The sequence below is a fragment of the Bubalus bubalis genome, chromosome 14, assembly GCF_019923935.1.
Source record: "Bubalus bubalis isolate 160015118507 breed Murrah chromosome 14, NDDB_SH_1, whole genome shotgun sequence".
NCBI classification, from domain to species: domain Eukaryota; kingdom Metazoa; phylum Chordata; class Mammalia; order Artiodactyla; family Bovidae; genus Bubalus; species Bubalus bubalis.
The window spans coordinates 30864217-30936305 of NC_059170.1; the positions used below are offsets into that span (position 1 = coordinate 30864217).

Here is a 72089-nt window from a genome sequence, read left to right on the forward strand (position 1 = left end):
AAGCACTGTATGATTCCAACTATATGGTACTCTGGAAAGGAGAAAGCTATGGAGACAATAAAAAGGTCAGTGGTTGCAGGGATTGAGGAAGGGAGGGAAGAATAGGCACAGCACAGAAGAATTTAGAGCAGTGAAGCTATTTTGTGTGATACTATAATGATGGGTACATGTCATTATTCATTTATCCAAATCCACAGAATATATAAAACCAAGAGTGAACCCTCATGTAAACTATGGACTTTCAGTAATTATGATATGCCGATGTAGGTTCATCAGTTGTAGCAAATGTACCCTTTGGTGGGGGATGTTAATAGTGGGGGAGGCTATACGTGTGTTGGGGCAGAGGTGAATGGGAAGTCTCTGCACCTCTCCCTAAATTTGGCTGTGAACTCAAAACTGCCGTAAAAGATAGTCTTAATTTCAAAAAGACAGCACATACACTGATAATCACAAAGCTCGTATCCATTCTTACTAACAGAATCCCAATATTGCATGATGTGGCATGAGTCCCAGCCTCCCTTCAGTCCAAAATGACAGAGCCACGCAGGTTCTGAGCAATGAGATGGAAGCAGAAGTAAGCTGAGGAGGGTTTCCAGTAAAGCTTTTTTAAGGGATCACAGTCAGCAGGCAATACTCTTTGCCCTTTTACCTTCCTGCCAGAAACACAGGGGTCATACTTGGAGCAGCTGTCTATGAGCTTGAGGCCTGATGCAGGCTGGAACCTCAGAAGGGGGAACAGAGAGCTGGGAGGATCCTGGGTCCTCGGTATCAACTCTGGACAGCCTGGCCCAGAATTCTTACTTAGTAAGAATACAAAAGATGTTTGCTTAAGTCATTATTTCTCAGGTCTCTTTTACATGCAACCAATTGACGTTCCTAACTTAATATGTATTCAGTAAACAAATTCAACGAGTATACAGTGAAAAGTCTGTGTCTTTGTTTCTTTAACCACCAGACTCTCCGTCTCTTCCCTAGAGGAAAATCACTGTTACTTAAACCTTTTCAGTTATTGTTTAAGCACATACAAGTATGTGCAGGCATCACTGTGTGCGTCTGTTTTTTCAGTGCTCTTTTGATGATCATTTAAATCTAGAATCCTAAACCTTAAGCAGAGAAGGCAATGGCACCCCGCTCCAGTACTCTTGCCTGGAGAATCCCATGGACCGAGGAGCCTGGTAGGCTACAGTCCATGGGGTCGCTAAGAGTTGGACATGACTAAACAACTTCACTTTCACATTTCACTTTCATGCATTGGAGAAGGAAATGGCAACCCACTCCAGTATTCTTGCCTGGAGAATCCCAGGGACAGAGGAGCCTGTTGGGCTGCCGTCTATGGGGTCGCACAGAGTCGGACACGACTGATGTGACTTAGCAGCAGCAGCAGCAAACCTTAAGACTTACAGGTGTGAAACATATGAAGATCATTTTGTTGAGATTCTCAGGGAGGCTCAGAGAAAGGACCACACTTGTTGACAATCACTGTGTCCAAATAAGCATTTGGATGAGAGTGTGTAGAATGTGTGATGGTGTGGGGGCTGAAGAGAAGCTTTGGCCTACTGACTGACACCAAGCCCCTCATTTCCAAGGTCTCCAATTGAGTTAGTGACAGAGCCAGGATTAGCACCCAAGTCTCTAGTCAATTTATTGCTCAAATGTCACTGAAACGTAATCATTAAGAACAGAGACTGTGAGCCAGAGGAAGTGCTCCTAGCTGCTTTCCTGGGACCAAAGCTGAAGAGAGGCCAGGTGTTTGGGGCCTGCTGGAAGCAGGTAGTGCCTAGGAAAAGCTTTATGCCAGAGGGATGCCAGGACAAGCCTGAGCCCTCTATAATTTATAGCTTTCTTTATAGATGAATGAAACTAAGATCTGAATCTGATGAATTAGGAAATCCCCACTTGTCCATGAGAATTAAAGAATCGTTAGTATCAGATGCAATTGGTGAAGATGAAAACTGCCAATTAAACCCATTTGCCAAGAACCAATAATTCAAACTAAAACAATTCACTCATAAGTCACATAGTGTTGAATCCATGTTCATTTCCCTATCCAGTATACAATAAGATCAAACCAGAATGGAAAGTGCACCCTTTGCACTCATTCAGAACTGCCTTGTTTGAAAAGGTGTGGATGACCCTGATGACTAAGCATAGTGGTTGCGTGGGAAAGAAAGACTGAGAGCTGGTCATGTGTGATCAAGCCTATTCCAGGCCTTTTCCCTGCTGAGAATGCCCTTTCCTCCAATTTTTGTTTGTTCATACCTACCTTTTAAGGTGTGGCTCAAATGTGTCTTTTCCATGAATCTTTCCTTGAGCCCCTTTCCACTGTGATTACTCCCATCTCGATGAGTTTGCAGAATGTTGCTGTACCATGTCATCCCATTTCTCTTCTCATCTCCTCTGTTAGACTATCAACACTTTAGAAGCAGGGGCTCTAAAGAATCTACCTGCGTTGCAGGAGACCTGGATTCAATCCCTGGGTTGGGAAGATCCCCTGGAGAAGGAAATGGCTACTCACTCCAGTATTCTTGCCTGGAGAATTCCATGGACAGAGAAGCCTGGTGGGTTACAGTCCATGGGGTCGCAAAGAGTCAGACACAACTGAGCGACTAACACTTTCACATTTCTTACATTTTATTAATACTTTTTTTAAGAAAAATAAAAACCTTCTTGTTACATAATTTTACTTGCCTGTTAATAATTTATTATTGCCAATTCATTCTAGACAGCAGACAATACAGCAAAGCAAAATCAGGGAATGCAAATCATTTGCATTTTATTGTACATTCGAGGCTTTTAAAATTCCTATATTTAATAACAAAAAAGAAGCAGACTCACAGATGTAGAGAATAAACTAGTGGATACCAGTGGGGAGAGGGAAAAGGGGGGCAATATAGAGATAGGAGATTAAGAGATACAAACTATTAGGTATGAAATCAGCTACAAGAATATATCATACAACACAGGGGATAGAGCCAATATTTTATAATAAGTATAAATGGAGTACAACCTGTAAAAATTGTGAGTTACTTTATTACTATATCACTATATTGTATACCTGTAACATATAAGATTATACATTGGTTATATGTCAATTTTAAAAAATTCCTACAGTTAAAATTTATACCTTTATAGGTGTATCAAAATTGGGTCCTTCTATACATAAAGTTTTAAGATTTTCTTTCATGTTATTGTATATCAGTAACGTTAGTGATGATATGGTAATTTTTAAGTAATGGAAATACGTTTTTCTGATTATAAAAATGTGATATGATTTATAAAAATTTAGAGAATAGAAAATTGCATACGGTGTCAAGATTATCTTTTAATCACACCACACAGATAGACCCCTATTAACATTCTTGTATATAGCCCTCGATACGCTGGAATACTAGATTTTCTTCTGAGAGCAAGTGTATGTATATGTATCACACTCATGTATACTTATTTAAATATATTCATTCATGTAAGTGTTTTAACTTAATATGAACATCTTTCAGTGTCAAATTTTTTAACTGATGAATGAATTTATTTTTGGCTGCGCTGGGTCTTCGTTACTGCGCTTGGGGCTTTCTCTGGTGGCAGCGAGCAGGGGCTGCTCTCAAGTTGCAGTACACGGGCTTCTCATTGCAGTGGCTTCTCTTGTTTTGCAACACAGGCTCTAGAGCAAGGGGACCTCAGTAGTTGTGGCCGTCGAGCTCAGTCGTTGTGGCTCATGGGCTCTAGAGCACAGGCTCAGTAGTCGTGGTGAACAGTCTTAGCTGGCCCTTGGCTTGTGGAATCTTCCCAGACCAGGGATGGAACCTGCATGCCCTGCGCAGGCAGACAGAATCACTCTACCATCACTGTACCAATGTGTGGCTCTGCCACAATCTTATATACTTCCGATTATTGAACACTGACTCTTTTTTTTCCAAAATATTTCCTCTTATTAACAAATTTTATGGATCATTGTGTTAAATACATTTGTATATGTGTACTTTTAAACGTTTTGGTACAAATTGCCCTCTGAGACGCGTTCATCTTTGAATTTCCCAAAGTGTCTAAAGAGAGCCTTGCACATGGTGGACATAATAAATTGGGGTGGATAAATGCATGGAGTATAGAAAAATCTTTGCCTCTCTCTCTAATCTTTCTTCTTCTCTTTTGAGACCTCAGTGGAAGATCTGTTGATTCGTTGGGCACCATGGGAAGGGCCCAGGTTAGAGGCAGGACCGGTGCAAAGTAACTGCCTCAATTCTCTTAGCACTTCAGAGGCTGGGGAAATGGGCCCTGAGAGGGAGCATCTGGTTCTGAGCCAGCCTGTGGCTGAGCAGCTGAGCAAGTGTCAGAGAGGGCCCTGAGGCTATTGACTCCTAGCCCAGCCCTCCTTCCCCCTTCATACTCCCCTGGACAGCCCTTTACCTCTTCCCAAACCTGTAGATTCTTCATAAATCATATTTATATCAAGTAACTTATGTCAGGTGGCAAAAATAAAGTGAAACACGGTACATACAAGTTACTTACTATAAATCATCCAGCACGTGAGTGACCCTGAAAATCTTTTTTCCCATTTATTATTAGCACTTGACCTGAAATGCAGAAGAAAGAGGACAAAATTTGGAGGCCAGAATTTTAAATTTGAGTCTGGTCTCCATTCTCTCCCCTGTAACATGGCAATTGTACTAAAATCTGCTTCCTTAGGAACCATGTAAGGATCGGGGAGATGGTGAATATAAAAGCAGATGTTGTGATAATTGGACTGTATTTAACAATGTTGGGGCTTTACTGATAGCTCAGTTGGTAAAGAATCTGCTTGCAATGCAGGAGACCCTGGTTTGATTTCTGGGTCAGGAAGATTCGCTAGAGAAGGGATCGGCTACCCACTCCAGTGTTGTTGGGCTTCCCTTGTGGCTCACCTGGTAAAGAATCTGCCTCCAATTTGGGAGACCTGGGTTTGATCCATGTGTTGGGAAGATCCCCTGGAGAAGGGAAAGACTACCCACTCCAGATTTCTGGCCTGGAGAATTCCATGAATTGTATAGTCCATGGGGTCCCAAAGAGTTGGACACTACTGAGTGACTTTCACTTCACTTTACTCCTTAACAATGTTAATATTTTCTGCTATTGATAAGATTGAAAAATATTTCCCTACTCTTGCAAGCTCAACCAAGAGGCCTTTCTAAGGTAGGTTTCTTAACAGAAAGTTGTCAGCAGAAAGAGGGTGATGAACTGGAAGCATGCATTCTAATTTCGGGTGTCATGGCCTCAGTGCTCTCCTTGGAGGACAGAAGTTCAGTTCAGTCCCTCAGTCGTGTCCAACTCTGCAGCTCCATGGAGTGCAGCACGCTAGGCTTTCCTGTCCATCACCAACTCCTGGAGTTTACCCAAACTCAAGTTCATTGAGTCAGTGATGCCATCCAACCATCTCATCCTCTGTCATCCCCTTTTCCTCCCGCCTTTCCCAGTATCAGGGTCTTTTCCAACGAGTCAGTTCTTTGCGTTAGGTGACCAAAGTATTGGAGTTTCAGCTTTAGCAGCAGTCCTTCCAATGAGTATTCAGGACTGATTTCCGTTAGCATTTACTGGTTGGATCTCCTTGCAGTCTAAGGGACTCTCAAGAGTCTTCTCCAATACCACAGTTCAAAAGCATCAATTCTTAGGTGCTCAGCTTTCTTCGGAGTCCAACTGTCACATCCATACATGACCACTGGAAAAACCATAGCTTTGACTAGATGGACCTTTATTGGCAAAGTAATGTTTCTGCTTTTTAATGTACTGTCTAGGTTAGTGATAACTTTTCTTCCAAGGAGCAAGCATCTTTTAATTTCATGGCTGCAGTCACCATCTGCAGTGATTTTGGAGCCCAGGAAAATAAAGTCTGTCACTGTTTCCACTGTTTCCCCATCTATTTGCCATGAAGTGATGGGACCGGATGCCATGATCTTAGTTTTCTGAAGGTTGAGCTTTAAGCCAGCTTTTTGACTTTCTTCTTTAACTTTCCTCAAGAGGTTCTTTAGTTCTTTGCTTTCTGACATAGGGGTGGTGTCATCTGCATATCTGAGGTTATTGATATTTCGCCTGGCAATCTTGATTCCAGCTTGTGCTTCATCCAGCCCGGCATTTCACATGATGTACTCTGCATATAAAGAAGTTGGACAAATGACCTTTAACACTCTCCAAGCTCTGAGCCCAGGCCAGCTATTCCATGACCTTAGGCAAATCATTTCTCTAAAGGCCTCAGTTCTCCCATCTGTGAAAGAAACGGTTGGGCTGGATGACCTCTCTGGGTCGCTTCCTTTCTGAGGACTGACTCAACCCCAGAGACGTGCCCTCTGTCCATTTTGCTTCCTGGCGCCCTTCCGGTGCCTGTGCTCTTGGGCAAACCGCCAGCCTTCCGGGTGGTGTCCCCCAAGCCCGCAGGTGGTTGGCTGTGGCCTCCTCTCTTTCCTGGTTGGTTTTCTGGCCCCAACCGGAAAGAGGTGACTGAGTGACAGCTGGACAGATTGAACCACCCGTCCTGTTAAGAGACGACACACGTGTGCTGAGCGGAGCTGCCCGCTGCGGTCCCTTCCTCATGCCCAGGATCCACGTCCTCACCCTGTTCTGGGGCGTGGCTAGCCTCCCCCACCCTCCCCCACTGTTCTCACACTGGGTGCTCCCCATAACCTCACGTGCAGTCTTTTCCCAGAACCACCTGATTGCTGTCCTCTCTTTGATCTTTTCCCGCCTTCTCCTCAATAAGTAAGTCTTTTTTTAAATCTCTGTAATTGGAGCCCGTCACTCGTTCTGCACCTCTTTTCAGCTCTTATCAGTCTCTGTGTTTAAGAAAAGTTCAGTTTCTCCCTAAACTGCTTCCTGTCTTCCTCCCTGAGGGAAGCTCCCTGAAGGCTGGGTGTCTGCAGTTCTGACTACCTTTGACCCCCCTCAACAGGCATTGTAAGAAATCAGTGCCGACAGGAGCTATGAAGGACTTTTACACTTCTAGTCTCCCTCCAGCATTTTGCTCTATTCATTTGGGTGAGAGTGGGAAATGTGGACATAAACACATTACAGTCGAGGCTTTCATATTAGTTCTGCAGGGACGCTTCCTTCTGTTCAGCCCTGAGTTACTAACACTATCATCACCAGAATCAGTAACACTCTCCTGAATGCAAGGTCCAGAGTCACTCAGATGTCACTGAACTGGAGGATTCGTCAGGGACAGGGCAGCATAGACAGGCCTCTGCTGTCCGGCAGACCTGGGTTCACATCCTGCTTTGCTACTTGGTTAGCTGTGTACCCTTGTCAAGTTCCTTAGCTTCTCTAAGCCTCTGGCTTCTTATTTATTAAATGGGATTGCATTGAAAATATCTTCCTCGGAGGACTGTTGTGACATTTAAAAGTCAGCTGATGTGAAACTCTTAGCACAGAGCCTGGTGTCAGGAAAAGATGGCCAACCATCCAGACCCACACGCTCCCCTCCTGAGTCAGATCATGTATCATTAGGTGCCTGAGGAGTGACACAGGGCAAGTTCCAGAGGCTCGGGTGGAGAGAAGTCACTGCACCTTGTCAGTTACATGTGCCATCACAGGATTCCTCAGGATGCTCTGGAGGGTGAGTGGTGTTGGCATCACCAGACCTATTTTTCAGAGGAGAAAACTTAGGCTCAGAGAGATTAAGTGATTTGCCTAAGGTCTGTGTGATTATAAAAATGTGTGCTTATGATAAGTAAGAGTGTGTCTGAGGCTTAAACCTCAGTTTGCCTCTTTTAGCACCAGCCCTCTTTCCTGGAACAGCACACTGCATTGAGCACGAGGAGGGAAGACCTTTGGCCTGGTAGTGAGAGACCCTGATGCAGAGGAAATAGAGAAGGGGTTCCAGGCAGAGGCATTTTACAAACGGGTGTAGAGGCAGGGAAAACATATGGGATTCCAGGAAAAATGATTAGGTGTGTTTGCTGAATAGGAGAGTTAATGTAAAAGTAGCAGAAAAGAAAAAACAGAATTAAGTTGGACATACACTGGAGGGTCTTGAATGCCAGACTAAAGAACTTGAGCTGAGAGAGGCCCTGGGGAGCCACTGAAGGTTTCAGAAGAGGGGATGACCTGATCTCATCAAGGAGATGAGAGGTCTCCAAATTGTGACTCCCCAGGAATGGTTGGAGAAACTGATGCTTAATCTGAAGAAGAAAAGACTGGTTGGAAGGGAAGGGTTTGTTTGTTTTTTTTTTTTTGGCATATTTGGGGGAGCATGTGATCTTTGTTGGGTGAAGAGGGGATAGGTGGGTTTGTGTGGGGTCAGTGATGGATGGAAGAGAAGCAGTGAAGATCAATGGGCAGAAGCTCAAGGGAGATAGACTTTTTAGGAGGAACTTTCAGAGAGACAGACTTAGAGAAAGAACTTATGGTTGCAGGGGTAAGGATGAGGGGAAGGAAGGGATAGTTTGGGAGTTTGGGATGGACATGTACACATTGCTGTATTTCAAATAGATAACCAACAAGGACCCACGGTATAGCACAGGGAACTCTGCTCAATGTTATGTGGCAGCCTCGATGGGAGGGGAGAATGGATACATGTATATGTATGACTGAGTCCCTTTGCTGTTCACCTGAAACTCACAACATCGTCAATCAGCTATACCACAATACAAAATAAAACGTTTAGAAAAAAAAAGGAGGAGCTTTCTAGTCCTCTCAATGCACTTTAAACTCCAGTTACTGAGAGCCCACCACATGTGCTGGGCACAGTGATGCACTGAGCGTGGAGCAGTGAAGCTTACAGTAAAGCCCCTGCCCTCACAGACTTCCTGTGAAACAGGAAGGGGGAGATGTGCCTTAAACAGAATCATCCCCGACATGGATGTTACAGGCAGAGTTGCCTGTTTCATGTAGGGACTGCTTTGAGACTGTGCATTCCCTGTCACCGGAGTTTTCAAGAGATACGTGTCAGGAAACAGGATTCTTACTATGGGAGAATGGCTGGGGGTTAGATGATTCTTATAAGGTTCTGTACCTTTACATGCGTTGTGAAATTTTCAGCAACTCTAAATCTCTCAATTAGAGGGAGAAAAAAGGCAAATGATCAATTAGTGTCTCTCTGTCTTTTTTTTAAGTCCATATTTGCACGTTCCATTCTAACTGGAGTCTGAGGTGCAAAGTGGGTGGCCAAGCAGGAAATTCATCCTGCGTGTAGCTGGGTGACTCCACCTGTGAATTGAAAATCATTTAGCTGAGATTGTAACAGCATGCAAATTACGGCCCGCCTGCAGGCTGGGGCTGCAGCTGCAGCCATGGTGCAATCCTCCAGCTGCTAACAGGGAGTCGACTCAGGGTGAGGACACAAGGCCCTGCTGCTGGGCAGTTAGAAGCTGCAGGGACCAGTGAGCAAGTGGCAGGCATGGGAGGAGGCAACCCGGCACCACCCTATCTATAGGGGAGTGTCATATCCATGACTTCAGGGTTTGAAGCCTCATGACAGTGCTGAGAGGTGTCTGGGTAGGCTGACGGGAAAACTGAGGCTCAGAGAAGGAAAATGACTCTGCAAACCACACAGTGGGCAAGCCCCAGAGCCCGGCTTTCAGTTGGGGTTTCTGAATCCAGCATGGGCATCTTTCTGCCACACCACCTTGGGGTCAAGAGTGATCAGATACAGATCCTTCTAAGGGGATGCCAAGGGGTCGTTGGGCAGGCACCACTGTCCACACTGTGGGTCCCATTGCAAAATCTATGACACTTGGGAGTGCTTTAAGGGCATTGAGAACACCGATAACATTAGCACTAAGGGGCTACGCTGAACGGTGCCAGAGGCTGTGCTGAGCACTTATGTTCATGCTCTCCTTTGACCCTCCCTGAGCTTCTAGCTTAGCTTTACCGATGTGAAAACCGGGACTCTGAGAGGAGGGCTATGTCAGAGCCAGAGTCTGGACCCAGATCTGTGTGATCTCAGAGTACAAGGGCAGAGCTGCCTACCTGTCATCTGACAGGTTTCCCTGCCAGGTCACTGAAAGAGATGCCAAGGGTCCAGTTCTTGGCTCTCAGGCCAACAACAACAGCAGTAATAAGCAACTCCCCCCTCCATTTCTTTATCCCTCTCTTGAGGGCATGCACAGCCCTTTACATCCACTCATTCCCTTGGATTCACACAGCTCTTGGGTTTCTGGCAGGACAGATTCAGCGTAGTGAGACCCTTGCCCAGAGTCTCAGCCAATCCCACGGCAGGAGCCAGGACCCACGCCACACACCCAGCTGCTGATCAGGGTCCAGCTCATTTTGCTGTTACCTCTCTATGCTCTGCTCTCTTGTGGATCATCTGCCAGAGCCAACAGTGGCCACATTCCATGGGGCCATGGATGCAGAGTGGCCAGGCCTGGGAATGGCTGACCTACCACCTCACTTAGGCAGCCAACCTCCAGGTTAAGCAGAAAGACTCTGGAGCCACTCATATAGGGGTGGGAATTTCTCCCTCCTATAAGACAGCAGGAGTAATGGTACCTATGCCATAGGACTGATCTGAAGACAAGAAAAGGTGGCACACGTAAAGTGTTTAGCCAATGCCTACCCAGGTTGGGTTCTACACTGATGGGAATTATTATTTCCAACTTTACATCCATTGATTGATCCACTTATTCAAAAATAGGTGTGCTCCTGCCATGTGACAAGCCCATGTTCGGTTCTGAGAAGACGTGAGTAATACATAGCCTGGGCCTTTCGAGAGTGAGTGATGGGGATAGACGTAACCAGATTGCCCCAGTGCAGGGAGACGCATATGGTAAGAGATGTCCTAAAAGGTACCAAGTGCTGTGGGAGCCCAGATGACAGAGAGATGACGTGGATTTCCTTTTTCCCACCTGCCTTATTCAGTCTCATCTTTCTCAGGGTCCAGCGTTCCCATCTTCTCCCTAAAGACCTAATTGTGTCATGGTGCGTCCTTCCCACTCCAAGTCTGGTGGAAGCCTTGAGAAGTTTCCTCTCTGTCACAAACCCTTGGAGCATTATGATTATTTTTTAAAACTCCCTTGTCTATCACAAGAAAGCTTGGAACTTGTATATAGCCACCATAGGATCTTTAAATATATATATATATATATATATATATATATACACACATATACCCTTAAAACAACAAACAAGCAAACAAAAAATGTAGAATGAGAGTCTCCCCCCTCTTAATTTTTTAAAACTGGTGTAAAAGCTGGGCTCAGAGAAGGTCCGTGACTTGCCCTCCAGTTTTACAGACAACGTGTGGCAGAACCAGAATGAAGTCGTGTCACAGTATAGCTTCACTGGCTGTCCTCACTGCCTCACTGAAAAGAATGATCCTCCCTCCCCCCACTCCCGGGAGACCCAGGTTCAATCTCAGGGTTGGAAAGATCCCCTGGAGAAGGGAATGGCAGCCCACTCCAGTATTCTTGCCTGGAGAATTCCATGGACAGAGGAGCCTAGCAGGCTACAGTTCAAGGGATGGCAAAGAGTTAGACACAACTGAATGACTAACACTGACCCCCTACCCCACATCTGGAATTAAACTGACATCTGATTCCAGATGACAACTGGATTTAATCCACATGATACACATCCATGCACTTTCCACTCACATCACTTCATTTGATTACTCCCCCACATCTTGAGTTGAGAAGAGTGGATGGGCCTCCCCTCAAGTCACAGACAAGGCTTCCAAGACTGCAAGGTCCAGTGATGGCCAGGACCCAGCCAGCATTGGAACCGAGTGCTTCTAACCACAAATCACACGCCATTTCTGGCCCACAGCAACCTGTACAGTGAACTGTGATGAGTATCTCATGCCCCTCGTGCAAGTGGAGACCACTGGCATGTGAGGATGGTGAGAAAGCATTAGGCAATTTTCTGCTCTAGGTTCTGCAGAGACTTTTCTTTGACCCCAGGGGACTTCTCAGCATCAGCTCTGGACAAGCTACTTCAAGAAAAGCATTACATCATTTCCTGAAACCTGTGATCCAGGAAGTAGTTCATCTTGAAAAAAATAATAAAATCAAACTCTGCATTTTTTTTCTTATCTCCCCTCTTCTTCCCAAACTGGTCTTGCACAAGCAAGTATGACCTTCCATTGGGTGATAAGTATGTCGTAAGTGAAACGTTTACAGGCACTACAGGAATGACCTGGTGCCTCGCCTACCTCATTAGAATTCTAATTGGGGTGTGTAGGAGAGGCTTCTATAAATGGTAAGGCGATCCCAGCAAGGCAGTCAGTCTCCCCACACCATCCGTGCCATTTCCAGACGAGCCAGAGAGGAGGCAGAGGAAAGCGAAACATGTCTGGTGAGTGCATGGCATCTTCTCTGCCAGTCCCCGCTGGACTCCCATGCTTCTCTTGGGCCTACTGAGAGGCCAGAGTGCCCAGCTCATGACAGCCGCCTTCGGGGCTCTGAAAGCTAGAGCCTGGTTTTTTTTTTAAGGTTCTCTTCAGAGGCAACTCTTTCTCCATGCCTGCCTAGTCCCTCTAGTGTGGTCTCAGGGTTAGAGCATGTTTGGGACGAAGTCCTGAGTATAGGGCAGGTTCTTCAGTGCAGCCAGAGGCATATCCCCTTAGCTAGACGGACAAGCTTTGCCCTTTCAAGCCAGTTGGCACCTGCTTCCCATGTTTCTCAATGTCATTTTACCAGCTGTAGGCAAAGAAAAGCACGTCTCAGAGCTACAAGGGAGGGAGGGATGACAGTGTGTAAGTCGATTTAACAGAAACCATCAGCGGTGCTGGAATGCTCCTAAGTAAACTACACATCCAGAAGCACTGGCAGGCTCTTTGAAAGTGACTTGATGAGTGAAACCACCAGGAGCAGAAGGAGCAGGTATGCTGAGGACAGTTCCTAAAAGCAGCACCAGGGAAGGGAGTGAAAAAGCACTGCTGGGGAGCACGGGTTCTCTGACTCTGTGGTCACTTTGAGGACTGGGCTTTGCTTAGACAGCACCCCTGCTCAGCAGTAGGCTAATTATTGCCTGTCGTGGGTGCTCAGCCTAGTCGGTTGGCAGAGACGCCAAACCCAAACAAGGCATGAGTCAAACCAGTAAAATATTGTGAATGGAGGTTAAGGCTGCAGGAAGGTCTGCCCAAGAAATCACTGAGCATGATGCAAAAGGGGAATGCTGCTTACTTCAGAGGTCACAAAGACCAGGATAGTGTGGCTGCAAAAATGGACTCTTCCCTTATCCCGGACGTCTTCCCATGAATATGCAACAGTGCTGGGTTGCTAAGAAGGGGAACCTTGGATTCTGTAGACTTTAGCAAGAGGGGATATGCCATCTCCCTCCCTACTTCCCTCCTGCCAGATGATGAGTTGGCCCTTACCTGGGTCCCACAGAAATTTGATAGCTGGGCCCAGACTAGGTTTTAGTAGCATCTTTTCTGCCACCAGTTCCAAGCTCATCCATGACTGTGGGTGAAATCTGTGACATGGAAAGCAATACTGAAACTGTTTTCTCAGTTGAACTCTGTTACCAACTGCTACTGCTGAGCCTCCAGCTCCCGATTCAAGATGAAGAGCTTGAAATGGAGGGACTTCCAGGTTCCTTCCTGTACTGACTGCTCTCTTGCATGAAAGGAAAGGGGGTAGAGGGCGATGGGCTTCAGCAGGGGCTCAGCCCTGGGGCGTGTGCACCCACAGCAGCCCACCCACTGAGAGCCCTGCAGGCATCCCCAGGGGCCCAGGGTGTCCATGTCTGTGACTCCTGGGGACACTGCACTCTTAAGACTCAACTTCTGGGTCCACCAGATGCCCAAAGGTCACAGAGAAATGTGGACAATGGTCAATTCAGAGAAAATCAATTTTTAAAAAAGAGAGACAAGGAAACACCTTCATTCCCTTGAAGCTGTCACACCTGTGGTTCCTGGCCTGTCCCAGTCATGCAGCCAGGCAGGGCTCAGTAATGAATTCCTGAGTTCCTGAATGAATGAGTTTGCTTACTGGACACTCAGGGAAGGAGCCACGATGCGCAGCAGGAGCATAGAGATCGAGAGGGCAGTCTCTTCCCATGGTGGGTTCGCAGTGGACTGTCATTAGGTTGCGTTATACATCCAAGCACTTGCCAGGGGCCAAGAGGAGGAAGGGATTAACCCTGGTGGCGGTTTAGGGTAGGGGACACCCTAGGCCCCAGGTAGCACCAGGTAGCACTGGTGTGGATGATGAGCTGGACTTGGTCAGAAGTAGTTTTGTGGGGTGAGGAGTGTTCTGAGAGGAGGGAAAAGGAAAAGAAACATGGGTGGTCGGGTGTGTGTGACCCAGGGGACTAGCAGGGCTGCAGCGTGCTGGTGCGAAAGGGCTGTTTCTGGCTCCCAGGTTAAGGTTCTTGTTGGAATCTGTGGGGTGTGATTATTCTGCCTCCCAGTGGAGACGGCAGCCTGGGCTGGGTGGATGACATGGTGGAGGAAGGCCTGGCAGCCTTCTACCCACAGTGGTTGGCACCCTCTGCCTTCCACGCACCAAGGCCAGAGCCCCACATTGGACTGACATGCAGACTGTGGACACGGATGCTGGGCCCAGTGTGAAGGGGTTCCCCATCCTCAAGCCCACATAGAGGCCCTGAGGCAGAGTCCTTAAAGGTCAAATATGGATGCAGACCTCTGCCTGCAGGAGCCCAGCACTTCTGTGTCGGGGACAGGCGCCCTGTCGCACTAGGCCAGTGAGTGTCTCCACCATCAGCTTAGCTAGGCAGAGTGCTGACTTCAGGACTCACCCTCTCTGGCTTCAGGCCCCAACCTACAGAGGACCTATACCATTCTGGGCTGTGGGTCTGCACGTTTCCTGGGAGCTCAGAGGCCGGCAGCTCCTTCTCCATTTCCAGGCCCCCACGCCTGTGTCCCTGCTGCTCTGCTCACCTCAAATAACTTCCCAGCTCAGCCTCCACCCCGCTGGGCTGTGCTCCACATATGGGGCAATCATTCTGGTCCCCAGGGCCCGCATGCCAGCCTGGGTGTGAGATGAAGAGAGGAAATGCTTTCCCCATTGCATGGAAGTAGAGGGAACGAGGCCTCTCATCTTGGTAGGAGCCGAAAGGGGCTCAGAAGGATCTGCAGTCCTCCATCTCAGCCTGTTTTCCTCCTTTGTAAATAGGAGATAGTGATTGCCCCCCTGCCTCCCGCTCAGAGTGGCCACATGGCTTGGGGGAGAGAATTCGTGGAAAGTAGCTTTGATTGAGTAGTGTAAATAGACACTGTGAAGGCTTAAGGTAGTGATTCTCAACTCCAGCTCTGGTTCCATATTAGAATCACCAGTAGAATTTAAGCAACCAGTGCTGTCCCAGTGGTGGGGCTTAGGCTAATATGAACTCTCCAGGTGCTCCTTGTGCACAGCGAGGGTTTAAGAAATTCGAAACTCTCTCTGGAAGTGAAGGGGACCCAGGAGTCCTGCCTTCCTCTCTCATGCGAACCGTGTAATGTCGAGGCAAGGAGGAGGCTGTGGGTGTTCCCCTCTCCCTGGCAGCTTCCTGGACTCATGCCTGTTGCCACCACCACCACCTCAGCTAGATGCAGGGTGCAGCCTGGAGTGGCACATGGTCAGGCTGCACTGGCTTCAACGTGAACTTGGGCCGGTCTCTGCCCGAGCGTGTAATGTTTGGCAAGTGATGACATTTGACTGGACTTTCAAATCCCTCATCTGTGAAATGGGAATGACAACATCAGAGGGGTTTGTAACTGTGAAGGGACATATGCAAGTAAAACACTCAGCACCTTGTCTGCCTATCTGAGGTCCTCCATGGCAGCCCAGAAAAAGCTCAAACCCTTCTCCCTCCTGTGCCACTGGTGCCACTATGTGTGGGATCCTAAGACCTCTATACCACTGACAGGAGCCCAGGTGCCAATGATGGATGCATGTGGGGTCCCAACCAACACCCTACAAGGAAGGATATTTGGTTTCACTGTTCCCTTCTACAGAGAGGCTGAGACCTTGCTCAAGGCTGCTCGAACCACCAGTTCAGGGCTCACTCAGTTTTGTCCTGGCATCCTTGCCAGCCCCTTGCTCAGTGCCCCCCAGGGAACCCCTATTTCCCCACCACCTGAGCACCAAGAGATTGTACCACCCATGCTGCACAGGATTGAAAATGTCTGAATGCAGAGGAAAGATGAAGGGAAGCAGCACAGGCTAGAAAGAGAAAGAAGAGACTGGTGAGGGCTGGGGTGAGGGAGGACCTGGCCAGGAGCTGGAGACACCCTGATGCCCAGAGGAGGGGGGTGTGTTGCAAGTAACAGCCTCCCAGTGACCAGGATCTAAGACCCGGTTTGTGGGCCAAGCTCTGACTTTCAACTACCGGTGACCTCAGTAGACCTTCCAGGACCTCAGTTGTTTTACCTGTCACTGGGAATATTGCATCATATCGCTGCTTTTCAAGCTGCCAGTTTTCACCATTAGCAAGCTGTAAAATCAGTTTAGTGGATTGTGACCAGCAAATTATTTTAGAAATGAAGTAGAAAATATCACTGTGCATTGTGCATAGTGAGGGTTCATACTGTTTTGGGAAACTTCACATCAATTATAAACCCATGTGTGTAAGCAATGTACAAAATGTCCTTTTTAATACAGTCTCTAAGAAAAAACTTAAAGACATTTGGCTAGATGATTTTTAATATATCTGTCCTGTGAGTCACATTTCAGTCTAGAATCTGTTCTGTGCTTCTCTTTTTATCCCTGCCAAAAGTGGGCCACAGAATAAGAGGGGAGGGCATTACACTACCAGTTAGATGCAGCTAGGTTTGGCTGTAAATGACAGCGAATCCCAAATAACAGTGACTTAGAGAAATGAACAAGACAGACGTTTACTGGATGTAGGCAGTTCTGGTGGGTGGGGCAGCTGCATAATGCTAAGGGGCCTGGGCTCTTGTAGGCCCCCACTCTGTCATCCCAAAGGCATGTGTGGTCTAGACCGAGTCCACATCACACCCAGACCTGGGATAGCAGGTGGAAGAAGATGGAAATAAGCAGGCTAAGGGCCTTTGCCAACTATTTTGAAAAAAGAGGTTTCCTCAGAATTGAAAACAGGTATTCAAACAAATGCTTGCAAAGGAACATTCAGAGCAGCACTATTTAGAAGAGTCAAAAGGTATAAACAACCCAAATATCCATCAACTGATGAATGGATGAACAATACACAGTGTATCAACATAGTGGAATATTATTCAGCCATAAAGAAGGAATGAACTGCTGATACACGCTACCACATGGATGAACCTTAAAAACATAATGCTAAGTGAAAAACCAGACTCAGAGACTATATGACTCCATTGATACGAAATGACCAGAGCAGACAAATCTATGGGAACAGAAATCAGATTAGCGGTTGCCGGGGGCTAGAGTTGGGGAGGTGGGAAGTGATTGCTAGTGGGTGGGGGATTTATCTTGAGGATGAAGAAAAAGTTCTGAAACTAGAAAGTGTTGATGGTTGCACAACATTGTGAATGTACTAAATGCCACCCAATTGTATGCTTTAAGTGGTTAAAATGGTGAATTTCACCTCACTTTTTACGAAAGAGGTTTCCTAGGAATTAAGAATTAATACATTTAACTTGCACCTATAAGTCATTGGCCAGAACTCATTGACATGACCCCCAGCTGCAGGGAAGCCTGGCCATTAACATGAAGGATTTTATTACTAAGAAAGGAGGAGTGAGTGTATACTGGGATAGACATTTAGCGGTCACTACCACATCAGTGGTGCTGGTGGCACTGATATTCTCAGGATGAAGAAAGTGGGGAAACTGCCCCTGACCTGCTGGTGGAGTTAAGCAGCGAGTCAAAGAGGTGGCATGGGATTGTGAGACAGGCCCTGGATGAGAGTCCAGAGACATCCCACTGTGGGCAAATCACTTCCTAAGCCTCCATGTCCCCACAGCCAGAATAATAGTCGGGGGAGATGCTCGATCTCCAAAACATTACTCTCTTTGATGTTTCTGAGAGTTTCTGTTGATGAGTCAATTGTAGGGGGGAAGCCACTCTCCTTTCTTCCCTGCCCTTCATCCAAGCAGGCACAAAGAACAGCTCTGAAGCTCATAAACATCCATGAAGTTGTAAACTCGGGAAGAAACTTGGATGGTTGTGCACCTCCCCCATTCCCTGCCCTGTTGTTCACCCACCAAGGCATGTCCGACTCTTTGTGACCCCATGGACTGCAGCAGGTCAAGCCTCTCTGTCCCTCCCCATCTCCCAGAGTTTGCCCAGGTTCACATCCATTGAATTGGTGATGCCATCCAACCAACTCATCCTCTGTCGACCTCTTAACCTCTGCCTTCAATCTTTCCCAGCATCAAGGTCTTTTCAATGAGTCGGCTCTTTGCATCAGGTGGCCAAAGAATTGGAGCTTCAACTTCTGCATCAGTCCTTGCAATGAGTATTCAGGGTTGATTTCTCTAAAATTGATTCTCTGAAACCAGGATTGACTGGTTTCATCTCCTTGATGTCCAAGGGACTCTTGAGAGTCTTCTCCAGCACCACAGTTTGAAAGCATCATTTCTTCGGCACTCAGCCTTCTTCATAGTCCAACTCTCACGTCTGTACCTGACTACTGGAGAGATCATAGCCTTGACTATACGGACCTTTGTCAGCAAAGTGGTGTCTTTGATTTTTCATGCACTGTCTATATTTGTCATAGCTTTCCTGCCGAGAAGCAACCATCTTTTAATTTCATGGCTGCAGTCACCATCCGCAGTGATTTTAGAGCCCAAGAAAAGGAAATCTGTCACTACTTCCACCTTTTCCCCTTCTATTTGCCATGAAGTGATGGGACCAGATGCCATGATCTTATTAGCTTTTTTTTTTAATAGTGAGTCTTAAGCCAGCTTTTTCACTCTCCTCTTTCACCCTCATTAGTGGCTCTTTAGTTCCTCTTCACTTTCTGCCATTAAGGTGATATCATCAGCATATCTGAGGTTATCCTCCTGCTCTTTCCTTTCTAGAACAAACTCAGGCTGAGATTAGTGCTACATGAAGGGGTGGCAGGTGGGAAAACAAAGGCCCCTGCATAATCCACAAACAGGATCATCAGATCCCTGATTTGGACTGGCAAGCTGATCCTAGGGTTCAGAAGTGGGGTGACAACTGAAGGCAGCCAGCTGAAGAAGGGTTTCAGGAACCACCTGGGAGCTTTGCGAGCATGCTCTCAACCTGCCCATCCCACTTGGAGGTTCAGGGATGCTCCCGTTCTCTCACGTCTCATGTAGAATGCCTTTGGGACGCATTGGCCTTCCAGTGACTCATTCTCTCCTCTGTATCAGGATACAAATGCCAGAAGGGAGGACAATGTGTAGTGAGGTTCTTCACCACCTGGGTGTATTTTGGACTGAAGGAACTGCCAGGGTTCCCCTCTCAGGTGGAGAACAGAAGACCATGGCAAAAGGGAGGGTAAGACCTGTCAGTCACTAAGTACATGACCTCAGATAAGACATTCATCTCCTTTGGTTAAGGAGTTTGAGATTGACATATGCACTCTGCTATATTTAAATTGGATAACCAGCAAGGTTACTGTATAGCCTTGGGAGCTCTGCTCAGTGTTATGTGGCAGCCTGGATGGGAGGGGAGTTTGGGGGAGAACAGATACATGTAAATGTATGGTAGAGTCCCTTTGCTGTCCACCTGAAACTCACAACATTGTTAATTGGCTATACTCCAATATAAAATTTAAAAAAATTTTTTAAGATATTTATCTCTCTGAGTGTTAGTTTTCAGTTTCTTTTTTTCTTCCATTGAAGTATAGTTGATTTACAATGTTGTGTTAGTTTCAGATGTACAACAAAATGATTCAGTTATACATAAATACATATTCCTTTTCATATTCTTTTCCATTATAGGTTATCACAAGATATTGATAGAGTTCCCTGTGCTCTACCCAGGGACCTTGTTGTTTATCTCTTTCATATATATCAGTGTGTATTTGCTGATCCTAAGCTCCTAGTTTATCCCCCCAGTCCAGTTTCTAGTTTCTATGAAGATTTCATCAATAGTTGTATGTAAGTTGCTCTGTGTTCTGTTAAGAGCAGTTGACACACAGGAGACTAATGACACATGTGAGTCCTGTTTTTCCTCACCCTGCAGCTCAGAGAAGCCTTGCACATTCCACAAGCACTCCAGGGAGAAGCAAGACTCTTTCATTCAGTGCTCACAGTGGCAGAGGCAGAGATGATCTTCTCTGTCAGCCGAGGACCCAACCTAGTGTGTGCAAAATGCCCTTTATCTCCTTTCAGTGTCTCTGCAGTCAAGGCACCCTGGAACCCAGCCTTTTCTTCATCATTTTCCCTACAGACAAGCCACTGGGTTCTGGGATGAAAGAGACACACCTCTCTCTTTTTTTTTTTTTAATAATTAGAATTGTTTTATTTTTCAGGACTTAGGCAAATCTATGTGAACTGGCCGTGTGTACTTCTGTGTGTTGATTCCCCCTTTTTCTTGCAAATCTCTTTTTAAAAATTGAAGTGTAGCTGATTTACATTATATTAATTTCATATCTATAACATGGGGTTTCAATTTTTATAGATTACATTCTATTTAAAGTTGCTATAAAATATTTGCTATATTTCCTGTGCTGTACAATCTATCCTTATATTCATTTTATACTTAATAGTTTGTAACTCTTATCCCCTACTTCTATCTTGCCCTCTCTTCCCACTGGTAACCACTAGTTTGTTCTCTGTATCTATAAGTCTGTTCTGTTTTGTTGTATTCATTCATTTGTTTCATGTTTTTGGATTTCACATATAAGTGATATCATGTAGTATTTCGCTTCCCAGATAGTGCAGTGATAAAAAGTCTGCCTGCCAATGCAGGAGATGCAAGAGAAGTGGGTTTGATCCCTGGGTTGGGAAGATTCCCTGGAGTAGGAAATGGCAACATGCTCCAGTATTCTTGCCTGGAAAATTCCATGGACAGAGGAGCCTGGCGGGCTATAGTCCATGGGGGTCACAAAGAGTCGGACACCACTGAGTGACTGAGCACATGCGCACGCACGCACACACACACACACACACACACACTCACACACACACAGTATTTGTCTTCCACTGTCTGATTTATTTCATAAGACCCTCCAGGTCCATTCATGTTATTGCAAATGGCAAAATTTCATTCTTTTTATGGTTGAGTAGTATTTTATTGTGCATATATACCATATCTTCTTTATTTATCTGTTAATGGACACTTTGATTGCTTCCATAGCTTGCTATTGTAAATAATGCTGCTATGAACATTGTATCTTTTTGAATTGGCATTTTTTTATTCTTTGGATAGATATCCAGGAATGGAATTGCTGGGTCATATGATAGTCCTATTTTTAGTTTTTTAAGGACCCTCAATACCGTTTTCCATAGTGGCTGTACCAATTTACATTCCCTCCAACAGTATTCAAGGATTCCCTTTTCTCGTCAACATTTGTTATTTGTGGAGACACCTCTGCTCTTGACACAGCGCTAGCAAACAGTGCTTAAGCCTTGGCAGAAACCAGCTACAGATGGGAATCCCTGCTGCCCCCCCCCCCCAATCCTTAACCTGTGCTATCAGAGGGCTGTCTGGGGACATACTTTCTGTTCTCAACCCATGGTTGAGAATAGTGAGCTTCTCCTGGGGAGAAGACACACATCCTTTTGGATTTGGGAGTGGGGAGGAATCTCTGGGGATACTTGTGTGACCTCAGACCACTGTACCTAAGAGCTCTTCTTTTTTCTAAAGCGAGACAGTGAGTAAATCTCTACCAAATCCCATGCACAGAAGATAGTAAGTGCGGTTGGTAAGAGGCAGGGGTTTAGAAGGTGGGGACTTTGCCCTAGAGGGTCCTAACTTTCAGCAAGCCAGGTCTCTGTAGGTCATATAGAGCTTGATGCTTGCCAGAGACCACCCAAGATCTGAGCTCTCACCGTTCAACATTTATGTGCAGGAATGTTCATCTCCCTCTGTCCCACATTTCCCTCTGTGCCTTTCTCTTCAATTAGTAGATACTTGTTGGCTGCATGAATATTTTCATTTCCCTGAGTTTAAGAAAAAAGCTTTTTAATTTATTCTTTCAATAGTTTTTTGCTCAATGCATAAATAAATGAGTGGACGTGTGAATGAATGACTCTTTAGTACACTGAGCACGTGGCACGATCACCTTCTAAGCCTGCTTCAGCAGCAACCTTGGTTCATCACCCCAGATTCTGCATCCCACTTGAGTTGATGATGAGCCTGTGCCCGCCCCTGGAGCTGCTTGGAGGATCCCCAGCCCCAGGCCTGCCCTGGAGCCATGCCCTCTGTCTCCCCTTTCTCTTCCAGGCAAGACCTCTGCTCCAGCCAAAAATACACCTGCTCTTCTGGGCCTTCGGTCTCTCTGCCTATTGTCTGAAATGCACTTGACAAAATTCTCTCTTCCTTCAAGGCCTGGCATTTTCAATGAATTTTTTTTCTGATTCCTAAAACTGAAAGTGATTCTTGCCTGCATCTCCTAGACATCTTTTTGGGTTGGGAGAGGAGATTGGATTTCTCTCATCATTCATTCTGACATGTTGTCTTATGCACTGCTAAAGCTCTTTGAGGGTTAAAACTAATTTTCATACATTTTCACACCCCAACATGTGCCTTACATAGTGTCCTACAAATAACAGGTAATCTCTCTATGTTTATTAATGAATACCCTTTGGAAGGAAAGTTATGACCAACCTAGATAGCATATTCAAAAGCAGAGACATTACTTTGCCAACAAAGGTTCGTCTAGTCAAGGCTATGGTTTTTCCTGTGGTCATGTATGGATGTGAGAGTTGGACTGTGAAGAAGGCTGAGCACCAAAGAATTGATGCTTTTGCACTGTGGTGTTGGAGAAGACTCTTGAGAGTCCCTTGGACTGCAAGGAGATCCAACCAGTCCATTCTGAAGGAGATCAGCCCTGGGATTTCTTTGGAGGGAATGATGCTAAAGCTGAAACTCCAGTACTTTGGCCACCTCATGCAAAGAGTTGACTCATTGGAAAAGACTCTGATGCTGGGAGGGATTGGGGGCAGGAGAAAGGGACGACAGAGGATGAGATGGCTGGATGGCATCACTGACTTGATGGGTGTGAGTCTGAGTGAACTCCGGGAGTTGGTGATGGACAGGGAGGCCTGGCGTGCTGCGATTCATGGGGTTGCAAAGAGTCAGAAACGACTGAGCGGCTGATCTGATCTGATCTGACCCCATATACACCTTTCCTTATAGACTAAATTTGGAGCCCTAGTCATGAAGGTCATTGCATGACGTAAGTTTTATGTTTGTTTGTTCATTTAGCCCTTCATTTGTTTATCTGATTGTCCTAATCTAGTCAAGCAATGTGACTGGCATTAGAATATAAAGATAAAGAAGGCACATTCTAATGAACAGAGGCAGACATATATAAATAAGAGTTGTGACGTCACACTCCCATCATAGCTGTGACCACATCGTAAAGATAGAGACCAGTTTCATTTGCAGAAGATTGGATGTTGTAAAGTCTCAAACATAACTCAAAGGAATCAAATATCTCAAAAGTTTTAGAAAGGTTGAACTCCTCATATCCCATGGAACCTCTCATAACCCTTCTCAGCTTAGCTCCCTTACCTACACAATCATCTGAGAAGTTGGAGGTAGATTTTGAGGTGTTTGTCCTCAGGGTCTTATCCAGGGATCTCATGGCCTGAGACCACTCTTGCCAGTGAGCCTTTGAAAGGCCCTCCAGGCCAGTGGTTTCCCAATCTCTGGGCCTCGAAATGCTTCCCAGAATCACACGGTCCTTCTCAGCAACAGGGGCACAGGCCAACGCCAAGGTGTTGCACATATAAAGTATAGATGACACAGTAATCATTTGCTGGGTGTTGGCGTGATAGAAGGCACTTGGCGTCTGGGAAGACACAAAGGGAAAAGCAAGGAAGCCAAAGCAGGGCGGTAGATTCAAGAGAAGAGGCCTCCTACCAGTCCTATGTGCACCACTGTCTACAATGGAAGGAGGACAGCGTGGACAGAATGGCTTACTCAGTTTCCTCACTGGTTGGGGGAAGCTACTTCCTTGAGGGCTGAGTGACAGTCAGCCAGGTGGAAGGGGAGGCAAGGTAGTGTGTGCAAAGCGTCAGCCACCTGAAAAGGCAGGTGGGAGTAGGTTGTGAAGTGCTTGCCATCTTGCGTTTTAATATGATTTTTCCAAGAAGATTCTTCCCCAGCTAGCCCTGTCCAAAAGCTGTCTCTTCGGTAACTTACACCTTTTCCCATATGCCACCATCCCTTTTCTCCCAGTATCTCAAGTCCTCTTTTCTGTCTCATGGCTTTAGGACTCCAGAGTGTCAACTGGCAGATAGCCTCCAACCGGCAGGCACATCACACAGACAGGTTCTACGGCCAGGATCTCCTGGTACGGAGAGGCCAACTCTTCCAAGTGTCACTGACCTTATCCCAAGGTCTCAGCTCTGGAGGACGTGTGACATTTACAGCTTCCACAGGTACCTGCTCACTGCTCCCTGCCCCCCTCCCACATACACACCTTGAGGAAACCTTGGGGGTGTGCATCCAAGGGGCGGTGGTGGTGGTGGTGGCCTCAGGCTCTAACCCAGATCTACCATTGACTTAGCAGAGTCAAGTTTCACCTATCTCTGAGGGTCACAGCCTTAACCTCAAGAGGGATTTGGACCATGTGATCTCCAGTTGCTTCCAGTGCCATAACATGCTGCTGCTTTGTATAACATCTCCCAAAGAATCTCTGCAGTTATACTGGGATCTGGTTTCTCCACAGTCAGCCAACACTACTTGGTTTCCATTTTCCTATGTCTTTCCAGGGCCTTACCCCTCAGAGTCGGCCAACACAAAGGCTGTGTTTCCACTCTCCAATGGGACAAGTAGCAGCGGCTGGGGTGCACAACTTGTGTCCAGCAGGAACAATGTTCTGAACATCTCCATCCTTAGTCCTGCAAATGCGCCCATTGGAAGGTACACGCTAAACATGCAGATCTCCTCCCAGGGCAGTGACTCCACGCTGAAACTTGGGACATTCATACTGCTGTTTAACCCCTGGTTGCAAGGTAGGCATCCAAACACCCACACTCCCAGCCATCAGCTAAGGGATGTCCATGGAAAAGAGATGGAGGGAATGATTTTCATGGGCTCAGGTTTGATCAGGGGAAGTTTGTGGAATAGGGGACGAGCACAGGAGCTAGAAGTCAGAAGCCAGGGGTTTTGGCCCAGCTTTGCCTCTGAACCCACTATGTGAGCCTGGCAGTCTCTCTACCCTTCTGAGCCTCAAATTCCTCACCATTAGATGGACAGCTTGCTATTTCTGGGGCTATTGCAAGGATCTCATGAGTTTTTGAAAACTCTATAGTATGGTGTAATGACTACAGCATCATTCTGCAGCATGGAGAGAGCTTGTGCCCAAAGAAGCAAGTTTTTCATTCCCAGAGATCTCATTTTCAGATTCTTAGGTCATCCCAGCTTCTCTTTCAAGTTTATAGTTCTCATGATATGACGTGGAAGCATTTTAGCCCAAGGCTTCATTCCTCAGTGGAGTTGGGGGAAGGGTTGAAGGTGTGGCTTGCTCCAGCCACCATGTGGCTACTCAGGACTGAGACAAGGACGAGTCTCTATAGTTCTCTGTAAGATTCTATCCCCTACTATCTGTTTTTTTCGTGTCAAACAGCTGATGGTGTCTTTATGAGTAACCATGCTGAGAGAGAGGAATATGTTCAGGAAGATTCTGGCATCATCTTTGTGGGAAGCACAAATCGAATTAGCATGATTGGCTGGAACTACGGACAGGTAAAAGGGTCATAGAGGCTGGCAGTAATGTCCCTATTCTACCCAAAGAAGCTCCGTGCAGACCCTACAGATAGGTGGCAGTTCCCAAATCTGTCCATTTGCCTGCTTCTTATTTGTTCATCCATTCAGAAGACATTTATTGATGACCTACTATGTGCCAGGGGCCGAGGTACACCTATGGATACAGGAGATGGATAAGACATATTTCATGTCTTTGAAGAGGTCACACTTTCATGGGCAAAACAGACACATAACTAAATTGATGCAACACCGTGTTATTGGTACCATGATGCATGAATGAAGATAAGGCCCAGTAGAGACTTGCACAACAGTATAGTTTCTTTTATTCATTCCGCATCATAATGTGATGAAATTTCCTAGGTGTGAGCATTCCACCTTCCAAGGGTCCTATAGGACTATGACATCTGAGTCCACAGAATTCCCGAGTTTGCTCAGCTAGCCACATCCAGGGATTCCCTCCATATTTTTTTCTTTCCGGCAGACAAATGAAGTATTTCAATGAAGCACCTTGGGTGGAGTGCCTTGGATGTCCAGCAGAGGGTGGACAGGTGCACATTCTGCCATGTCTAGACCCCTTTCTGGAGTCAACCAGGGCACATCTGCCATGTATTCTATCTTCAGTATAATGCCATATATTTTATATGTTGAGTTTTATATGTTGTGTTCTGTGTTAAATTTCATAGAAAAGAGAAAGGGGTGGGGTGGGTGCACTGAGGGGTGGAAGGGAGGATATTTTTGATGGGGTGATCTGGGAGAGCCTTGCTCAGAAAGGAATTTAGGATAAGAAATTAATGGAGGCAAGGTATCTGGATAGATATCTTGGGGAAAAGCATTTGAGGAAGAAGGAACAGCATATATGAAGACTCTAAGGCAAGAAAGAGCTTGACCTTCTCCATTTTGTGAAAATGGCTTCAAATTCAAATTTTAGTGAGACACTTTATAATCAGTTCCCCAAAGTCTAAGTGATATGCTAGAGATCAATGTCAGAACTAGATGGAAACTTTGAGATGTGCTCAGCCTAATCTCTTGTTATACAGCTGGTGAAGTTGAGGCCCAGACAGGTCAAGTGACTGCTCTCGAATTCGTAACAGTGAGGGAGTCTCATTAAACTTGAGGGGCCTCAGCACAGGGCCTTGTGTACAGCAAGAGGTCTGGATGAGTTCTCAGGGTTAAAGGCCAGGTGGGTGGTTGTTCCTCAGCGTCTCAGTTCTGGGGGCCATGGAGCGGGGGACGAGATATGGGCAGTGCCCGTGGCTCTTACCAGCATAGCCTCCATGCCCTCAATTAGCCGATACTACTTGCAATTTCTTTCATAGTAACATATGGCCCCATTTTGAACAGTTTGAAGAAGGCATTCTGAACATTTGCCTCTCAGTCCTGGATAACAGTCTGAATTTTCGCCGTGACCCTGCTACGGATGTGGCCCGCAGAAACGATCCCAAATATGTTGGCCGGGTTCTCAGTGCAATGGTGAGTGATGAGAAAACCATAATAACTAAGTGTTCCCCTATATCAAACTCAGCTCTGGGTTAGGCACAACCACTCATCTTGTTGGTTGATGTCTCACAAAATAAAGGTGGTGGTTATTATATCCCCGTTTTGTACACACAGAGTATGACACGCCTCTATATTAAAGGACTTGCCTGAGACACATGCAGTTAAGTCCAGCTACAATAAATGCTCCAGGTCAGGGCCTCAGACAGCCATAGCTGAGTCCAAGCATCCCCAAAATAAAAAAAATACCAAATGTATGACAGCACAGTTATGTGTGAGCATGGGCTGATTAGACATTAGTCCATCGAGATGTCTTATTTAAGAGGAATAAGTGGCAGAGTGGCACTTATTCTCAGTGGCACTCAGTGCCACTGAGTGGCAGAGGCAGAACCAGACCCAGGCTGCTGGCTCCCAAGCCCTTCCCACTGTATGGTGAGGCCTTCCTCAGATGACAAGGACTTGATCTGTGGGGGTCCACCAGGGCTGGGAGGACACAAACCTGAGACATTACTCCATCCCTGGGGCTCCTGGGGAAGGGGCTACGCTCCTTTGTTCTGATTCATCCCCTCCTCAGCACAGAGGGCTTGAGTGCCAGCAGGGAGGGCAGAGGTTGACATGGTCGTCTTCTGGATGGGGAACCTGATGCCAGGGGGCTGAAGGGAATCACTCACAACTTAGCCTTCGAGCGAGTCCAGCCAGAATACGGCCTCCAACTGCCCGCCTGGAGCCACCTTCACTCACCCACTCCCTCCACGTGAGAAACCTACCCCACCTATCCAAACACACACGTTAGCTGGACACATACACAAGCTGAATGCTGGAGGAATGCCCTCTACTCAGTGGGTAGAAAACATCTCCATCAGAAAAATATCCAAACAAGGGATAACCTGCTCAAAAGTTAGAAAGCTAAAAGTCAGAGAGTTCTTGAACTTTAACCCTTTGAAACTAAACAATTACTCAGAAGTGTCAACTTCTGTGTGTGTGTGATTAATGGACTAGGCATTTCTAGTCTTTTTTGAGCTGGAGAATATCCAAGCTAATGAGCTAGTTACTTGGTTAATTGAATGACCTCCTGACTACATGGTAGATATTGGGGGTCATCAGACAGGACTTCTTAACTTGAACCTGGCAGGACAGATGTGGGGAGGCCCAGAGAGTCTGGAGGCACTGAGGAGACGGTGGGAACCAGGGTGGCAGGAGGAGTCCAGAGAGGGAGTGGACCCGGGCTGAACCTTTAAAACCAAGTGGTCCTAGAAGGGTGGGATTAAAGCCCAGGCCAAGGTCTAGGAAAGCTGGTGTTTAGGCCACTTAGAAAGTTGAGCCTCCTCAGCTCAGGAGAGGGTGGGGGAGGCAGCTGGCTCCAGCAGCTGCTGACTCACTCCAGCCCTCGGGACAAAACACTTGATCTCAGAGCCAGGCTCCTCAGCTGCACCTCCCTGCCCTCTCTCCAGCCCTCCTGGTTGGGCTGGACCACGAGCTAATTATGGCCTGTGTGGGGCTTTGAAACACTCAGCTTTCAGTCAGAGATGAGCCTGTGATTATCACACTGGAGGCTGGAGCACCTGTGACTCAAGAGATGGAGATGGGCCGTGCAATCTTCCATCTTGAAGGAGCCCCGTGGCCCTGATCCTGCGATTCCAGCCCGGCCATCCTGGAGGGAGTGCAGAGCTCACCCAGCACACAGAGGGGCTGTGAAGGCTGGGTCAGCTGGTCGTGGACAAGGATCCTTGCATTTCCAGACTGCTGGTTCTCACAGGCCTTGCCTTGTGACCCCCACAGAGCGAGGGAGCAGTTCTCATTGTGAGGCTGGGTAAACGCTAATCAGTTTCATAAGGGCATACTTGCTTCTTTCGTTCCCTGTGTTGGAAGGTGAGCTTGAATGAATCAGCTTGTCAGCAATCACCCAGCTGACAAGCAGCCAGGCTGGGCTCGTGACTCAAGTTTCTCCTTCTTCTTTCTCTTTTAACTTTTTCTTTTCTTTTTATTTGGCTGTATTGGGTCTTAGCTGTGGCACACAGTTGTGGATCTTTTGTTGCAGTGCACAGATTCTCTCGTTGTGGTGCCTGGACCCAGTGCAGCTCACAGGCTTAGTTGGTCTGTGGCACATGAGATCTTAGTTTCCCTGACCAAGGATCAAACCCACATCTCCTGCATTGAAAGGCAGATTATAACCACTGGGCAACCAGGGAAGTCCCTCTTTTAACTTTTTATTATATAAAAGTTCAGATGTTCACAAAAGCAGAGGAAAAAGTAAAATGAACTTCTGTGTGCCTGTCACCGGCTTCGTCATTTACCTACCCAAGGCCAGTCTTGTTTCATTTGTGTCCCCTTCTACATGGATTATGTGATAAATTCCAGATATCGCATCATTTTGTCCCTAAATATTTCAATAGGAGTCTCTAAAAGACTCAGACTAAGAGATTCAGGTCTCTTGATTTCTAGCCTAGTGCTCTTTTCATGTGACTTATTCAAGAATCAAGGGCTTCCCAGGTGACGCAGTGGTATAGAATCTGCTTGCCAATGCAGGAGAAGCAGGAGACATGGGTTTGATCCCTGGGTCAGGAAGATACCCTGGAGATGGGAATGACAACCCACTCCAGTCTTCTTGCCTGGAAAATCCCATGGACAGAGGAGCCTGGCATGGAATTGCAGAGTCAGATGTGATTGAGCACACACAAAAACATCCAAATACAAGAATCATGCATTAAGCTGAGTGAAATGAATGGATGGATGAACAGCAGAAGTCCATCTTTATTCTTTTCAAGAATAAGTTAGTTGCTAAAGTTTTAAAGTGATCTTTTTAGAAGACCAGGACACCAAAAGAGAGCTTCAAACTATGGATCTTCAAGTCAGGCGGCAGCAGCCTGCAAGTTCTGGCCAGGAATTGACTGTGAGCTGATTTTCTACCCCTGCTTCATCACTGACAAGCCATAGAGCCTTCATTTTCTCTGTGAGCTGGGAATGACATGTGAATTAGGGGCAAACATGGCCTGTTAAGGAAAGCACTTTCAAATTCATAAACTTCTTGATACCCATTATCACAATTATTATCCAAATGGCCCAGAAAGACACTGAGACTTGAGTCTCCCTGGCTTCCTTCTTTAACTCCTTACCTTGCCCCCTGAATTCTGCCTGTCACTCTCTGTGCTGATTCCTTTGGGGTTTATTCCTTCCCAGATCAATGGCAATGATGACAGTGGCGTGATTTCTGGGAACTGGAGCGGTAGCTACACTGGTGGCCGGGATCCTAGGAACTGGAATGGCAGCGTGGAAATCCTCAAGGAGTGGCAAAGATCTGGCTTCAGGCCTGTCCGATACGGCCAGTGCTGGGTCTTTGCTGGAACCCTCAACACAGGTATTCTGGATGAGGTGTGCCTTTGCTGGATGGGTGGGCAGCAGTGGGGTGCCCCCAGTTACTGTCTCCACTGCACCTTGAGTCCTTAGACTGCTCTTGACTTGCAGTGTTGCGATGTTTGGGGATTCCCTCCCGAGTGATCACCAACTTCAACTCAGCTCATGACACAGACCAAAACCTCAGTGTGGATGTCTACTACGACCCCTTGGGACAGCCCATGGACAAAGGCAGTGATAGCGTGTGGTGAGTATCTGATCCTTTCTGAGCACCAATCCGAGCAGCTTCTCCTTAGCTCTCCCCAGCTCCTGGGACCAGCTCCAAACAGGAATCAGGAGGCAAGTACCATGTCAACACATGGTTTAGAATGGAAATGCTGTCATATCTTGGCCTTTTGGCTAAGATTAAGTGTAGAATGGAAATGCCGAAGCTAGCAAGACCCAAAATAACCCTTCTCAGAGTTCTGCAAATGCTGATGGTCCATTTTATCTTGCCACCAGATGAAGGCTCTGATACCAGTGAAAAATAGGATTCCTGGGCTCTGTGAAACTGCCCTGAATTTATAGGGGCCCCTAGACCCTATGATATTTTAGAAGAGAAACATTGAAATCATTGATTTTCTAGTAAGAAGAATAATGTATGTCATTTCGGGCAACCCATGTGACTTAACGGGCTTTCTTAAAGAAAAGTGACATATTTTCTCATATATATATATACACATTTTCTTTGTACCTTGATTGATAGAATAAAATGTTAGCTTATTCTGGATTTCAACTGAAAATAAGAAACTTTATTTGTAACTGGAAATATATATTTCTAAACCATAAATATGACATGTGCATATATGTGTGTAATATATAATACATGCCAACTGAAAGTAGGTTATCTAAAACTTACAGGCAAAAAAAAATAAAAATAAAACTTACAGACGTATGTCTATAACTTTGTATAGCTGCTTATATACATAAAATAGATATTGTTACAGCTATTTAAGGTTATACCATATGACAAGTTATTACCAGATGGCAACTGAAAATAATTGTCTATATGTGTATATACACATAGATGTCTATGTATATAAAGTACTACATGCATATGTCAATAATCCATTGTTTGAATTATATTATATGAAAATAATTATGTCTATATGTGTATATACACATAGATGTCTACGTATATAAAGAACTACATGCATATGTCAATAATTCATTGTTTGAATCCTCAAAGGATATACATATAATAATCATTCACATGCATATACATGGCTAGATAACTTAATAACAGATGTCATCTTTTTTCCAAATGTTCAACTTTGAGATAGTCTGCATAAAAAATTCTTTATTGCTTATTATTCCCAGAATAAGTAGATGCAACTTTACTGAAATGTATTTAGGGTAACTAATAGAATAAAGTCAATGGAATATTAAAATTAACAGAAAGAGATATTAAAACAAATAAACAACAGCCCACACCAATAATGGCACTGAATACTGTAAGCATACCCTCCCCTCTGAAGGGAGGGAAGCGTATGTAATTCACCCAAGGTCACATGGATGCTAGGGTTTAACGGGGGAGAAAAAGTTTATTTCAGATGTTTTTCCTTAATCTACACACACATAATGTTCTCTCTAGTGATGCTGCTACTTACAGTGAGGTTTTGTTTTCCAACTTCTCATAAATGAATGTCTTTTCTTCTCCCTGTTTTTTCCTTTTGTTATTGTATCCCAAATCCCATTGCAACCTTTTCTGATCCTTGGGACAATGCCATTCCTGGCTTTGTCTTCCTTTAGAAAAAGAGATGCTTGTTCCAACAAGATGACTGATTTTGGGGAAAGGGTGGTCCCCTTAGACTTAACCCTTCTGTGATTATCCTGCACACTAGGAACTGCAGAGGGGTCAGAAAGCATAAGGCTCAGTCCTTCTGCTGAGAGCATTTCTGGTGCTGTTAGCGGACAAAAAGTGGGGAGGCCATTAGAGGCTATTTAGTGATGCAGTCAGAGAAGGCAATGGCACCCCACTCCAGTACTCTTGCCTGGAAAATCCCATGGATGGAGGAGCCTGGTGGGCTGCAGTCCATGGGGTCGCTAAGGGTCGGACACGACTGAGCGGCTTCACCTTGACTTTTCACTTTCATGCATTGGAGAAGAAAATGGCAACCCACTCTAGTGTTCTTGCCTGGAGAATCCCAGGGACAGGGGAGCCTGGTGGGCTGCTGTCTATGACTGAAGCGGCTCAGCAGCAGCAGCAGCAGTGATGCAGTGTGCCAGACAGTTAGTACTGTGGGAACTCAGGGAGGGAGCCATCAAGGAAGACCTCCTGGGAACAGAAAGTTGGGGCCTTTGAGCTGAATTTGGAATTAGACCTGAGATCTCTTGGTTACTGGTTCATGCTACACATTAGCTTCATAATTTATTCTAAATATAATCACCTTGGGGCAAGTCTGGACCCCTGGAGACATTCTCTACTGTCATTTCTGTTGGCTTCGCTCTAGAGTGTCAGGCCGTAAAACTCTGATTTTTCCTGGGGATCCCTCATCAGAACCCTCCTCAGAAAGCAGTGGGTGCTGAGGATTCCCCCTCCTCCCCCTTCCCTGCTAACTGTGGGTGGGGAACCAGCACTGGATGGTGTGTACACAGGGATTTCTGAACCACAGTTCCAGTCCCACCACCATCTAGCTCTAGAACTTGTATAAGCCACTTCATCTTTCTGGCCCCCAGTTTCCCCATCAGTGAAATGTAAATGTTGGCTTGGAACTAGATGTTCACCTAAGCCTCTTTAACTTTTTGATTCTGTGAATCTTCAGCTCACCCTACTTTTTGAGTTAGAGCTACACCTCCCAAGAGTCACTTCAAAGTGGTTCCTGCCAGGGGTTGGAGGGAATTAGCTCACAAGTCATTTTATGCCTGGAGTGAAATTACTAACCTATTTTTTCCCCTTGCCTATTATTAAAAGGACAGTTTGAGTTTGGACAGAAATTCTTCGATCTGAATCTGTATGTTGCAAATGTTAAAAGCTTTTAGAACCTTGTTCAGATTTGCCTAAAGTAATAGAATGTAAGGATCAAGTGAGGTTAAGCACCTGAGAATGCTTAATAATAAAAACAGCAGCAACAATAATTTGCTGAGCAATTGTGCTTCAGGTCCCTTTCTGAATGCCTGCGTGTACTCTTCAGAAACAATGAAGTAGGCGCTATTGTGAACACCCCATTTTACAGCTGAGGAACCTGAGACATAGTGTCTTTCATTCAAGGGCAGATAACTTGGAAACGGTGGAGCCTGGATTTGAACCCAGGTCACTTTGTAAACTATGAAGGACCAGAGAGATGCCAAAGAATGTTATCACTATTCCTGACTGATGTTTGAGAAATCTGACTGCATAACTTGAGATTTTCCAGAATAGGGGTTGGAACAGTGGCTGGACACCAACCACCTGAAGAATCTGGGTTCTTTGGTTCACACTTAAGTGGCAAATGAAAATTTTCTATGACACTAGATGCTATCTCAGGATTCAGTGGGGAGAAACGATTTGCCCAAAGTAGAACTGAAATAGTGTCCAAGCTAGAGGTGGACACAGGTGTCTGTCAGTAGGACTATTCCAGGTCAAAGAGCTTTAAGATCTCTGAGGGATCTTAGAGAGGGACCCACTTATCTCATACCTGAGAAACCAGAGGCCCAGGGAGAAGCACTGGTAAACAACTGGAGACATTTGGGTGCTCTCAATAAGTGTCTAACTTTATGTAAGTTCCTTAACCTTCTGTACCTCAGTTTCCTGTCTGTAAAATGAAGGGCTAGGTCAGGGGACCTCAGCAATTTCTTCTAGAGCTCTCTTTGAATCACATTATAGCATCCAGTGGGGTCCGTTTTCTTCTAAGCCATTCTGCTCATGCCAGTGGTTTGACTTAAAAGGCACAAGGCTCCGGAGTTTTCACTTCTTTGGAGTCGGGACACTCTGGGAAAAGCTTCTTTGCTACGGCTCCCCTCTGTACCACTGTGAAGGAGGTCTCTGAAGCCTGCAAACAAATGTTTTAGAAAAGTTTGGCCAACATTATCTTAATCTTGACATTTCTGGCTTGTTTTCCTGGTTCATTTGACTTGATCCCCCAGTTTCTCAAGTCACTGATTTGACTCTATTTGTAGCCTTTACAGAGCTCCGAGGTGGAAGCCAAATGGTGATTGCCCATTCTTGTGGTCAGGGTAGTGGAGTCGGTCAGTACTGGAGAAGAACTGTCGTAACCCACACCCTTACATGAGCCCTAACTCCTAAAGCATCTATCTCTCTGTGGCCACCAGTCTCCACTACTAGTTAGCCAGTCCCCAAAGTACCTGGAGCAGCTTGCTTAGACCCACAGCAAGTAAACCAAGGCTGCAAGAGTGGCAGGGCTCCAGAACAATTCAATTCAGAGAGCATGATGCATGAATTTCATGTCAGACCCCGCACTGGACACTGGGCAGCAAGCGGAGTGAGATACGTGAGCCTCACTTGAGGAGTTTCCCGCTGCACAGGAAGCTGGGCAATTGTGGAACAGAAGTTAAATCAGAGACAGCATAGAGGTAGGGTTGGCACTCTCTGAATGTGTTCAGTTCAGTTCAGTCGCTCAGTTGTGTCCAACTCTTTGTGACCCCATGGACTGCATCACGCCAGGCTTCCCTGTCCATCACCAACTCCTGGAGTTTGCCCAAACTCATATCCATTGAGTTGGTGATGCCATCCAACCATCTCATCCTCTGTTGTTCCCTTCTCCTCCTGCCTTCAATCTTTCCCAGCATCAGGGTCTTTTCATATGAGTCAGCTCTTCATATCAGGTGGCCTAAGTATTGGAGTTTCAGCTTCAACATCAGTCCTTCCAATGAACACTTAGAACTAATCTCCTTTAGGATGGTCTGGTTGGATCTCCTTGCAGTCCAAGGGACACTCAAGAGTCTTCTCCAATACCACAGTTCAAAAGCATCAATTCTTTGGCACTCAGCTCTCTTTAGAGTCCAACTCTCACATCCATGCACGACTACTGCAAAAAACCATAGCCTTGACTAGATGGACCTTCTTGGCAAAGTAATGTCTCTGCTTTTTAATATGCTGTCTAGGTTGGTCATAACTTTCCTTCCAAGGAGTAAGCATCTTTTAATTTCATGGCTGCAGTCACCATCTGCAGTGATTTTGGAACCCAAAAAAGCAAAGTCAGACACTGTTTCCACTGTTTCCCCCTCTATTTGCCGTGAAGTGATGGGACTGGATGACATGATCTTAGTTTTCTGAATGTTGAGCTTTAAGCCAACTTTTTCACTCTCCTCTTTCACTTTCTTCAAGAGGCTCTTTAGTTCTTCTTCACTTTCTGCCATAAGGGTGGTGTCATCTGCATATCTGAGGTTATTGATGTTTCTCCCTGCAATCTTGATTCCATCTTGTGCTTCCTTCAGCCCAGCATTTCTCATGATTACTCTGTATATAAGTTAAATAAGCAGGGTGACAATATACAGCCTTGACATACTCCTTTTCCTATTTGGAACCAGTGTGTTGTTTCATGTCTAGTTCTAACTGTTACTTCTTGACCTGTATACAGATTCCTCAGGAAGCAGGTCAGGTGGTCTGGTTTTCCCATCTCTTTCAGAATTTTCCACAGTTTGTGGTGATCCACACAGTCAAAGGCTTTGGCATAGTCAATAAAGCAGAAGTAAATGTTTTTCTGGAACTCTCTTGCTTTTTCAATGATCCAGCAGATGTTGGCAATTTGATCTCTGGTTCCTCTGCCTTTTATAAAACCACCTTGAACATCAGGAAGTTCACGGTTCACATATTACTGAGGCCTGGCTTGGAGAATTTTGAGCATTACTTTACTAGTGTGTGAGATGAGTACAACCGTGCAGTAGTTTGAAGATTCTTTGGCATTACCTTTCTTTGGGATTGGAATGAAAACTGACCTTTTCCAGTCCTGTGGCCACTGCTGAGTTTTCCAAATTTGCTGGCATATTGAGTGCAGCACTTTCACAGCATCCTCTTTCAGGATTTGAAATAGCTCAACTGGAATTTCATCACCTCCACTAGCTTTGTTCGTAGTGATGCTTCCTAAGGCCCACTTGACCTCACATTCCAGGATGTCTGGCTCTAGGTGAGTGATCACACCATCGTGATTATCTGGGTCATGAAGATCTTTTTTGTACAGTTCTTCTGTGTATTCTTGCCACCTCTTCTTAATATCTTCTGCTTCTGTTAGGTCCATACCATTTCTGTCCTTTATCGAACCCATCTTTGCATGAAATGTTCCCTTGGTATCTCTAATTTTCTTGAGTATGTTAGGACAAGGTTTTTGGAAGGAGTTAGTATCTGAACTGAATTTGGAAAGATGAATAAGCTTTTATCAGCGTAAGAGGTGGAAATTTGGGTCACTTCTAGAGAGGGTCCTCTGACCCCATGAATTCAAAGGTCAGCATAACTCAGTTGCTGTCTCTAGGGATAGTGGTTTAGAAACTTCAAAGGTTGAATTAGAATTTATTTGAATGGAGGAGCAAGGAGGGGCAGAGATCAGCTTCTTGTAAAATAAATGCTTCAGTCTGCGCTTCTATGCGCTGTTACTGGGGAAACCCTCAAGGCAGGAGCGGAGCCCAAAGTTGGGAGGTGGGAAAGAGCGTGGCACACAACCAGAAACAAACCAGCACATGCTTGATGATGCACTTGAAAGGCACATACATCCAAGTAAGTGTGAGCAAAGGTCTGGCTTTCAAACAAGGGAGGAACCAGGATGTGCTTGTTATCTACTTTGTCTTAAATTCTTGCCTTGCAAATAAATATTCAAACGTAGCTACTCACCTGTATATCTTTACCAACTCACCCTTCTCCTGAGATTCTCTGCCAGAAACAAAATGAATCTGAAATTTGGTGTCCTTACTGTTTTCTCTTCCTCTCTTGTCCTCTCATCCTTCTAAGATCATCTTCCCACACTCCTCCTGCTTTCTCCTGGGTAAAATATAACCGATTTTAAGGGCCCAAAAAAGATTTTGTGGGTCTGCCTGGAGATAATTTTTATGATGACTTTTTTCCCCTACAACTGTAGGAAATCTCACAAAACATATAAAGAAGTAAAAATCATCTATAATTCTATTGTTCACATACTTTAAATATTTGATAGTTTTCTATGCAATCTTTTATGAGTTGTTGTTTTTATAGAATTGGGATCATGCATTTTATAAGACTTGGGCACAAGACAGAGCATGTAATAGACACATCCTGCTTTTCCCCATACTTGGAAACCAACCACTTCATAGTTTTAAATCATGTGTTTTTGACTAAACAGGGTATTATGAACATTTTACCAATGTCATTAATCTTCAAAAATAAGATTTTAAATGTATTATATTCCATTGAATGTTAAGCCATTATCTCTTTTCCCACTATAATGGTATACTGTTTCCTATTCCTTATGTTACCTATCTATTCCCCCTTTTTTTCCTACTTTAACACTGTAACAGGCATTGTTACATGGAAATCTTGAGCATGTTAGTGATTAGTCCTATGAGAAAGATTCCTAGAAATGGAAAACCTAGAAAAAGAAAACCTATATCCTAGGTTAGAGAATGAACATTTTAAATGCTTATGAACCTATTGCTATTGCCTTCCAGAAATTTTGTAATGATTTTGTAATGTTTCATTACAGTAGTGAGTAAGGGATTGCTCTCTTCCCATTCCTATCATTGGTTGACTTTTTTTCATTATCTGTTCACCTCTCATGGCCTTATCCCTTCTGTCTTGTTTTAGAACTGACTTTTTAGCTCTTCCCCTTTCCCCTGGAGAATCTAGCAGGGTCATAGTGCACCTGATAAGTACTTAGGAAGCACTTCTAACTCCTGACAACTGTATAGTGTAGAACTCTGGATCTGGTCCCTGCGGAAAGACTTGCAAGTTTCATTTTACAACATGTAAGATGCAAACAGTTTTTCCTGATTATAAAACAATAAAAAATTAATTAATGAGAGTCATAGTAATATAGCTACCCAAAGAAAACGCTAATAATATTATGAGTTAGAGCCTTCCAGACATTCATGCTGTTTATACTCACACACATCAGATGTATGTGTGTTGAGTAATCATTACCCAAATGGGACCAAATTAAATGGTCTGTTTTATAACATTTAATATCTTCCTGTATCAATAAATTAAAATTTAAAGAGAATGTTTGGTAGTTAAAAGCATGGACATTGCAGCCCTTCTGCCTGGGTTAAAATCCCATTCTGCCTATTTACTGACTTTGAGACCTTGAACAAGTCACTTCACTTCTCTATGCCTCAGTTTCCAAAATTGTTGAAAGAGGATAACACTTATTCTTATCTTCCTTTATAAGAACACTGTGAAGATTAAGATATAACACAGACACTTAGTATTATTCTGTGTTGATACTTAACTGTGTTAGCCATTAGTGTTTATATAATATATGTATTTTAAAATACTCATTTATTTTGTAATTAGAGGTTCCCAGGTGGCGCTAGTGGTAAAGAACTGCCTGCCAATGCAGAAGACTTCAGAGATGTGGGTTCAATCCCTGGGTTGGAAAAATCCCCTGGAGGAGGGCATAGCAACACACTCCAGTACTCTTGCCTGGAAAATCCCATGGACAGAAGAGCCTGGCGGGCTAAACTCCATGGGATCACACAGAGTCAGACACGACTGAAACAACTTAACACACATATTTTGTAATTACAGAATTATAGAAGTAATAAGTAATTTTCATTATAGAAAATGAAAACATTGCAGAAATAAATAATGTACAACTTAGTTCATATGCACTGAAATCTGTCCATATGCATAATACTTACACCAAACCATTACTTAAACTGTGGTTATCTAAGATAATGGAATTATGGGGGACTTCCACTACTTTTTTTATGATGACTTTTTTTTCATAATTGTAAGAAATCTCAATAATATATATTTTCTAAATCAAAATAGGTTCATCATATCAGTATATATTTTTATAAGCTTATGCATACACATACACGCTCTTGTAATTTTTCTTACTTGGTGATATAATTTAGACATCTTTCTATATAAATGCTAGATTGATTTTGCTCATTCTTTTGGACAGCTGCATGATATTCTGTTGGATGGTTATGTCACAATTTATCTAACCATCTCCTTATTGGTAAACTTTTCCTCCATTATTTTTGCTATTACAAACAATGTTTTAGTAAACATTTTTCTGTGTACATCCATGTGCATGAATGTGAGGGTTTTTATAGGAGAAATTTCTAGAAGAGGAATTACTGGTTCAGTGGGTATGTAGATTTTTAAAGGTTTTTCACACTGATTACCAAATTGCCTTTCACAAATGTCATACACATTTAAACTCCCACCAGTAGCATATGACAGTGCTTGTTTTCCCACACAGCAATGGGTATCATCCTATGCCTTCATCTTTGTCAGTCTCATAGGTATGATAATATCTCTTTGTCATTTTAATGTTTTATTGGAGGATAAATGCTCTACAATGTTATCTTGTTTTCTGCCATACAACAACACAAATCAGCCTTAATTTTCTTTTCATTGTGGTGGAGTTAAAACTATTTTCATATGTTTAGTGATCGTTTTTATTGCTTATGAAAATTGCCTGCTCATTGTCCATTATTGGCATGCTTGACTTCTTCTGTGTCTTGTTGTTGTTTAGTTCCTAACTTTTTTGTAACACCAAGGACTGCAGCCAACCAGATTCCTCCGTCCATGGGATTTCCCAGGCAAGAATACTGGAGTGGGTTGCCATTTCCTTCTCCAGGGGATCTTTCTTACCCAGGAATCAAACCTGTGTCTCCTGCATTGCAGATAGGAGAATCTGGCTTTATCACTGAGCCACCTGGGAACAGGTTCTTTTGTATCTTATTGATTTGTAAATACTTTATAATATTCATTATAGTAAGTGTCTAGTATACATGTTGCATATATTTTCCCTTTTTTATTGATTTTTTCAACCTTTTTTCCTCTCTTTTCTTCAGACTGGATAATTTATACTGATCTGTCTTCAAGTTTACTCTTTCCTCTGTTATCTCTATTCTGCTAGTAAGCCATCCATTGAATTAATTTCAGGTCTTTTTTCCAGTTAACATTTTCCATTTGGTTCTTTTTCTATATTTTCTATTTTTTTGCTAAGAGGTTCCCTCTTTTCATTTGTTATGAGCATATTTTCCTTTATTCCATTGATCATAATTATCATAACTGCTTTAAAGTTTTATTCTTTATTTATTCTAACATCTGGATTATCTAAGGGTTAATTTCTGTTGATTGTCTTTTGCTTTGAGGATAAGTGACATTTTTCTGGTTCTTTGGATGTTCATTAACTGGTGTTTGTATCCTGGTCATTGGCTGTCTTGATTCTGCATTTTGTCTTAGGAGCCTACCTGGGGTAGACTCAAACTGCAAACTCTGTCTCACCTGTGGTAGGCAGCAGCTCAAGTTTCAGTTCATTCTTAAAACTTTTATCTGGACTGTTTGTGGTTTGCCTTGTATATGCCTAGCTCAGGGGTCACCCAGAAGCTTAGGCGGAGTTAATATACAAATCTAGGTTCCGCTTTCTGACTCTCCTTTCCAAGACTTCTGCCACACTCTCTAGTGATTCTAGTTAACCCAGGGTTTGTTTCTTAACTCCTCAGGTCAGAAAGATGTGGACTGTCTGTTGGAATTTTTACTGCCCTGCTCTGTACATCTACTGCAGCTTGTCCTTAGGAGCAAGGTCACCAAAGCACAACTTCCTCCATGCTAGTCTCTTCCTCAAAGTTTTGACACCCTTCCAAAATCCTCCTACTCTGTCTACTCTCTGATAGTTATCTTTTGTCAGTTTGTTGTTTTTGCACAAGAGACTATCCATTCATTATGAGTTTATTCTTCCATGCTGGAAACAGAACGATAGTCTCCTTGTTTACTTGGTATATGAAAGCTTAATATTTTTACCTAGTCATATGTATCATTCTGAAGTTGGTTCTCTGCTTAAAACTATCTTTTCGACCTCATGAATATTAAAAAAAATGTTTTTCAAGTTGAATAGAACTTGAATTTATGTCAGACTTACATTTTCTTCCAAGTTGGACCCAACACTGCCAATGCTAATGTAGTTGTTGTGGGATTGGAGAGGAGGAGAATAGAGGGCAGAATAAAGAATGAAGAAAGCTTTGGATAATTGTTTACACCTGGCGAGGGAGGGGACCAATGACTGAGAACATGCAGATTGGGACATGGGGGGCTCCACTGATGAATATTTTAGGGCTGGCGTGTGCATTCTTCTATCCAGACCTCAACTGCAGGGCTCTGTGGTTCTTAGCCAACCTGTTACTCTTGCTGCACCCCATTCATTTTCACCCCACATGAAATACAGTAGTGTACCCCAACAGGATGCACAAGAGAAAGCTGTGTGGGTTTGCTCGCTGGGTCTTGGCTCCAACCTAGATCCACTCTGCTCCTCAGAAAGGCAGGAGAACATGGTGATTTCGGAGTTAGGCATACCTCAGGCCACACTTTGACCTTGCATTGTTAGCTGCTTGGCTTCTCTGAGCCTCAGTTTCCCCTTTTATGAGATGAGCATAAAAAGAGTACCCCCTTAACCGTGCTGTGAGAATTTAAGGAGACGGTGCTCGCGGAGGTCTAGCACAACAGCTGGCCCAGAGCAAACTCACTTGAGTGCGAGGGCGCTGCACTGTCAGGTCAGAGGTATGGCGCTTCGCCATTCCTCTGCTGAGCGGCCTTGGCCACGCTCTGCAACGTGTGGTTCTGTCTGCAGGAATTTCCACGTCTGGAATGAAGCCTGGTTTGTGCGGCCTGACCTGGGCCCTTCGTACAATGGATGGCAGGTTCTGGACGCCACCCCTCAGGAGAGAAGCCAAGGTAACCAATCCTCTGTCAGCCTGCTGGTGTCCCCCTTCTCTGGGTTTGGCTCTAAGTCATGACCTCTCAATCTTTACAATGGTGGGAAGTGGCACAGCAAGATCACCTAAATCTTCTCTGCCTTTGGGGGCACAGAGAGGGATTAAAACAAAAGTATTTTCAAAGTAGATTTTCCTCTTAATTGGCTTGGTTCAGGCTGCTGTTTAAATGACTGACATCCCTGCTCCCGCACAACTGCTGCAAAGGCCCTGGCCCATGCCCGGCAATAGGGAAGGGAACTGTCCCCTGCCAACAGTGATTCTCCCACACAGCCTCTAGTAGCCCATCCCTCCCAGCACAGAAACCTTCCGTTTCCCTTTGCCTTGGGACTTAGCCCAGATTCCCTGGCTCAGCTCCAGGCCTCTCTGCTCATGGCCCCCAGCACCCCTCTCACCTTCTGGGTGTCCCCCGCCAGGCTGAGCTCTCCTTCTCGCAGGCTGGCCCTTCCCCCCCACTGATGGCCACTCTCCCATCAGATCTCGGGTGTTGGGCTTTCCAGGAACCTTTTTCCTCATCCCTCCCCTGATCTCCAGAGCATTCTTGTCCATTATCTTCATTTTCAGTTGTTTCTTTCAAAGTTAAAAAATTATAAAAGTCATATACGCATGGTTAAGAAGGGTTAAAAAAAATTCAAATTGTTCCAAAAGGATTTACAATGAAAATGAAGTCTTACCCCCCTCCCTTGCTGCGACATCTGTACCAGAAGCAATGAGATTCGGGGAACTTGGGTGTAAGGAGGGTAACTTCCAGATATTTTCTAGGCCACTATTCAAACTTCTCACTGCAACTCATTGGTGGTTATGAAATCAAGTTAATGAGTTGTGACCATTGTTTTAAGAAATGAAATAGAATAGCATGGAAAGAAGTGAGGAAAGGAAAGAAAAAGAAACTATCAGAGTGTATTGGACATTAAGAATAAGAATTTTCCTGTGGAATTTTTGTTTCAGGACCATATATGTGCCATGATGTAAAATCTTATTTCTATAGATCATGGTAAAAAAAAAAAAAAAGCTGAAAGTCACTGTCACTGTTTCAGGTTTATAAAAGTGTGTGTGTTTGTTTTATAAACACAAATGGAATAATATTCTTCTATTCTGCTGTAACTTACTTTTTCATCTGGGCACTTCACGAAGGAAACTGTATCTGTGTATCTATACCTGTATCTACATCTATGTCCTTCCATCCACCCATCCATCTATGAATCTATCTACCTATCTGTCCATCTCTCTATGTATCCACCCACCTACCTACCTAGCTGTCTGAGCTAGCTATGCTGAGTGCTCAAGAAGGGAGGTGATGGTCAGGGCTTGGGAGCCCAAAGAAGCAGGACATCTCTGTAGGCTGGGTTTGCAGAGAAGTCTTCCAAAATAGGGGGGTGATTTGGGAAGAATGATTTGCAGAGTAGAAAAGAGGCAGCCCTGAGCACAAGACAGTCAGACTTTCCTCTTTAGGAAACAGACTGAGGGCGGGGAGTTAGCACCAATTATACACCTACAGAATGCGGGAGTGGGCCATCTTCTGTGGAGCTGGAGTCTGACCAGAGTGCTATTGCACAAGATAACGGTAGCCCCAGAGGGTCCTGCTGAGTGCCCAAGAGGAGAGCAGACAGTCAGGGTTGAAGGAGTTTGCGGTAGAGGCAGGGGAGCTGGGCGGTGGGGAGGGCCCCCAGAGGAGCAGGCCATGAGGCGGGCTGTTGCAAAGGGGCCTGGCTTTGGCACACATCCAACCTCTGCACCCTGGCCCCCAGGGGTGTTCCAGTGCGGCCCTGCTTCGGTGATCGCTATCCGAGAGGGTAATGTGGACTGGGACTTCGACATGCCCTTCATCTTTGCGGAGGTCAATGCCGACCGCATCACATGGATCTACGAGTCGAATGGTGCCTTGAAGAAGAATTCCTCAGACACTCACAGCGTCGGCAAGTACATCAGTACCAAGGCGGTGGGCAGCAACTCTCGCATGGATGTCACCGAAAAGTACAAGTATCCAGAAGGTAGGAGGGGCTTGGATGGGCTGTGCCACCCAGGGCCTGACGGTGGGAAGACAGCTTTGAGGCGGGAGAAGGAAAACTTGCTCATGCTCCTCCCACTTTCTCAGCCAGCTGTGCCTGAATATTAGGATTGCTCCCTGGCATCTAATGCCCAGTTCCCCAGACTGTTTCCTGTGGGGACAAAACCATCAGGAGCAGACACAGTGCCAGCAGAAATGCGCTGAAGGACTCAGGCAGCTGTCAGTCTAGCTCGTCTCCAGCTGTGTCCCTTTGCCAATTGCACCATTAGGATGATAGCACCATGATTGAACATCACAGGGAGAAACATGGCCCCCACAGAAGACCCCCTAGGGGTCTCTGTCAGTCCACTCCCCTTGCCTCTAAGAAGCGCAAGCAGGAAACATCCTCTGAAAAAAGAAATGGACAGTCCCCAGAGACATGGGGACTGCTTTGTCTGCTTCAGTGGGCTCCCTGAAAGCCAGATGATGTGCGGACACCTCCTACACCATGAGGACAATGCCCGAGTCCCTGAAATCGTCAACATCCACTTGAGTGCTGATCCCCCTAAAATCACCTAGAAGCTGGTAGGAGGCCGAGTTTAGCACAAATTACGTGTGTTTCTCTGTTTCAGAAGTTGCTTTCAGTGTTAGCAAATTAATATCTCTGAGGAATCTCAATAGTGACAAAATTCTACATTTGAAGGTGATGTTCATTTTAGAAATAGGCCAAAGTGAATTAATGCTTGCTCCAGCAGGCCAGTCACTCCTTAATAGGATCGACATGTCACTCTAAACGCTTTGGAAGAGTTGCTTTAGAGGGTCCTCACTGCTGGTTCTGAGGTGTCAAGAAAAGTGCTCTCAAGAAGGTACCCATGTGCACCCTAAAGTAAACCCCACAGTTCGGTGGCCTGGATGGCTGCTGCTGCTGGCTGCCGTATACAAAAGAGGAGAGCTGAGCAGGGGGGTAGGCTCCAAGTCCAGGTGGATGAGCTGCTGGGTGTGGGTCCTTTGGAGGCATCAGAGTAATAAGATTGGTGCTTTCCATTAGACCCCAGTGTACCTCTGCGGCCCATTCCTCCCACTGGGGTCAGATGGCCTTTCTCTCAGTCAGAAAACATGTACTGAGACCTCCCCGAGTGCCCATTCATGCTCAATTCCAGGAGGCCAGGAAGCACCCTGCAGATGGGTGCCTGCCCCTCCAGAGCTCACAGGCTGGGGGTCAGGCTTGAGTGTGGCAAGCATTCTCAACAGTGTTCTGATGTAGAAACCATGGCAGGGGCCAAGGAACTGATAACCCCGGGCAGGAGGTGAACTCTGCCCTACCCCTTATAGCTGTGCAACCTCAAGCACGATTCTTAGCATCTCTGATCCCTCACTTCCTCACCTGTAAAATGAGAAGAGCAAGGCCTCTCTTCAATGGGATTTAAATGAGCTAGTGTATAGAAAGTATCAAGGGCAGTGCCTGGCCCATAGTGAGGACTTAATAAATAGTGATGATTTTTATCAACTTGAACATCTGCAGCCTCATCGGAATGACCTCCCAAAGTGACTTTTAAAACGCACTGCCTATACAGTTGTGTGATTCTGTGGGGCCCCTTATCTGAGTGTTACACCTTAATTCCACTTCTTGGGGGCTCTGGCTGTCCCAGCCAAACCTCCTGAGCAATGAGGAGGGGCCACAGCCAGGTGGAGGGATCCCCGCCAGACCCCTGGCAATGCCCCAGCCCTTGTGTGACAGCAGGACTGATCACCCCACCTGTTGTTGCTCAGTCTCCTTTACCTAATGATGCTTGTGTCTGATAGCCGCAGGGAGGAAAAGCCCATAAAATGGGTTGCTAAGCATTTGCGCAACAGCAACACCAAAGGAAAAAACAGTAGCAGGAAGCTTAGTCTTGAGTAAGCCTGGCAGGTGACCTATATAGGTATCTAGGCTCTGAGCCTCATTGTGCAAACGCAACTGCTTCGAGGTTCTGGGCACAGAGGCTCAGCTCCCTGCTCAGCCGTCAGACCTGGGTGTGGATTTACAACTCGGCTAGAGAATGGGAAGGCACCAAAAGGAACCCAGCCCACCAGGAGTGATCAACTCGGGTAATTTGGCTGCCTGCCTTCTTTTCAGTAGGGTGTGTGGGAGGAACTACTAGACTTCAGGTCTAGATTTCTGGGGACTGGCCCTCTTTCCACCCCTAATTCTCAGATTACCAACTGCTTGGACCAGACACTCCTCCTCTGTAGGACCTTAACTCTAACGTGATGTGCTTAGATGTCTTTGGGGTCTCTGCCAATTGTTACATGTAACTTATAGGAAAGATTTCACTAAATGATAAAGTGCTTCTAATAAGTCATCTTAAAATTTCACAGGTTTGTAGGGGACGTTAGGGGCAGAAGGGTAAACATGGTCATTCTTCTTTGAGTATCTCTGTCCATGTTACTGGAAAGTGAATATCTTCTCCTCGTTAGTGGATCTATCTTCCAGTCAAGGCAAGGAGACTTATGTGCACTGTGTGGTCTACCCTGGCTCAGAGGCTTGGAGTTGGTTATCAGCTCTTAGTGTCCCAAGAGCCATGGTTTCTTGGCCATGATCTTGGCCACTTTCTGGGGACTGTTTATAGTATCACATTCAGCAGCACCCACAACAAAGGCTGAACCCATCCTGTGGTTCAGCCTTTGTGTTTTTGAAACCTGAACTCTCTCAACAATTTAAACTAGTCATAACCTGGAACCATACCAACTGTGGGAAGTTCTTGTTAACTGACCTAGACAGAAGTTCCACTCTCTAATTCTCAAAGCATCATTAGAAATAAAGCAGAATAACATGATAAAGTGGTTTGGAATTTTTTTCAGTGAGGTAATTCTAAATCATAGTTTTCTCACTTATGAACTCATTCTAATCTTTTTAAACTCAGACTTGTTATTTTTTAAATTATCAGTTTGTTCTTTGGGCTTCCCTGGTGGCTCAGATGTTAAAGAATCTGCCTGCAATGCAGGAGACCCGGGTTCAATCTCTGGGTCAGGAAGATCCTCTGAAGAAAAGAACGGATACCCACTCCAGTATTCTTGCCTGGAGAATTCCATAGACAGAGGGGCCTGGTGGGCTACAGTCCATGGTTGCAAAGAGTCAGACATGACTGAGCGACTAACACGCACTTTGTTCTTTAAGTCTCACAAAGGAGCTTTTATTAAAAGAAAGGAGGGAAGGAGGAAGGATTGGAGGGAAGGAGGGAGGGAGAGATGGAGAGAGTGAAGGAAGGAAGGGATCTAACCTAATTAACCTAAGCAAAATATCAAGCTATGTATTTTATGCAGCTTTCCCTACAGCTCGATGGAAATTTGAGCTGATTGGAAGAGCTGGGCTGTGAGCCTCATGTTAAGGAGAATGAAATGGAGATCTGAGGGAGGTCAGACACTTGCTTGGAGGTCAGACATATGTTAAGGAGGCTGAAATGGAGACCTGGAGGAGGTCAGACACTTGCTTGGATTAGAATCATTGCGCAAGCAGCAGAACCAGTGTTAGTTCCAGGCCACCTTTCCAGGCAGGGCACTGTTCTTTGTTCACGTTGCCAACGCATCTCTGAGATACTTCTCTCTTTTCCCACCACACAGGTTCCAGCCAGGAAAGACAAGTATTTGAAAAGGCTTTGAGGAAACTTAAACCCAGCATGTCATTTAGCGCAACATCTGCAAGCAGCCTGGCAAGAGAGGAACGGGAGCCTAGCATCTCTGGGAAGTTCAAGGTCGCTGGTGTACTGACAGTGGGCAAAGAAGTCAACCTGATCCTAATGCTCAAAAACCTAACAAGTGATACAAAGACAGTAACAGTGAATATGACAGCCTGGACCATCGTCTACAACGGCACACTTGTTCACGAGGTGTGGAAGGACTCTGTCACTAAATCCCTGAATCCCGAAGAAGGTAATTCAACCTGTAGGCTGCTGGGATGCCACACACTCATGGTAGCTGGTATTCTCTTGGGGTTGGAGAGCTCCTATTGGAACTAAATCAACTGAGTAAGGAAGGAAACAGCACAGGGTGAGCAGTACAAGTGGGGGTGGTGCCAACCAAAATACTTTCATGCCCCGGAGGAGAAAGGAAGAGGACTTTGGCAGTTAAAGACAAACCACAATACCCCTTACATACCATTTTGCCCAGTGTGCAGAGTGCTCCTTATATACCCTTATGTACTATCACATTTGACCTTCTACAAGAACAGATTTCAGCATTCCTCTTACAGAGCCAGAAACTGAGGCTTGGAGAGATTGTGATTCACTTAAAAGATTAAGTGTCATAGCTAGTAGGTGGCAATGCCAGATCCTGGTCCTGGAATTCCTGATGTGAAATCCAGTGCCACCACCCATTTTCTCGGTTTTACCGCTGCGACCCCTTCCCCTTTGCAGCCCCCGCCCTACCTTACCCCCATCCCACAATGAATCACTTTCCCGGTTTGACCCTAGAAGGGTTGCAATATACCACGAGGGCTTGAATTCCCACCAGTGTTCCCCCACAGCTGCCAGTGGGTGGGTGAAGTTCCTTGATTTCCAGTGACAGTGATGGGTTTTCTTGGAGGCCTGAGCTTCTGGGAGGAAGAGTGAGTTGGTTCTCCTGGGTAGCACAGATGGGAGGGGAACAAGGTGGAGCAGAGAAAGGCTGGGGCTGTGGAAGGATTAGCAGGCAGGTGTGCCCAAGATGGCAAAATCCTTCAAGCTGTTATGGAAAGTCTAGACGTACAAAGCAGATTAATAAGGGTGGGGTGGCTATTTGCTTCACATAAGGAACTAATAAAAACTGATTACTTATACAGCCCATCTTGAAAAAATTTTGTCTGCAGAGAAACTGAGAGCTATCACACCTGTCAGAGGCAGCATCCCCTAGCAACCTGTCTTCTGGCAGAACTGAGCAGAAATCTTCCCTATAACAAAAGCACCCGGCTGGCTATTATTTACCTTCAAAGCTCAAGGGAAGAGCTATTTTTGTAGGCCAAAAATAATTTATGTGAGGGAAATGCTTTTTAAAAAAGCTGTACTTCTGCAAGAAGCAACAGAGTTAAATGGGAAGGCAGGAGAAAACAGGCAAAATGGTCTTGGAGTCCTGACGTCATCACCTACTCTCTGGATGACTCTGTTAAGTCTCCCTCCTTTCCTGAGCCTCAGGGTTCACTGTTCAAGGGAGCTGGACCAGCTGATGCCAGGGCTGTCTCCATATTTGGGGCAGGCTGGGTAAATCCCTCCAGTGCTAAAAACAGAGACAGCTCCCTCCTTACAGCCTCACCTCAAGGACTGTGTGACCTGTAGGTGCCGGGCACCCCCCAACCACCTAGCATGACTGCATGAGGGAGGGGGAGAGCACCCAGAGGCAGGCGAGCCCCCCGCCGCCCTGCTTGCCCATTGAGTCCGAGAGGGGCCTTGAAGCTTGAGAAACGGAGAAACACTGGGGAAGGCCTTTCCATCTGAGGGGACCTTGTGACTCAGAGCATGGAGGTGGTAAGGCACCTGTGTTGTCAAAAGGACCAAGAGAACTGTGGGAAGGAACATTCTTTTGAGGAAGAGAGTGACACAGGGCCATACTGAGGGGTCTGAACCTTATTCCTGGGGCAGCAAGGGACCACAGGAGATTTTTCAGGTGACACAGAAGAAGAGTGACATGATCTGGGGGGAAAGTGCTTCTAAAGCCCACCTGACTGGTGCGTGTGGGTGACTTAGAAGCAGGAGAGACCAGAAGTAGGGTGGTGGTTCCAATGCTGTTGCAACAGGATCCCAGGCTATATGGTCACCTGAGAGGACCAAGCTCTTATGTAGACAGCCCCTGGCTTCCCTTGCTAGTTATTATCATGCTATCATCATTACTGTTTTCTTTATTGGGCAATGAGTTAATACTCATATTCTTCCCTGCCCCTTAGATGGAAGTTTGCCCTCTGATATTTACCAGGACATGGAGGAAGTCTGAGCCCCCGCGAGCTCCTCCTCCTGGAATCCACCCAGCCAGCCAACATCCTGGTCCCAGGGCCCCCACTCTGCAGCTGGTGTGGAGCAGGCCGGTGTTCCCCCAGGGCCCGGAAGGGAGGATTCAGGCAAGCTGAATCCTCCAGGTGCTCCCAGCCAGCCCACTCTGACGCAGCTTGGCATCAGCTTTTAAGGTTTCAGAAGCCAACCCCACCTCTCACGCTGCTCCCTGGTTTCTTCTTCCAGAAATAGAGCACCCTGTAAAGATCACATATGCTCAGTACGAGAAGTACCTGAAGGCAGACAACATGATCCGGACCACAGCCGTGTGCCAAGTCACCGATGAGCCTGAGGTGGTGGTGGAGAGGGACATCATCCTGGACAACCCCACCCTGACCCTTGAGGTAAAGGGATGCTGAAGGGGTGCTGCTCCATGCTAGCCCAGCCCTCCCCGACCACAGGGAAAGCCCTCTCTGCCGACGGGCCAAGCACAGTGCCCAGCTCGGCTCCAGCCTCTGCCAAAAGGATCAGCCAAGAGTTCTGCTCAGAGCAGTGTCCTTGGGAAATCCCAGTGGTCCAGTGGTTAGGACTCCATGCTGTCACTGCCGAGGGTGCAGGTTCAATCCCCAGTCAGGGAACTAAGATCCTGCCAGTGGCGCAGCACAGCATGTCCTTGCTCCCTCTCTGGAAGGATCCATGGGCACGTTGCCCTGCAGCTTCTTTGGCTGCAGCTCTAGACCCACTGGGGATACCAGCTGAGGAGCAGCTGGAGGGCTCTTCAGCTCACTTGCTTTGAACATCTGCTGTGTCCTGGGCTGTGCTAGGCTCAGGAATCACAGAAGACCTCAAGGGCTGGGTCCTGCCTTCAGGGAACCCACAGCCCAGCCCCCAGACACATTTGTAGAGCAAATCAGAAATGGGCATAACTCACATGCATCTCCTGACTCTAGACCCCAGAGTTACAGAAGTGTAGACTCTTAGAAACCTGGTCTCAAGCTTTCATGCCCTTCCATTTCACACGTAAGTAAACTGAGACCCAGAGAGAAAAGAATTGCCAAATACTGCCAGAGCAAAGGCTAGACCTCAAGGCCCTTCCCAGGACATCTGGCCAGTCAATACCCAGCAGCAGCATCTTCCCAGTAGTTGACAATGAGGATGCCTCATTTTTTTGGCAGCAGGCTCTGCTCCCAGGCTGCCTCTCAGGAATGCAGGCATGTGGTCTCTCACAGGTCTGTGGGAGGCACTTGTAGCCACTCTGTCCCTTCCTCAGCACTGGTGCTGGAAGTACGGGGCTGACTCCAAGCCTGTCCCTACCCACACCAACCTCAGCCCAGGGTGGAGGCAGCCAGAGCCAGACAGCACAAATCTAGGGATGAGGGGCTGACAGGCAAGGAGAGGCAGATGAGTGGACGAGGAAGATGGGGTCTTCCCTTGGGACCCCATAGACAGCTTCATGGGTCAGACTTCTCACAAGTCTACAGCACCATCTGCCCCAGCAGTCTAGACAGCAATTGCCTTATTTGTTTTTGTTGTTCCATCACAATGTCTCTAGCATCCCTAGCCCCAGATTTCTAGAGTAACTCGTGACTGCCCTCATCCCACTCTCCCTAAGCTACACCCCAGCTTCAAGGATTCCTGATGTCAGACAGAAGGCAGGAGGACCCAGGGCCTGCTCCTTGACACTAGCCTGAAATAGAGCTCTCTGGTTAACTGTCCTGGTTAGTCTGGGTTGTGCTTCAGAATGGGGGCCAGAGTGATCCATCATCTCCAAGGTTAGGGAGAGGGAGCCACCCCTGTTCTAGGCCCATCACAGAGGTTGTAAAACAGAAAGAGGCCCCTCCACGAGCAGGACCAAGCAGAGCTTCTGGGCTCCAGGCTTGCCTTCTTTTCCACCCAGCAAGTTTTCATCCATGATTGTAGAAGCCTCCCCTGTTTCCTAGGGTGTTTCCAAGAAATGAAACATTCTGAGTGAAAGTTATCAGTGTTTGATAAAGTTAGTTTCTCCACCATTATATTCCCTTATCCTCAAACTTGCTTATAGCTTTCTCTCTTTTTCAAAATTTTGCTCTACATCATTTAGATGTCCATATCAAATCAGTTTCATCTTTCAAGAGAATCTAACATCTTTTAAAAGGAAATCAGAATACACACAGCCTGGAAATTATTTAATCCTTTAAAAAAAAATCTGCTCTTTCTTCTTTAGGACATCTTTGTATGAATTTGCCCTTAACACAACTTCTCCTTTACTTTAGACTTCAGAGAATCAAGATTATCTAATCATGATTGAATGAATTAATGCATAGCTGACTCAGAGCAGGGCACATGGGTGATCTGTATGAGAAGATAATAATTTGGGCAACACCCTGTTGTCTTATTTATGATTGGGAGTAGGCATTGAGGACTTTTGAACCAGATCATACAATCTGAACTTTATTTCAAAGGCTGAGGTCCTTCACATTGGCCTGTGACCTACTGACAATATCAGACACAGGTTTCTGAAGTGGCTCTTATCCTCTTCTTTGGGTGTATGTATAGATTTAGGTCAATAGGATAGAGTGGTAAGCAGCCATAAAGAAAGGAAAACAAATATAGGAAAATCTCAAATTGAGTATCAGTGTGAAAAATATGGCAACATTTATATATATTCTTGGGTCCCAATGGCATAAAATTATGCTTCACCCTTCAAATCATGTCATACACTTAAATGAGTTCCATGGGAGAAATTGTGGTATAGACCATGGTCTCTAAAACGTTTCAGTTATGCACAAATTATTGGCAGGCATTGCAAAGTCTAGCAAGAAGAGAAAACAGCTCTGGAACCAGAAATCTCCCATTTATTGAGTCAATCTGAACTGCAGGTTTATTACTATAAAAGGGTTGCAGGGAGAATTGGTGACAACAAAAAGGAAAACCAAATGAACACAAAGTAGCTACCATTAGGGATCCTCAAAAGAAAAATCCACCCGTCACCTAGTTTCGGTTTCTGTTTCCAAAGCGCTTTCTTCTGCATCCATGATCTCATTTGTTCCCTTCTAGTCCAAGGAAGGAGGAGGGGAGGGATGAGCCCTCTTTATCAGGGAGGGAGTCAAGGCCCAGGGAGGTGACGCATCTGCCCAGGCTTGGCTGCTTCTCAGCAGGAGTGCAAGCTTTCATCTTTGGGAGCAAACAGATAGTCCAGGATGCTTCTCTGACCAGCCTCTCTCTCTGGGCTTGGTTGTCCTGTCTGTAGCTTGGGGATGACAGCAATTTCTTAGGAACCCCCTGCATGGATGGCACTGGCGCTTAGGAGGACTAAACCAAATGGTCCTCCCTTCCTTTGTCCCCAGAGATATCTTTCCCATGACCAAGTCTCAGGCACTGCCCCATCAGCTTTCAAGGGCAGATGAGATGAGTAGTCTAGCCCTGACTCTGTCAATCCCTCTCCCCGCAGGTGCTGGATGAGGCCCAGGTGCAGAAGCCTGTGAACGTGCAGATGCTCTTTTCCAACCCACTGGATGAGCCCGTGAAGGACTGCGTGCTGATGGTGGAGGGCAGCGGCCTGCTGCTGGGCAGTCTCAAGATCGAGTGAGTCCCACACTGAAGGGCTGGTAGGGGATGGCGGGAAGGGGGTCAGAGGGACCTCCCCAGAGCCCGAGGCAGGGTAGACAGAACTCTGCTAGCCTCTGAACTTGGGAATCTGCCCATAGGGATGCACACTTGCATTTTGTTTAGGGGTTCACCAAACTTGAACTTAAGAGAAATCCAGGTCTTCAGTGCTTGGAGCTGGTCCTTATATCTGGGAGCACATGGGACCCCTACCTTCCCTGCTGAGGGGTCCCAGGGCTGAAGGGGCTCGATGACCCAGGGTGGCAGCTAGAGGGAGTTGAAGGAGCAGTGACCTTGACCAGAGCAGGACTTGAGGCCTCACACTGACTCTTGCCCTTTCCCATCAGTGTGCCAGCCCTGCGCCCCAAAGAGCGGTCCCGTGTGCGTTTTGAGATCCTGCCCACCCGGAGTGGCACCAAGCAGCTCCTTGCCAACTTCTCCTGCAACAAGTTCCCCGCAATCAAGGCCATGCTGTCCGTTGATGTGGCTGAGTGAAGGGCCCAGGTGGCCCCATACAAACTTGGGAACACGGAGCAGGCAGGACTTGCCTGTGGAGTGAGCCCCTGCCATACTCACTATCCAGCCTGGGAAACTCACTCCGTCCCCCAAGGCGGCCTGGATCCAGAACTCACCCCCGCCTCACTCCCAGGCTGGGCTGGTTCCACCCTGGCCCGTCACTTGATCACTTTTGCACATTCCCTGAGCTTCTCCCCAATGCTGCCTAGTGTGTGAGCCCCATGGCCCTGCTCAGCCCTAATACCCTCAGTGTTGTGGGCATGGAGTGGCACCTGACCCAGCGACTCTCCAAATGGATACTGGGGGAGAAGACGGTCTGGACTGTGTGCTGATCCCCAGCCTGCAGTTGGCACTTTCCTGCTCCTCCCCTGGGTCATTGTGGAGGTGGGGGGGATGATGGTTAGCCATCCATTGTGACACTCACAGCTACCCTCAAAATAAATGTTAAAAAGAGTGTGATCACACAGCACTGACTCTACAAGACTGCTGCTTCGCCTAAGGTGGTGGGAAAGGAGACAGTGGGGCGGGGGCCATATCCTTCTGGAGGAGGGATGGCATTGGGGAAGCCGTGTTCTCCACGTTCCAATATCCAAAAGGAGTGGGCTGGTTCCCTGTGGCTCCAGGTGCAAAACTAGAGAGACATTTCAAGTCAGTTTAGGACACTGCACTAGGATGATGTCCAAAAATAGATTGACTGCCTTGGGAGGGAGTGACTCGTCTAGGCAGGTTCAGACATTGTGGGGCGAAGTGAACTCTTCCAGGACCTTCTACGGGCATCAGAGTGAGAAGGGACTTCAGTCTTCACTGGAACCTTCTGCAGAGCAGCTGTGGGTGGTGGCCCAGCCTCTGCTCACCCTGGGCTGGCCCCAACTTGTGCCACACTCCTCCTCTTGCAGCCAAAGCAATGCTAACTCCACAGGAACCTTCTCTACCTTCACACATGCTCTTGTGGTTCCTCAGTCTGTGCCCCTTGAAATCACCCCAAGCAGATCCCATAGCCTTCCGTCACCGGTGCTGACTAACCTCATTTTGGCAATCATGGCTCACTGATGGGACATAAGGGACCAGTTCCATCTAAACAGAAGCTTCAGCCTCACATCCAGCTCAAAGTTTCTTCCTTATTCTCAACTCAGGCCTGACCCAGGCTTGTAGAAAGCACTGTGCATGCCTTCCTCTTACTTCCTCCTTCTTCTTTTGTTGCTTGATCCATTAGAGTTGGAGCAGGGAGAGAGAAAATTTAGAGAAAAACCATAAAGTTCCATTTCACTGGTGCTGATGTAGTATGGCCATGGAAGCCCACCACATGGCTGGTGTGTAAATGCAGACTTTCTGCACTGTGTGCCCCCCCAGATTTGGGCCCCCAGAGTTCTCCCCTACCTCTAAGTGCACTGAAGTGTGGTCTTATAGTGATGGCTTGAGGCCAGTTCCGTTCATGGGCTTCACTGCCCTGCCCCAGCTGCCTCCTCTCCCCCTTCTCATCTCAACCTGGTCCAGCCTCAGCTGCCCAATTCAAGTTCCCCAGGTGGGCAGTCAGCATCAGAATCTGTGTCCATGTTTGCTCCTGGTGTCAAGGAGCTCTGACCAGGGTCTGTTTCTGGTGTCTGAATGCAGTTGGGCCTCCCATTCTCTGCAGGACAGCAGGCTCCGAGCTATGGAGGGGGAAGCTCATCTCGTCTCCTGAAGCTTTGCCCCTCTCTCAAGTGCCCCTTGGGGCTGGGCTCCAGTTCAGAGTGAGGAGGGGAAGGGTCAAATAGACATACTTCTGCTCTGGTTTCTATCAGAAACAAGGAAATCCAGAGGTTTCCATTTCCTCCCATCTCCATGAGGCCTTTTCCAGACCTTAACTCTGTCAAGCATCAGCCATTGTCTCCTGAGTGCATCCTTTCTGCCAGTCTCTCTCCAGGGAGATAAAAAAAAATCAACAAGAGCTTGACCCTGCCTTTGGGTTTGCATCCTCAGGGAAATCTCCTAAGGTGTGACGGGAAAAGTCCATGTAGAATTTCTAATCAACCCCAAGCACATGAGTCTTAGAGCTATAGCTAAACATCTCTCTGCAACTTGGCTTCTGAAGAATTTAACAATAAAACAAAGTAATAGCAGGCCAAGGCCACAGCACCACATTTATTTCTGGTAGACTTAAAGTTAGAGGTGGTAGTGAAGTGTGAGATGCAGTGGGCCTGCTGGCTGAACCCCAAAATTAGGTGGACTTGCTCCGTTGGTTAGGATCTATGCTCAGCGACCACAGCAGGGAAACCCAAACGGCCAGGGTCCTAAACAGGATGGATGTTAATTGCTCTTGTATAAGAGCCAAGGGAAACAGTTAGGGGGACACGGGCTTCCTTGTCTTACCTCACTGTCATCCTCCACGTGTAGCTTCCACCTACCAGTTCCAGGTGACTGTTACAGCTCAAGGCAAAAGCTGCAGGCTGTCCAGCAGGAAGGAAGAAAAGGCAAGTCAATGAGCACCCTCTTTCCCATCGAGGGGACAAGCTGAAAGTCAAAAGTTGAAATTATACATTTCACTTCTGCAACCATCCTATTGGCCAGTGAAGCTAAAAGTGATTTTTTTGAAATGAATCACACTGATATATTTCCAGCCAAACTGACTGGGAAAAATTAAGCAATATACAAATTACAAATATCATGAGAAAAGCTACAGCTATTTAAAGGATATGGAGGCATATGTGAACAACATTTTGTCAATAAATCAGGCAACTTAGATAAAACGAATTCTTTAAAAGACACAAACTATCAAAATTCATTCAAGAAAAGTAAATATTCCCTGTATCTATTGAAGAAATTGAAACTGGAGTGAACACCAGCAGGAACTGCTCAGGAGCCTAACCAGCCACCGAGCAGGTGGCTGTTTTATCAGTATGTTTTCCTGCGGTTTGTTATACAGGAAAGGATCCATTTTTTTTCCCATTTCCATGCATACATTTATGTGCTCTCCAGGAAAATGTTCCCTCTTCTGAAAAACCTTCTCCATTTTCCTCCCAACTTGTTGCACCCAAACTCAGTTGGCCTCTCCTTCATCTGTGACTCCCTTCACCGTGTCTTTTTAGACCACCTGGCTTAAAGCCATCTGGGTCATCTCTCCCCATCTTAGACCAGTACTAGTCATGGGAAAAAATAAGGTTTTCTTTAGCTCTGCATCCTCCACACTTAGCAGCGTCTGGTGTAGATGAAGTACTCATAGATATTCACTAAAGACCAAAGAAGTGAATGATATTGTAGATGGATAAATGAATGAATGAATGAAGTGACCAATTGGAATCACTAAAAAAAAAAAAGTAATATCTAACCTTCATTGAGAGGGTAAATCTGTAAGTTACTGTTTTAAGGATTTTTGAAAATCTATTGAGTGCTTGTTATGTGCCAGATATTGTGCTCAATATTTCACATCCATTATCTTACTGAATCCTATATACCATTTTTGAGTAGCAATCACTATTATTCTTATTTTTGTTCTTTCCCTTTCTCTTTAAATAGATTTTATCTTTTAGAGTAGTTTTAGATTCATGGCAAAATTGAACAAAAGGTACAGACATTTCTCACATATCCCCTGCTCCCACATATGCATAGCCTCCCCCATTATAAATATTCCTACTGAAGTGGTAAACCACTTTAGCATTCTTGCCTTGAGAACCCCATGAACAGCATGAAAAGGCAAAATGATATGACACTGAAGATGCCGACCCAGGTCGGCAGTTGCCCAATATGCTACTGGAGAAGAGCAAAGAAATAGTTCCAGAAGGAATGAAGAGGCTGAGTCAAAGTGGAAACAAAACCCAGTTGTGGATGTGACTGGTGATGGAAGCAAAGTCCATTGCTGTAAACAATATTGCACAGGAGTCTGGAATGTTAGGTCCATGAATCAAGGTAAATTGAAAGTGGCCAAATAGGAGATGGCAAGAGTGAACATCAACCTTTTAGGAATTAGTGAACTAAAATGGACGACCGGAATGGGTGAATTTAATTCAGATGACCATTATATCTACTACTGTGGAAAAGAATCCCTTAGGAGAAATGGAGTAGCCCTCATAGTCAACAAAAGAGTCTAAAATACAGTACTTGGGTGCAATCTCAAAAAAGACAGGATGATCTCTGTTCATTTCCAAGGCAAACCATTCAATATCACAGTAATCCAAGTCTATGCCCCAACCACAAGTGCAGGAAAAGCTGAAGTTGAACAGTTCCTTGAAGACCTGAAAGACCTTCTAGAACTAACACCAAAAACAAGACATCTTTTTCATCATAGGGGACTGGAAAGCAAAAGTAGGAAAACAAGAGATACCTGAAGTAACAGGCAAGTTTGGCCTTGGAATACAAAACGAAGCAGGGCAAAGGTTAACAGAGTTTTGCCAAGAGAATGCACTGGTCATAGCAAACACCCTCTTCCAAAAACATAAGAGATGACTGTAGACATGGACATCACAAGATGATCAATACCAAAATCAGATTGATTATATTCTTTGCAGTCAAGGATGGAGAAGGTCTATACAGTCAGCAAAAACAAGACCAGGAGCTGACTCAGATCAGCTCAGCTCATGAACTCATGTGGCTTAGATCATGAACTCCTTATTGCAAAATTCAGACTTAAATTGAAGAAAGTAGGAAAAACCACTAGGCCATTCAGGTATGACCTAAATAAAATCCTTTAATATTATACAGCAGAAGTGACAAATAGATTGACGGGATTAGATCTGATAGACAGAGGGCTTGAAGAACTATGGACGGAGGTTCATAACTTTATACAGGAAGTGGTGATCAAAAACATCCCCAAGAAAAAGAAACGCTAAAAGGCAAAATGGTTGTCTGAGGAGGCCTTACAGATAGCTGAAAAAAAGAAGAGAAGCAAAAGGCAAAGGAGAAAAGGAAAGATATACCCATCTGAATGCAGAGTTCCAAAGAATAGCAAGGAGAGATAAGAAAGCCTTCCTCAGTGATCAGTGCAAAGAAATAGAGGAAAACAATAGAATGGGAAAGACTAGAAATCTCTTCAAGAAAATGAGAGATACCAAGGGAACACTTCATGCAAAGATGGGCACAATAAAGGACAGAAATGATATGGACCTAACAGAAGCAGAAGGTATTAAGAAGAAGTGGCAAGAATACACAGAAGAACTATACAAAAAAGATCTTGATGATCTTTTTAAAGATCAAAAAATCTTGATAACTATGATGATCACTCAGCTAGAGTCAGACATCCTGGAGTGAGAAGTCAAGTGGGCGTTAGGAAGTATCACTACCAACAAAGCAAGTGAAGGTGATGGAATTCCAGCTGTGCTATTTCAAATCCTAAAAGATGATGCTGTGAAAGAGTTGCACTCAATATGCCAACAAAATTTGGAAAACTCAGCAGTGGCCACAGGACTGGAAAAGGTCAGTTTTCATTCCAGTCCCAATGAAAGGCAATGTCAAAGAATGTTCAAACTACCACACAATTGTATTCATCTCACATGCTAGCAAAGTAATCCTCAAAATTCTCCAAGCTAGGCTTCAACAGCATGTGAACCAAGAACTTTCAGATGTTCAAACTGGATTTATAAAAAGCAGAGGAACCAGAGATCAAATTGCCAATGTCCATTGGATCATAGAAAAATCAAGGGAATTCCAGAAAAACATTTACTTCATTGACTACGCTACAGCCTTTGGCTGTGTGGATCACGACAAACTGTGGAAAATTGTTAAAGAGATAGGAATACCAAACCACCTGACCTGCCTCCTGAGAAAACTGTATGCAGGTCAAGAAGCAATAATCAAAACCCAACATGGAACAACAGACTGGTTCAAATTTGAGAAAGCAATACGTCAGGCCTGTATATTGTCACCCTGCTTATTTAATTTCCATTCAGGGTACATCATGGGAAATGCTGGACTGGCTGAAGTACAAGCTGGAATCAAGAGTGCTTGGAGAAATGTCAATAACCTCAGATATGCAGATGACACCACCTTTATGGCAGAAAGCAAAGAGGAACTAAAGAGCCTCTTGATGAAAGTGAAAGAGGAGAGTGAAAAAGCTGGCTTAAAACTCAACATTAAAAAAGTGAAGATCATGACATCTGCTCCCTTCACTTCATGGCAAATAGATGGGGATACAGTGACAGATTTTATTTTCTTGGGCTCCAAAAATCACTGTGGATGGTGACTGCAGTCACTAAAGTAAAAGATGCTTTCTCCTTAGAAGAGATGCTATGACAAACCTAGACATTAAAAAATATTTAAAAAACAGGGGGGAGGAGCCAAGATGGTGGAGGAGTAGGACGGGGAGAACACTTTCTCCCCCACAAATTCATCAGAAGAGCATTTAAACGTCGAGTAAATTCCACAAAACAACTTCTGAATGCCGGCAGAGGACATCAGGCACCCAGAAAAGCAACCCAACTCTTCGAAAGGAGGTAGGAAAAAATATAAAAGACAAAAAAAGAGACAAAAGAGGGAGGGACGGAGTTCCGTCCCGGGAAGGGAGTCTTAAAAAGAGAGAAGTTTCTAAACACCAGGAAACCTTCTCACTGCCGAATCTGTGCTGAGCTTTGGAAGCACAGAGGGCAACATAAAAGGGAGAAAAAAATAAATAAATAAACAGTTAAAAATCGCAGATTGTGAGCCCTACGGTAACTCCCCCAGCGGAGAAGCAGCGCAGACGCCTGCACATGGCATTAGCAAGCGGGGGCTGGGCAGGGAGGCGTGGCGCGGGCTGTGTCCCTTAGAGTAAGAATCGGCCCGAATGTCCTGAGCGCTATCTGAGCGAAATAATTTGGGCTAGCAAACCAGACTGTGGGATATCTACCACGCGAAAAGCCAGCCCTAACCTAAGACACCGCCAGGCCCGCGCACAGAACAAAGGACTGAACAGAGATAGCCGGTTGCAGACCTTCCCCCTCCGGTGACAAGCCGCCAGAGCCGGAAGGGGGCAATCGCAGCCCAAGAGAGACACTATCTATAAAACTGTAAGCAGGTTTCTTTGCTAACTAAAACTTCTTGGGGGTCTGGACGGTCAACATCTGCCTGAGAAGGTGCGCCGGTTTTACACCCAGATAACCGAGTGGTGGGGAGGCAATAAGTCGCAGCATTGGCGCCCGCCAAACACATCACCTGAGCTGCTCGGATCTGGGAAGAGCACAAAACGCAGGCCCAACAGAGTCTGCGCCTCTGAGGACTACCCGAGTGCCTGAACCTGAGCGGCTTGGACCTGGGAGCTCAGCCCAGGGCCGGCCTCAGATTGTTCCCGGCGGAACAACCTAGAGCCCGAGCAGTGTGGGCAGGGAGGCTACACGCGCCGTGAGCGGGGACAGACCCAGTGTGGCTGAGGCACTGCGAGCGCACGCCAGTGTTAGCCGTTTGCAGCATCCCTCCCTCCCTCCCCACAGCACGGCTGAACAAGTGAGCCTAAATAAAATAAAAAAAAATAGTGTCCTCCACCGTCCCCTTTGTGTCAGGGCGGGAACCAGATACTGAAGAGACCAGCAAACAGAAGAAGCTATAACAGAGGGAAACGCCTTGGAAGCTACAGGCCATAGATTAAAACCCTGTGGTTACTACGGACTACATAGGAAGGGGCCTATAGATCTTGAGAAATATAAGTCGGACCAAGGAACTAGCCAAAAATGAACTGAACCCACAATACTCACAACAAAACCAGAGAAAGACCTAGATATATTTTTACTATTTTTACGATCAATCTTTCTTTCTTTTTTTTCTTTTTTTTTAATTTTTTTTAAAAAAATTTTAAGTCCTCTATTGTCCTTTAATTTTCACTTTTATAACTATTAGTTTGCAAAAAAAAAAAAAAGACCCTATTTTTTTTTCTTCTTCAGCAAACTTCATATATATATTTTATAATTTTTTGACCGGGTTTTGTTTTGTTTTGTTTGTTTTTTTCTTTTTCTTCTTTTCTTTAACATTGTATTTTTGAAATTCCAAACTCTACTCTAGATTTTTAATTTTAGCCTTTTGGTATATGTTATCAATTTTGTACCTATAGTTTTTTTCATAATTTCTGTGACTTTTTTTTTCCTCTGTCTCTTTCTCTTCTTCTTTTGTATAACATCGTATATCTGCAATTCCAAACTCTACTCAAGATTTTTAATTTATGCTTTTTGGTATTTGATATCAATTTTGTACCTGTATTTTCTTTATAATTTTTGCGACATTGTTTTTGTTGGTTTGTTTGTTTTCTCTCTTTATTTTTCTTCTTTTTTTTTAACATTGTACTTTTGAAATTCCAAACTCTACTCTAGATTTTTAACTTTTGCTTTTTGGTATTAGTTATCAATTTTGTACCTGTAGTTTCTTTATAAGTTTTGCGACCTTGTTTGTTTTCCTTTGTTCGTTTTTTCTCTCTTTCTTTTCCTTCTTCTTTTCTTTAACATCGTATTTTTGAAATTCCAAACTCTACTCTAGATTTTTAATTTTAGCCTTTTGGTATATGTTATCAATTTTGTACATATAGTTTTTTTTTTTATAATTTCTGTGACTTTCTTTTTCTTTTTTTTCCCTCTGTTTCTTTCTCTTCTTCTTTTATATAACATCGTATATCTGCAATTCCAAACTCTACTCAAGATTTTTAATTTATGCTTTTTGGTATTTGATATCAATTTTGTACCTGTATTTTCTTTATAATTTTTGCGACATTGTTTTTGTTGGTCTGTTTGTTTTCTCTCTTTATTTTTCTTCTTCTTTTTTTAACATCGTATTTTTGAAATTCCAAACTCTACTCTAGATTTTTAATTTTTGCTTTTATGTATTTGTTACCAATTTTGTACCTTTAAGAACCCAATCTTCAGGACCCATTTTTCACTAGGGAACGAGATTACTGGCTTGACTGCTCTCTCTCCCTTTGGACTCTCCGTTTTCTCCACCAGGTCGCCTGTATCTCCTCCCTAACCCCTCTCTACTCTACCCAACTCTGTGAATTTCTGTGTGTTCCAGACGGTGGAGAACACTTAGGGAACTGATTACTGGCTGGATCTGTCTCCCTCCTTTTCATTTCCCCCTTTTATCCTTCTGGCCACCTCTGTCTCCTGCCTCCTTCTTCTCTTCTCTGTATAACTCCGTGAACATCTCTGAGCAGTCCAGTTGTGGAGTGCACATAAGGAAGTGACTACTGGCTAGCCCACTCTCTCCACTATTGATTCCACCTCATCTCATTTGGGTCACCTCTAACTCCCTCCTCCCACTTCTCTTCTCCATGTAACGCTGTGAACCTCTCTGAGTGACCCTCACAATAGAGAAACTTTTCATCTTTAACGTAGATGTTTTATCAATGGTGCTGTATAGAAGGAGACGTTTTGAAACTACTGTAAAAATAAGACCGATAACTAGAAGTAGGAGGCTTAAGTCCAAACCCTGACTCCAGGGAACTCCTGACTCCAAGGAACATTAATTGACAGGAGCTCATCAAACGCCTCCATACCAACACTGAAACCAAGCACCACACAAGGGCCAACAAGTTCCAGGGCAAGACATACCAAGCAAATTCTCCAGCAACAAAGGAACACAGCCCTGAGCTTCAAGATACAGGCTGCCCAAAGTCACCCCAAAACCATAGACATCTCATAACTCATTACTGGACATTTCATTACACTCCAAAGAGAAGAAATACAGCTCCATCCACCAGAACATCGACACAAGCTTCCCTAACCAGGAAACCGTGACAAGCCACCTGTACAAACCCACACACAGTGAGGAAATGCCACAATAAAGAGAACTCCACAAACTGCCAGAATACAGAAAGGACACCCCAAACTCAGCAATTTAAACAAGACAAAGAGACAGAGGAATAGCCAGCAGATAAAGGAACAGGATAAATGCCCACCAAACCAAACAAAAGAGGAAGAGATAGGGAATCTACCTGATAAAGAATTCCGAATAATGATAGTGAAATTGATCCAAAATCTTGAAATTAAAATGGACTCACAGATAAATAGCCTGGAGGCAAGGATTGAGAAGATGCAAGAAAGGTTTAACAGGGACTTAGAAGAAATAAAAAAGAGTCAATATATAATGAATAATGCAATAAGTGAAATTAAAAACACTCTGGAGGCAACAAATAGTAGAATAACAGAGGCAGAAGATAGGATTAGTGAATTAGAAGATAGAATGGTAGAAATAAATGAATCAGAGAGGATAAAAGAAAAACGAATTAAAAGAAATGAGGACAATCTCAGAGACCTCCAGGACAATATTAAACGCTACAACATTTGAATCATAGGGGTCCCAGAAGAAGACAAAAAGAAAGACCATGAGAAAATACTTGAGGAGATAATAGTTGAAAACTTCCCTAAAATGGGAAGGAAATAATCACCCAAGTCCAAGAAACCCAGAGAGTCCCAAACAGGATAAACCCAAGGCGAAACACCCCAAGACACATATTAATCAAATTAACAAAGATCAAACACAAAGAACAAATATTAAAATCAGCAAGGGAAAAACAACAAATAACACACAAGGGAATACCCATAAGGATAACAGCTGATCTTTTAATAGAAACTCTTCAAGCCAGGAGGGAATGGCAAGACATACTTAAAGTGATGAAAGAAAATAACCTACAGCCCAGATTATTGTACCCAGCAAGGATCTCAGTCAAGTATGAAGGAGAAATCAAAAGCTTTTCAGACAAGCAAAAGCTGAGAGAATTCTGCACCACCAAACCAGCTCTCCAACAAATACTAAAGGATATTCTCTAGACAGGAAACACAAAAACGGTGTATAAATTCGAACCCAAAACAATAAAGTAAATGGCAACGGGATCAAACTTATCAGTAATTACCTTAAACGTAAATGGGTTGAATGCCCCAACCAAAAGACAAAGACTGGCTGAATGGATACAAAAACAAGACCCCTACATATGTTGTCTACAAGAGACCCACCTCAAAACAGGGGACACATACAGACTGAAAGTGAAGGACTGGAAAAAGATTTTCCATGCAAATAGGGACCAAAAGAAAGCAGGAGTAGCAATAGTCATATCAGATAAAATAGACTTTAAAACAAAGACTGTGAAAAGAGACAAAGATGGTCACTACATAATGATCAAAGGATCAATCCAAGAAGAAGATATAACAATTATAAATATATATGCACCCAACACGGGAGCACCGCAGTATGTAAGACAAATGCTAACAAGTATGAAAGGAGAAATTAACAATAACACAATAATAGTGGAAGACTTTAATACCCCACTCACACCTATGGATAGATCAACTAAACAGAAAATTAACAAGGAAACACAAACTTTAAATGATACAATAGACCAGTTAGACCTAATTGATATCTATAGGACATTTCATCCCAAAACAATGAATTTCACCTTTTTCTCAAGCGCACATGGAACCTTCTCCAGGATAGATCACATCCTGGGCCATAAAGCTAGCCTTGGTAAATTCAAAAAAATAGAAATCATTCCAAGCATCTTTTCTGACCACAATGCAGTAAGATTAGATCTCAATTACAAGAGAAAAACTATTAAAAATTCCAACATATGGAGGCTGAACAACATGCTGCTGAATAACCAACAAATCACAGAAGAAATCAAAAAAGAAATCAAAATTTGCATAGAAACGAATGAAAATGAAAACACAACAACCCAAAACCTGTGGGACACGGTAAAAGCAGTCCTAAGGGGAAAGTTCATAGCAATACAGGCACACCTCAAGAAACAAGAAAAAAGTCAAATAAATAACCTAACTCTACACCTAAAGCAACTAGAAAAGGAAGAAATGAAGAACCCCAGGGTTAGTAGAAGGAAAGAAATCTTAAAACTTAGAGCAGAAATAAATGCAAAAGAAACAAAAGAGACCATAGCAAAAATCAACAAAGCCAAAAGCTGGTTCTTTGAAAGGATAAATAAAATTGACAAACCATTAGCCAGACTCATCAAGAAACAAAGGGAGAAAAATCAAATCAATAAAATTAGAAATGAAAATGGAGAGATCACAACAGACAACACAGAAATACAAAGGATCATAAGAGAGTACTATCAACAATTATATGCCAATAAAATGGACAATGTGGAAGAAATGGACAAATTCTTAGAAAAGTACAACTTTCCAAAACTCGACCAGGAAGAAATAGAAAATCTTAACAGACCCATCACAAGCACGGAAATTGAAACTGTAATCAAAAATCTTCCAGCAAACAAAAGCCCAGGTCCAGGCGGCTTCACAGCTGAATTCTACCAAAAATTTAGAGAAGAGCTAACACCTATCCTGCTCAAACTCTTCCAGAAAATTGCAGAGGATGGTAAACTTCCAAACTCATTCTATGAGGCCACCATCACCCTAATACCAAAACCTGACAAAGATCCCACAAAAAAAGAAAACTACAGGCCAATATCACTGATGAACATAGATGCAAAAATCCTTAACAAAATTCTAGCAATCAGAATCCAACAATACATTAAAAAGATCATACACCATGACCAAGTGGGCTTTATCCCAGGGATGCAAGGATTCTTCAATATCCGCAAATCAATCAAAGTAATACACCACATTAACAAATTGAAAAATAAAAACCATATGATTATCTCAATAGATGCAGAGAAAGCCTTTGACAAAATTCAACATCCATTTATGATAAAAACTCTCCAGAAAGCAGGAATAGAAGGAACATACCTCAACATAATAAAAGCTATATATGACAAACCCACAGCAAACATTATCCTCAATGGTGAAAAATTGAAAGCATTTCCTCTAAAGTCAGGAACAAGACAAGGGTGCCCACTTTCACCATTACTATTCAACATAGTTTTGGAAGTTTTGGCCACAGCAATCAGAGCAGAAAAAGAAATAAAAGGAATCCAAATTGGAAAAGAAGAAGTAAAGCTCTCACTGTTTGCAGATGACATGATCCTCTACATAGAAAACCCTAAAGACTCCACCAGAAAATTACTAGAACTAATCAATGACTATAGTAAAGTTGCAGGATATAAAATCAACACCCAGAAATCACTTGCATTCCTATACACTAATAATGAGAAAACAGAAAGAGAAATTAAGGAAACAATTCCATTCACCATTGCAACGGAAAGAATAAAATACTTAGGAAATATCTACCTAAAGAAATTAAAGACCTATATATAGAAAACTATAAAACACTGGTGAAAGAAATCAAAGAGGACACTAACAGATGGAGAAATATACCATGTTCATGGATTGGAAGAATCAATATAGTGAAAATGAGTATACTACCCAAAGCAATCTATAGATTCAATGCAATCCCTATCAAGCTACCAACAGCATTCTTCACAGAGCTAGAACAAATAATTTCACAATTTGTATGGAAATACAAAAAACCTCGAATAGCCAAAGCAATCTTGAGAAAGAAGAATGGAACTGGAGGAATCAACCTACCTGACTTCAGGCTCTACTACAAAGCCACAGTTAACAAGAGAGTATGGTACTGGCACAAAGACAGAAATATAGATCAATGGAACAAAATAGAAAGCCCAGAGATAAATCCATGCACATATGGACACCTTATCTTTGACAAAGGAGGCAAGAATATACAATGGATTAAAGACAATCTCTTTAACAAGTGGTGCTGGGAAATCTGGTCAACCACTTGTAAAAGAATGAAACTAGAACACTTTCTAACACCATACACAAAAATAAACTCAAAATGGATTAAAGATCTAAACGTAAGACCAGAAACTATAAAACTCCTAGAGGAGAACATAGGCAAAACACTCTCTGACATACATCACAGCAGGATCCTCTATGACCCACCTCCCAGAATATTGGAAATAAAAGCAAAAATAAACAAAGGGGACCTAATTAACCTTAAAAGCTTCTGCACATCAAAGGAAACTATTAGCAAGGTGAAAAGACAGCCTTCAGAATGGGAGAAGATAATAGCAAATGAAGCAACTGCCAAACAACTAATCTCGAGAATATACAAGCAACTCCTACAGCTCAACTCCAGAAAAATAAATGACCCAATCAAAAAATGGGCCAAAGAACTAAATAGACATTTCTCCAAAGAAGACATACAGATGGCTAACAAACACATGAAAAGATGCTCAACATCACTCATTATCAGAGAAATGCAAATCAAAACCACTCTGAGGTACCATTTCACACCAGTCAGAATGGCTGCGATCCAAAAGTCTACAAGTAATAAATGCTGGAGAGGGTGTGGAGAAAAGAGAACCCTCTTACACTGTTGGTGGGAATGCAAACTAGTACAGCCACTATGGAGAACAGTGTGGAGATTCCTTAAAACACTGGAAATAGAACTGCCTTATGATCCAGCAATCCCACTGCTGGGCATACACACTGAGGAAACCAGAAGGGAAAGAGACACGTGTACCCCAATGTTCATCGCAGCACTGTTTATAATAGCCAGGACATGGAAGCAACCTAGATGTCCATCAGCAGATGAATGGATAAGAAAGCTTTGGTACGTATACACAATGGAGTATTACTCAGCCATTAAAAAGAATACATTTGAATCAGTTCTAATGAGGTGGATGAAACTGGAGCCTATTATACAGAATGAAGTAAGCCAGAAAAAAACACACCAATACAGTATACTAACGCATATATATGGAATTTAGAAAGATGGTAACAATAACCCTGTGTACGAGACAGCAAAAGAGACACTGATGTATAGAACAGTCTTATGGACTCTGTGGGAGAGGGAGAGGGTGGGAAGATTTGGGAGAATGGCATTGAAACATGTAAAATATCAAGTATGAAACGAGTTGCCAGTCCAGGTTCGATGCATGATACTGGATGCTTGGGGCTGGTGCACTGGGACGACCCAGAGGGATGGAATGGGGAGGGAGGAGGGAGGAGGGTTCAGGATGGGGAACACATGTATACCTGTGGCAGATTCATTTTGATATTTGGCAAAACTAATACAATTATGTAAAGTTTAAAAATAAAATAAAATTAAAAAAAAAATATTAAAAAACAGAGACATTACTTTTCCAACAAAGGTCTGTATAGTCAAAGCTACGGTTTTTCCAGTAGTCATTTATGGATGTGAGAGTTGGACCATAAATAAAGCTGAGTGCCAAAGAATTAATACTTTTGAACTGTGGTGTTGGAGAAGACTCTTGAGAATCCCTTGGACTGCAAGAAGATCAAACCTGTCAGTCCTAAAGGAAATCAACCCTGAATATTCATTGGAAGGACTGATGTTGAAGCTGAAGCTCCAGTATTTGGGCCACTAGATGCAAAGAGCTGACTCATTAGAAAATACCCTGATGCTTGGAAAGATGGCAGAAAGAGAAGGGGATGACTGAGGATGAGATGGTTGGATGGCATCACCAACTCAATGAACATGAGTTTGAGTAAGCTCTTGGAGATGGCAAAGAACAGGGAAGTCTGGTGTGCTGCAGTTCATGGGGTCACAAAGAGTTGTACATGACTAATCAACTGAACAACAACTAGAATAGTACATTTGTTACAATTGATGAGCCTATGTTGACACATCATTATCAACAGAAGACCATTGTTACGTTAAGATTCACTCTTACTTTGCCAACAAAGGTTCATCTAGTCAAGGCTATGGTTTTTCCTGTGGTCATGTATGGATTTGAGAGTTGGACTATAAAAAAAGTCGAGTGCCCAAGAATTGATGCTTTTGAACTGTGGTGTTGGAGAAGACTCTTGAGAGTCCCTTGGACCGCAAGGAGATCCAACCAGTCCATCCTAAAGGAGATCCGTCCTGGGTGTTCATTGGAAGGACTGATGCTAAAGCTGAAATTCCAATACTTTGATCACCTGATGCCAAGAGCTGACTCATTTGAAAAGACCCTGATGCTGGGAGGGATTGGGAGCAGGAGGAGAAGGGGACAACAGAAGATGAGATGGCTGGATGGCATCATCGACTCAATGGACATGTGTTTGGGTGGACTCCAGGAGTTGGTGATGGACAGGGAGGCCTGGTGTGGTGTGGTTCATAGGGTCGCAAAGAGTCGGACATGACTGAGTGACTGAACTGAACTGAACTTGCTGTTGTACATTCTATGGGTTCATATACTTTTCTAATACAGTGGTACAGTCTACCACTGTAGTACCACAGTAGTTTCACTGTCCTAAATATCCTCTGTGCTCCCTCCGTCTCTTCTAATGGCTGGCAACCACTGTCTCCATAGTTTGCCCTTTTTCAGAATGCCATATAGTTGGAATCATACAATAGGTAGTTTTGTCAGCCCTGATTCTTTCACTTAGTAATATGCATTTAAGTTTCCTCTATATGTTATCATGACTTGATAGCTAACTTATTTTTACTCCTGAATAATATTCCTTTGTCTAGATGTGCCACGGTTTGTTTATCCATTCACCCACTGAAGGACATCTTGGATACTTCCAACTTGCAGCAATTATGAATAGAGTTGCTGTCAACATCCATTGGCAGAGTTTTGTGTGGACATACGTTTTCAACTCTTTTGGGCAAATATCAAAGAGCCTAATTGCTGGATCATGTGATAGCAGTATACTTATTTTTATAAGAAACTGCTAAATTCTCTTCCAAAGTAGCTATACCTTATCATTCCCACCAACAATGAATGAGAGTTCCTGTTGCTCCATATACTCATTGTTTTAACTTGCTTTCCCTGATGACATATGAAGTGGAGTATCCTTTCATATGCGTATTTGCCATCTATATATTTTCCCTGGTATAGTGTCTGGTAAATGTCTTTGGCCAATATTTTAGTCAGGGTGTTTATTTTCTTATGGCTGAGTTTCAAGAGTTCTTTGTATATTTTGGATAATAGTCCTTTATTAGATATATCATTTGCAAATATTTTCTACTAATGTCTGTGGCCATTTTCTCATTCTCTTGACAGTCTTTTGTAGATGAGCAACTACTAATTTTGATGAAGTCCAGCTTATTAATTCTTTCATGTATCATGCCTTTGGAGTTGTATCTAAAAAGCCATTGCCAAACCCAGGGTCATCTAGACTTTCTCTTATGTTATCTTCTAGGAGTTATAGCATTTTACATCTTTAATATAGGTCTGTGATTCATTTTGAGTTAATTTTTGTAAAAGGTATAAAGTCTGTGTTTAGATTCACTTTTTTTACATGTGAATGTCCAATTGTTTCAGACTCTTTTGTTGAAAATGCTATCTTTTCTCCATTGTATTGTCTTTGCTCCTTTGTCAAAGATTAGCTTTGTGTACAGACCCCATATGTATGTGGGTCTATTTCTGGGCTCTCTATTACATCCCACTGATCTATTTGTCTATTCTTTCAGCAATACCACGTTGTGTTGATAAGTGTAGCTTTACAGCAAGTCTTGAAGTTGAGTTGTGTCTGTCCTTTGACTCTATTCTTCTTCAATGCTGTGTTGGCTATTCTGGGTCTTTGCCTCTCTGTATAAACATTAGAATCATTTTGTTGATATAGACCAAATAACTCAATGAGATTTTGATCGCAATTGCTTTGAATTTACAGATCAAATTGGGAAGAACTTACATCTTGGCAGTATTAAGTCTTCTTATCCATAAATATGGACTATGTGTCCTGTATTTTGGAGAAGGCGATGGCACCCCACTCCAGTACTCTTGTCTGGAAAATCCCAAGGATGGAGGATCCTGGTAGGCTGCAGTCCATGGGGTCGTGAAAAGTCGGACATGACTGAGCGACTTCACTTTCACTTTTCACTTTC

At 44.5% G+C, this 72089-nt stretch overlaps 1 protein-coding gene across 1 annotated transcript; it reads left to right on the plus strand.

The window, feature by feature from the left end:
- The first annotated feature begins 12146 nt into the window (after positions 1 to 12146).
- Positions 12147 to 54927, plus strand: TGM3 (transglutaminase 3). Its single transcript, XM_025263938.2, has 13 exons — positions 12147 to 12252; positions 24209 to 24376; positions 24710 to 24952; positions 25567 to 25685; positions 27048 to 27176; positions 30378 to 30555; positions 30663 to 30798; positions 42299 to 42402; positions 44189 to 44431; positions 48028 to 48336; positions 50607 to 50764; positions 53791 to 53924; positions 54293 to 54927. Exons 1-13 carry the CDS (start codon positions 12246 to 12248, stop codon positions 54438 to 54440), a joined length of 2076 nt encoding a protein of 691 aa, XP_025119723.2. The 5' UTR covers positions 12147 to 12245; the 3' UTR covers positions 54441 to 54927.
- Positions 54928 to 72089: the final 17162 nt, after the last annotated feature.

Excerpts from the sequence above, each read along its gene's own strand:
- TGM3 (XM_025263938.2), top strand. Across the intron at positions 25,686-27,047 it reads TTGGCTGGAACTACGGACAG|TTTGAAGAAGGCATTCTGAA; the intron begins GTAAAAGGGTCA and ends CATTTTGAACAG. Across the intron at positions 50,765-53,790 it reads ACCCCACCCTGACCCTTGAG|GTGCTGGATGAGGCCCAGGT; the intron begins GTAAAGGGATGC and ends CTCTCCCCGCAG.